General features: G+C 43.5%; 1 protein-coding gene across 1 annotated transcript; it reads right to left on the reverse strand.

The window, feature by feature from the left end:
• Nucleotides 1-2251: 2251 nt before the first annotated feature.
• On the reverse strand, nt 2252-57596 carry gad3 (glutamate decarboxylase 3). The gene is made up of 15 exons (XM_067995767.1): nt 57581-57596; nt 56673-56834; nt 51907-52149; nt 46118-46208; nt 39464-39576; nt 37084-37199; nt 34799-34878; nt 31896-31950; nt 23258-23374; nt 16847-16911; nt 16657-16735; nt 14752-14901; nt 12368-12475; nt 10433-10522; nt 2252-2425 (listed from the first exon to the last, which is right to left on the reverse strand). The coding sequence occupies exons 1-15, from the start codon at nt 57594-57596 to the stop codon at nt 2252-2254; spliced, it is 1659 nt and encodes a 552-aa protein (XP_067851868.1).
• Between the last annotated feature and the right edge of the window lie 14493 nt (nt 57597-72089).

Genomic DNA, 72089 nt, shown 5'->3' on the forward strand with positions numbered 1-72089 from the left:
AGAAATGTGTTCTAAAGTGTCTGGCACGGCAAAACCTGCTTTCAGTCGTCATACCAGTCGTCATACAATGGCGCTAAAATTGAGTAAAGATAAATGCATGGGACATTTCAGAATAAGTCATTATTTGGATAACTTAGTGACAATAATATAGAAATACAAATGCAAATACAAAAAGAGAGCTCCTCCTGGCTCTACAGCACTCCCAAGGGCCGTTGCCCCCTCCCCACTCCTGTTGCCCTCTTCCCCGGGACTTACCTAAGGGTCACTGCTGGCTAGGCAAGTGGCCTGAAGTTGGAACAGGCAAGCTGTCTCAGGCACCACAACAGGCGCTAGCAGCTCACCAAAATTATTGAAATGAGGCCCGAGGCCCAATTTCGGGTGAGCCTCGGGCCGTCCGGTTGGGGCGTGTGCTGTCTGTGCACAGTTGGTTATACACCTGAAAACAGACCATTACCATTTTCTACCCCATGGTTTTTCAAATTCATTCAAGCTACAATAATTTGTTTCTGCTTGTAAATAAGTGTCCTAGAGAGTCAACCTACTAATTGATTAGCTTTTTTGATAATACAGCTCCACATTGGGAATGATCAGTACCTGCATTCGCACCCAAATCCTTTTGCCACGCTTGGTAAAGAATACACCTTCGTTGTGAGCCTGTGGCTAATAGATATATCCATCATACATTAAAATTGCTGAGTGGGTCGCAACATTCCACTTCAAAATGCATTGAAAAGTTCTACGTTCATGGTATTTCAGTAAGAAAACTCATTATAGAAGTGTCAGCATTTACCTGAAGTACCTGTTCCGCCTTCAGGTGGCGCTGTGATAGGATTTTCAATGTTAGATGTTATGTTAGTTATTAAAACTACAGTGGTTATATAATATATTGAGAGTCAATACCAAAAAAAAACTGGTTGAGTCTGCATGTACTTGTAGGCTCTGGCTATTAATTGTTGCTGTGGAGCAGCCATGTTGGTATAGGTAAATGAGAGTGAGTACATTTTAAAGGTCATGAGTAAAATTGCAATTTTTTATAAATTCTTTGGCCCTGACAGCTCACCCAGCATTCCTGTTACCCACCAGCACAGTTTACCCACAATTTGTGCACTTGGTTGTGCAGGTTTAGCAGGCAAATTTGCGCCTTACCTTTTTTTTCTCTCCTTTGCTCATTGAAACATATAAGATTCTGAGGGGACTTGACAGGGTAAATGCTGAGGGGTTGTTTCCTCTGGCTGGAGAGTTTGGAACTAGGGGGCATAGTCGCAGGATAAGGGGTCGGTCATTTAGGACTAAGATGAGGTGGAATTTCTTCACTCAGAGGGTTGTGAGTCTTTGGAGTTCTCTACCCCAAAAGGCTGTGGATGCTCAGTCACTGAGTATATTCAAGGCTGAGATAGATAGGTTTTTGGATTCTAAGGGAATCAAGGGATATGGGGATCGGGCGGGAAAGTGGAGTTGAGATCAAAGATCAGCCATGATCTTATTGAATGGCAAAGCAGGCTCGAGGGGCCATTTGGCCTACTGCTGCTCCTATTTCTTATGTTCTTATGTCTGTCCCCCAACCCAGATCAGCACCTTAGCCTCTCCACGCCTGCTGCCTATGCAACCTAACCCCAAGCAGCAGCATTTTGCTTCACCTCACCATCCCCCACCCCACCGACTGGGCAATCATTTGGCCTCCGTCCCCCCTACCACCAACACCTTCCCCTCTCCTCACAGCCAATGGCTCTGGGCCCCCTTCTCACGAGCACCATTTTGCCCTTCCCTTTCCCAATTAGCAGGACATTTGCACTTGCCCCTCCCCGCATTCTCTGTGCAGCATTTCAGACATCCCACATTAACTGAGCAGTACTTCAGCCCCTTGGTCCACCCCCTCACTCATTAGCACTTTGATACTTCCCACCTCCCAACTATCCCCCACCTCCGCAATAAGTAATATCTTGGCCTCCTTCCACTGAACAGCCATTCAGATCCCGGTATTGGCCACATTATCATGTGCTTAATAATACCAGTTAGTGCTAAAGGAAGTTAAGGAGTACCACTCTTATAGCTCAGCGAAAACACAAATTGTGTAAGTTCAAACTGCCCCAAAGTTAGTGCCCGTAATATTTAATTAGAATATCCTGCACTGGTGACACTAATTCCCTCAAGTGAAATGATTAACACCAGAAGTATGATTGGTAATCAAATGAGTTCCGATATATATTCCAGTTTATTAAAGGCTGCGATCATTTTTGTGCATGTATATAATTTATAAATCCTGCCCAAGTCTCGCAATTTCTTCAATCAGGAAGTCGACATCAGATGTGTTTGTAGCTGGATTAGAAAAGACCATTCGGAAGAAATTCACCCTGTCCCCTTGGGGTTGGTACCCAACCATTGTTGATCCTTCCTCCATCATCCGAGCCTTAATCTTTGGTGCAATCTGAATATTGACAAAAAAGCAAGTTAATGATTTTGTATGTCAAATAAAAATTAGAGGTGACAGTGAGATTATTGCTGTCTTGCGAAGGGAATTCCAAATCAGTGAGTTCTGGAAGAGCAGAGCATGGGCACGATTTTAACTGCGGGACAGATTTTGGCAGGTGAACAGAAGAGCAGAGCGTGGCCACGATTTTAACTGTGGGACAGATTTTGGCTGGAGCAGATGAAAATTCAAATTTGTCAGCTCTTAATGGCTCCAGGGCGAGTAAGTAATTTGGGCGATTTTAAATGCCCACACACTTGGCTTTGGCCGGGTGGGTAGGGTTAAAATCCCTCCCATCATTTTTGTTATTATTAATGGGGTCTCACAACCTAACATTTCAGCAACACATTAATGGTTATTGTTTTGCAATCGTATGTTTAGAAAGAGATGAAATGGCTTCCTTAATAACTTGCAGAGGCTCTGATGACCATTTAAAGGTTCCCTTCTTCTGCCAGTTATATCAATTAACTGGCAAAATCGTCATATTTTTCTGTTTGCTTTCCTGTGGTTTATAAGAACATAGAATACAGGAATATCTGCTCATATCACCAACTAAACGTATACCCAAGAGCCAAAGCATTAAGTCATCAGCTTGACATTATAAAACAACCTATTTCCATAACATTTATAGATATAAAGGTTACCATCCCTAAGAAACTTATACAGTACAAAATACCTGGAATTTTATCATGGCAGTTCCTGGTCTCTCAGGCAAGATCAGATGGAATAAATATTGAAGAAATGTAGACTAGGTGTTCTAGGTTCTGTCAGCAAGTGAAACCTCAATGACAGCGTGTAATGAATGAGATAATAGAATTTGTGTTATTAGAGGGGAAACACTTCATTAGGATTGAGAAGAAAAACTTCACAAAATGAGCTTGATTGCTCTTAAAATATACCGATTTTATTTTGTAAGGAAATTAGATATTGACATTTAGAAATTGTGAAGTTTAAAGATAGTGATCAGCAAATATAAAAATGCATTCCTATACCACAAAATGTTAATAATTTTGGGAGTAGCTGACTGTGTTTTTCTCTCTCAATTCTCTCTTTGACTTTCTTCACAATCCTTCTTCAGCTGAAGGTAGAGATTTTCGTTGGGGTACAGTTCCCAGATGGTAATGACTCTCTTAAATAGTCACTTGTCAGGCGTGAGCCATGGACAGTGAATGTTGGCGGCTATTTGATCAATCCTGCCCTCATTCGATATGGACTTCCAGTAGAGCTCCCTAGGAAGTGATCAGCAAAGGGAACCCTGGTCAATTTCCCTGCCACTCCCTCCACTGCTGTAGCTGACATCAATAACTCAATAATGACAGGATAGCTAGGATGAATACGTGGCTTGAGAGATGGTGCAAGAGGGAAGGATTCAAATTCCTGGGCCATTGGAACCGGTTCTGGGGGAGGTGGGACCAGTACAAATTGGACGGTCTGCATCTGGGCAGGACTGGAACCAATGTCCTAGGGGGAGTGTTTGCTAGTGCTGTTGGGGAGGGTTTAAACTAATGTGGCAGGGGGATGGGAACCGATGCAGGAAGTCAGTGGGAAATAAAGTGGTGACAGAAACAAAAGGCAGTAAGGGAGAGTGTACAGAACATGACCAGACAGATGGTCTGAGAAAGCAGGGCAAAGACCAAGGGAAGTCTAGATTAAACTGCATTTATTTCAATGCAAGAAGTCTGATGGACAAGGCAGATGAACTCAGGGCATGGATGGGTACATGGGACTGGGATGTTACAGCTATTACTGAAACATGGCTAAGGGAGGGGCAGGACTGGCAGCTCAATGTTCCAGGGTACAGATGCGATAGGAAAGATAGAGCAGGAGGTAAGAGAGGAGGGGGAGTTGCGTTCTTGATTAGGGAGAACATCACGGCAGTAGTGAGAGGGGATATATCCGAGGGTTCGCCCACGGAGTCTATATGGGTAGAACTGAAAAATAAGAAGGGAGAGATCACTTTGATAGGATTGTACTACAGACCCCCAAATAGTCAACGGGAAATTGAGGAGCAAATATGTAAGCAGATTACAGACAGCTGCAAGAAAAATAGGGTGGTAATAGTAGGGGACTTTAACTTTCCCAACATTGACTGGGACAGCCATAGAATTAGGGGCTTGGATGGAGAGAAATTTGTTGAGTGTATTCAGGAGGAATTTCTCATTCAGTATGTGGATGGCCCGACTAGAGAGGGGGCAAAACTTGACCTCCTCTTGGGAAATAAGGAAGGGCAGGTGACAGAAGTGTTAGTGAGGGATCACTTTGGGACCAGTGATCATAATTCCATTAGTTTTAAGATAGCTATGGAGAAGGATAGGTCTGGCCCAAAAGTTAAAATTCTAAATTGGGGAAAGGCCAATTTTGATGGTATTAGACAGGAACTTTCAGAAGTTGATTGGGAGAGTCTGTTGGCAGGCAAAGGGACATCTGGTAAGTGGGAGGCTTTCAAAAGTGTGTTAACCAGGGTTCAGGGTAAGCACATTCCTTATAAAGTGAAGGGCAAGGCTGGTAGAAGTAGGGAACCTTGGATGACTCGGGAGATTGAGGCCCTAGTCAAAAAGAAGAAGGAGGCATATGACATGCATAGACAGCTGGGATCAAGTGGATCCCTTGAAGAGTATAGAGATTGCCGGAGTAGAGTTAAGAGAGAAATCAGGAGGGCAAAATGGGGACATGAGATTGCTTTGGCAGATAAGGCAAAGGAGAATCCAAAGAGCTTCTACAAATACATAAAGGGCAAAAGAGTAACTAGGGGGACATTAGGGCCTCTTAAGGATCAACAAGGTCATCTATCTGCGGAACCACAAGAGATGGGTGAGATCCTGAATGAATATTTCACATCGGTATTTACGGTTGAGAAAGGCATGGATGTTAGGGAACTTGGGGAAATAAATAGTGATGTCTTGAGGAGTGTACATATTACAGAGAGGGAGGTGCTGGAAGTCTTAATGCGCATCAAGGTAGATAAATCTCCGGGACCTGATGAAATGTATCCCAGGACGTTATGGGAGGTTAGGGAGGAAATTGCGGGTCCCCTAGCAGAGATATTTGAATCATCCACCGCTACAGGTGAGGTGCCTGAAGATTGGAGGGTAGCAAATGTTGTGCCTTTGTTTAAGAAGGGCGGCAGGGAAAAGCCTGGGAACTACAGACCGGTGAGCCTGACATCTGTAGTGGGTAAGTTGTTAGAGGGTATTCTGAGGGACAGGATCTACAGGCATTTGGAGAGGCAGGGACTGATTAGGAACAGTCAGCATGGTTTTGTGAGAGGAAAATCATGTCTTACGAATTTGATTGAGTTTTTTGAAGGGGTAACCAAGAAGATAGATGAGGGCTGTGCAGTAGACGTGGTCTACATGGACTTCAGCAAAGCCTTTGACAAGGTACCGCATGGTAGGTTGTTACATAAGGTTAAATCTCACGGGATCCAAGGTGAGGTAGCCAATTGGATACAAAATTGGCTTGACGACAGAAGACAGCGGGTGGTTGTAGAGGGTTGTTTTTCAAACTGGAGGCCTGTGACCAGCGGTGTGCCTCAGGGATCGGTGCTGGGTCCGCTGTTATTTGTTATTTATATTAATGATTTGGATGAGAATTTAGGAGGCATGATTACTAAGTTTGCAGATGACACCAAGATTGGTGGCATTGTGGACAGTGAAGAAGATTATCTAGGATTGCAACGGGATCTTGATAAATTGGGCCAGTGGGCCGATGAATGGCAGATGGAGTTTAATTTAGATAAATGTGAGGTGATGCATTTTGGTAGATTGAATCGGGCCAGGACCTACTCCGTTAATGGTAGGGCGTTGGGGAGAGTTATAGAACAAAGAGATCTAGGAGTACAGGTTCATAGCTCCTTGAAAGTGGAGTCACAGGTGGATAGGGTGGTGAAGAAGGCATTCGGCATGCTTGGTTTCATTGGTCAGAACATTGAATGCAGGAGTTGGGATGTCTTGTTGAAGTTGTACAGGGAATTGGTGAGGCCACACTTGGAATACTGTGTACAGTTCTGGTCACCCTATTATAGAAAGGATATTATTAAACTAGAAAGAGTGCAGAAAAGATTTACTAGGATGCTACCGGGACTTGATGGTTTGACTTATAGGGAGAGGTTGGATAGACTGAGACTTTTTTCCCTGGAGAGTAGGAGGTTTAGGGGTGATCTTATAGAAGTCTATAAAATAATGAGGGGCATAGATAAGGTAGATAGTCAAAATCTTTTCCCAAAGGTAGGGGAGTCTATAACGAGGGGGCATAGATTTAAGGTGAGAGGGGAGAGATACAAAAGGGTCCAGAGGGGCAATTTTTTCACTCAAAGGGTGGTGAGTGTCTGGAACGAGCTGCCAGAGGCAGTAGTAGAGGCGGGTACAATTTTGTCTTTTAAAAAGCATTTGGACAGTTACTTGGGTAAGATGGGTATAGAGAGATATGGGCCAAGTGCAGGAAATTGGGACTAGCTTAGTGGTATAAACAGGGCGACATGGACATGTTGGGCTGAAGGGCCTGTTTCCATGTTGTAACTTCTATGATTCTATGATTCTATATATACCAGGGATCGAACTGTCTGACTATTACTCCCAATGGTTGTTCCTATCATTACTATCGATGCACGGCCATGATTTGCCAAGGTGCAAGTGTTGGGGAGGAGGAGAGAGTTATGGTATTATAACATTTACAGATTTTAAATATTGCTATCCCAAAATAAATACATTTTTACAAAAATCTCAATTTTAAAATATTTGTTTGAGATTTGGAAATATTCCAATTTTTAACAAACTTATTCAGTATTAGGCATTTTGCATTGTTCCCTTTGCAGAAACTGTTGTAGCTGCAAGTGATTATTCTGCCAGTTAATTCATTAAAAAAACCATTAAAGAGGCATCATAGCCTCTGAAAGTTATTAAGTGAGTCATTTCATCTCTTTTTAAATGTACAATGTGATAACATTGCAAAAACATTAATCACATTAGAAAATTATAGTAGGCTAGCTACTAGGAAGAGTGCTTTAGTGATCATTTTTCACAGAGCTATATTTGTTCATAATGTACACTTATGGATATAACCACTGACTGACAAGGCACAGCGTAATTGAATATCACATTAGAATAATAAACAATATGTGCGTAATGCTCAAATATGATTCTGCACCATTTCATTGTCACAATTCCGTGACAGCCAACATAATCTTACACTTAAGGCTCGGTCTAGTATGTACAGGCACTTGTTAACTACTTAGTCTATCCAAATTGGAAAAAAAAATTTGTGATGATATTCATTTTATGGATTATCCCAAAAATTCAGGTCATGAAGACGTGCTTTGCATTAGGAGTAACACTATTCCATTTTTACTGGATGCAACGCAAAGCTTTACCTACGCTGTTCCACAATGCACAGTCCTTCTCTGCACCTGGAAGCTTTTTCCATTCATTTGTTCAATATGCACATTCATTTTTTTGTAGCAGCATAAAGCAGAATGTTTCTGAGCAGCAATGCAGATAATGGAATTTGAATAAGATTGTGCACTGTTTGAATTTTCTTCCCATCACCACCTGGGCCCCGAGATTAGGGTGCACTCCTGTGACACACTCTCTCAAGTACTTGTTATCCGATGCGGATACAATCGATAATCATATTTTTTGATTATTATTGTTGAATATTGCTGCAACAACAAATGCAGAAAGATATCCTTTATCTTCCATATTTTTAGTAGGAGAGAAATATATTCCTTATGTGATATTTAGTAAATCAAGCAGTTAATTTAAAATATATATATTATTGTTGTTGTCAAAGGAAATAAAATCTGTATCCGAAATTGAAGCCACACCCCTATATATCCATACAGTGCTACTGGCTCAACTCATTTCACATTGGTGGCGGTGCCTTCAGCTGTCTGGCCCCACACTCTGGAATTCCCTCCCTGAGCCCCCCTCCGTCTATCTACCTCCCTCTCCTCCTTTAAGATGCTCCTTAAAACCTAGGGTTTTGACTAAGCTTTTGGATATCCCTCCCAATGTCTTTGGTTCGGTCTGAATTTTTGTCTGAGTAAGCTGAGATTCTATGTTAGAGATGCTATATAAGTGCAAGTGCCAGGCAATGACCATCTCCAATAAGAGAGAGTCTAACCACCTCCCTTTGACATTCAATGGCATTACCATCGCTGAATCCCCCACAATCAACATCCTGGGGGTCACCATTGACCAGAAACTTAACTGGACCAGCCACATAAATACTGTGGCTATAAGAGCAGGTCAGAGGCTGGGTATTCTGCGGTGAGTGACTCACCTCCTGACTCCCCAAAGCCTTTCCACCATCTACAAGGCACAAGTCAGGAGTGTAATGGAATACTCTCCACTTGCCTGGATGAGTGCAGCTCTAACAACACTCAAGAAGCTCGACACCATCCAGGACAAAGCAGCCTGCTTGATTGGCACCCCATCCACCACCCTAAACATTCACTCCCTTCACTACCGGCGCACTGTAGCTGCAGTGTGTAAAATCTACAGGATGCACTGCAGCAACTCGCCAAGGCTTCTTCGACAACACCTCCCAAACCCGTGACCTCTACCACCTAGAAGGACAAGGGCAGCAGGCACATGGGAACAACACCACCTGCACACTCCCCTCCAAGTCACACACCATCCCGACTTGGAAATATATCGCCGTTCCTTCATCGTCGCTGGGTCAAAATCCTGGAACTCCCTTCCTAACAGCACTGTGGGAGAACCTTCACCACACGGACTGCAGCGGTTCAAGAAGGTGGCTCATCACCACCTTCTCAAGGGCAATTAGGGATGGGCAATAAATGCCGGCCTCGCCAGCGACGCCCACATCCCATGAACGAATAAAAAAAAAATTGTTATTGTTGTTGTGCTCTCCTGTAACTGTGACATTGGTGGTTTCATGTGGACTTCATTCCTAAATATATTACGATTCCTACTTTGGGAAAATGCAATATTTCACATCTAGGCCATAAGCTGTATGGATTGTTAAGATACAAACACTTTTTGACTGGTGTTTAACTTCCTCTATACAAATCTTGAACATTTTTCTCAGAAATGACTTTTTAATAAAATATCTCAGGGTATTGTGAGGCATCAGATAAACTCATTCCAGCATCTAAATATAAGGGTAGAAATTGTGATGCTCCATTGTTGGCTCAGAACCTCCCGAGATGCGAGTACAAATTGTAGATAGAGCTACAGCACTGTAACCCAGTTCCGTATGTTACTTTCAAATCTTGCAATGGAGGGAAAGGAAAATCAGGTAGGGTGTAGAAAGGAGGCCGATCCAATATCATCTGTTTCCCCCTGCCAAAGTTGAAAGTTTTACCCAGTTTGTAAGAGGTTAATACCTAAGGCCGCACTGAGCATTTCTCAACAGAAAAGCTTTCGGCTCGAGTCCAGCAAGCTGGCTACTGGGTATGCATAAGGTGTGGGTTTCTAAAACAAGCACAGTGGATTCAATCACAAAAATCCTAGCCATTTTCAATGATCGGCTATCCATTCAATATTGATCCAATGCGATTATGAGAGATACAGTCTTTTGTTTCAGAAAGGGGTTTGGATCTTTTTTCTGTGGGTGAATATGTCTGTAGGTGGTCTGCAAGGGAGCTACGCCAGATTGAAGTTGCAGCATGTAAAGTTCTATTTAAAGTCTATGGATTTGAATTTACGCAGGGGTTCTTCCGATCGTCCGCCATAACTTCAGAGGAAGATTGATGGAAACCTTCAAGAAATTATGCCGTTTACGCCATTGCTCTGGGGTTTCTGCCGATCCTCTGCTGTTCCATGTGAGGGGTTAAGGGGACATCATTTAGTTTGTTTTGTTTGAATTGTACCTTCTGATCCATGATCAGTAAATTAAATTGTCCACGGCCATGGAGAAGAATGCAGGCCAGAGTATCCAGCTTACTCTTGCATATTGGCAAATAGTCGACAATTTAGTAAATAACACCACATTGAAGCATACCTGATGTAGCCTCCCATCCCTCTCTGCATTTTCGGGCATTCCTTGGAGACTTGGTGGAATGTACCAGAAACACACATTGGTATGCTCGGGCTGAATGGAAACAAAAAAAAGACAAAATGTATGTTATTATTCAAACGTAGTTATGGAAAAAACTCTGATTAATATGTTATAATTCCTTTTTTTTGCCATTGTGAGGATTAAAACTTTGCAAACTCTACTTCAACAATGTATCAATCCAAATCTCAAAAGAATGTCATCAAGTGCACCAGTTTGATATGGTGGGGGCGAAACTGGTCTTCAGCGAAAGCGCAAAATGAGCAATAGCCAAGTGGCAGCCTGTCTTGTTCCCTATCTGATTTTCTTTTCCATTGACTTCAAAAAATAAATACAAGGCAAAAGCTATGTTGCCTGGAAAGCTTTTATCTGATAATAATACTGAATGGATAAGTTTGATGAAAAGAGGCCACATTTTTTTCTTTGCAATTGACTGATCGGTGATGACACTCTTTTATAGACTATCTGAATGGCTCAGGTCCAGAAGATGTGCTTTACATTGGGGGTAGAGACTTTTACAGGTTTATTTGATTCAATGCAAAGCTCCGATTGCACTGGCCCAACACTTCACAACAGTGTTCTCCTACTGCAGAAGGGAAATATTTTCTTCCACACTCTACATCCTGATAAAGGAGTATCAGATTTAAGGCTTGTTTGTATTATGGTCACATGCTCAGCGGAGTCTGGGTCTCGCCTCAGAACTCATTTCATTTGGTCAGTAGAGCCCGGACTAATTCCCTATTTGTATTGATGACCGAGGTTGCACCAGACCCGAATAGTCTGAAATCTGACTGGCATTTGGGAATCAAAACCAGTTCTAACCAGACTCAGCGGTAGGCTTCAAGCTGTTGCCACTTTCTGGTGCACAGCAGTGTAAACCGGAGAGACCTGTGGCTAAATCCTCACATAATGCCTGTGGTATCTATGCTATGCTGCTTGCCAACTGTTTGGATAATAACTCCAATGCATTGTACCACGGATTGATGGAACATGATGGATTCATGCCTACAACTGTGCACAAGAATTCTAATTGGGCCGCTGTGGGAAAGAGCTGAGTGGGAACGAGGCACATGTCCACGGGATGGGACAAAAAATGCAAGGGACAGTCACTGCAGACATACACATTTCCCACTGGCCAGAGGGGTATTGGTGAAAGTCTAAAAAATGGCCTTCAACCTGCTCTCTCAGCTGATAGTACGGAGAGATACAGGATTGGAGAAGAAGAGAAAAAACAATTTATTATCAAAAATATTGTCACACAACCGATATGCGTAAAATTACAATCAACAAAATTATGCCAGCATTTAAAATAAGACAGCTAACACATTTGTGCACTAGAGGACTGATTTTACGTATGCACGATCCCGATGGGAAGCATCGCCCACCAAAATCCCACATCAGAAAATCGTAACAGCACAAATGACGGAGGTGTGGTCCCCACAGTTTACTGGTTTAAATTTTAATGGACGGAAAATCTAGGATTTTCTGATATGCACTCCCAGCGAGTGAAGCTCCCCAATGGGATTACGTATTCATAAAATTGGCCCTTTAATATGGCACCAGTTTCAGAACGAAGAAAATAAGGGGTCATAATTCACTTTTGCACTCCCTTTAAAGCAATCTGCCTGATTTTCTGTCAATTACTTTAAATGGATAGAAAATTGTCAGGCTGCATAATGGGCGCACTATCCTCCATGCCCAATGTTCTGATATGTGCTCTCAGGGTGTGATCCTTATCATTGGAGTGGTAAAAGCATAAAATGTACCCTTTAATCCTCTCCATTAGTTGGATTGCAATCCAGGTCATCATGAGGGAAAAAGCACTGCTCCAACACTTTTATACACTTCTTACTAGAGAAAGCACATGGCTTGGAAACTTACTTTATCATCAAACACCAATTTAAAATCATCTCTTCCTTTGAGTTTGCTGTGGAGATACTCTGCAATTTGAAGACACTTATCGATTTGTTTCTCAAACCCTGATGTGCCCTGTAAAGTACAACAAAAAAGTCTATTTATACCACGCTGTGCTGTGATATCTTATTCAATTATAGCTACACAAATGACAAAGAGCAGAAGCATAGTGATCAGTTCTTTGACTACTTGTCATATCTAAATTGATAGAAATATCTGTTCTTTTAACACAAATTATTGCATGTGAACGTAGCTCGCAGTTCGCCTGTCCTTCAGAATGTTGCTTTACAATGGGCTTTAAGACTGTAATGTTTAAAATTAATGTTTTATTCATTTCTCTCCTGTTTATTTTCTAGTCACTTTTAAACTACTTTTGAATCCCAGGTATTTGGATGGCACCCATGTTTCCGCTGAGTTTAATCTGCCAAAATTTTGAGGCTCCTTGGCTAGTTTAGAATCCTTAGAAGTAAATATTCCAAGCCTTGAAAGGAGACTCTGTGCTGATTTTCAATTTATGTGTGCAGATTATGACTCATCATCATTATGATGATCAACAAACGAGGCTACCTTTGATGTGTATTTTGAACTGTGGATAGTTTCAAATAGTAAGAAGCATACATATCACTGTTTGATCTCTTCATCTCTAACAATTAAATTATGTTGGTGCAGAACAATAAACAAATATCGCTCTGAAGGGAGTATGATCAAGATTATTATCATAGCAGAAAGCTACAGCTCTGAAGTAATGATTCATTACGGATTTAGTTAGTCAAAGATCATTGCACTAATGCTTGAGTTCTCCTCTTACTACATTAGTGAATAAACAAAAGGGCCCTGAAATTCCAAAGGGTGTTCTAACAATTTCCCGCCGTAAATCCAGCAGGAGACTGGCGAAACTTCCAGGATGATGATAACGTATAAACATTTTTCTGATATTCTGATATTCTACTGCACTATTTTCGTAGAAGTGTAAACACATTTTTTTTGAACAGGTTAACCCCTCAGTTAAAAGACTAGGTTTGTCAAAAGGCCTTTGATAAGGTGCCACATAAGAGATTCATGACAAAGGTTTAGGGCATGTGGAGTCAGGGACTAGGTAGCAGAATGGATTGAAAGATGGCTACAAAACAGAAAACAGAGTGTATGAGTTAAAAGAAGTTTCTCAGGCTGGCAGAAAGTGCGAAATGGTGTTGCACAGGGATCCGTGCTGGGACCACTATTGTTTACCATATACATAAACGATTTGGACTCAGAAATTGGAGCTTTAGTGTCAAAATTTGCAGATGATACCAAATTGGGTGGTTATAGCTAATTAGGTGGAGGACTGCACCAAAATACAGGAAGACATATACAGGCTTACAGAGTGGGTGGATAAATGGCAAATGAAATTCAATATAGCGAAGTATGAGGTGGTTCATTTTGGTAGGAGGAATAAGGAGAAGGTAAGAATAAATGGGGTCGAGGAGCAAAGGGATTTGGGAATACAGATACATAAATCGCTAAAACAAGAAACACAAATTAATAAGGCAATAAAGAGTGTAATCAAAGTACTGGGGTTAATTTATACAAAACCTTGCTTAGGCCACACTTGGAGTACTGCATGCAATTCTGGTCTCCATACTACAAAAAGAATATTGAAGCACTGGATAAAATGCAGAAAAATATTTACAAGGATGTTACCAGAATTGAGAGGATGCATAGAATTACATAGAATCTACAGCACAGAAACAGGCCATTTGGCCCAACAGGTCCATGCCGGTGTTAGTGCTCCACATGAGCCTCCACCTCCCTATTTTATCTAACCCTATCAGTATATCCTTTTATTCCTTAGATGCAACTGTTGATTGAGTAAGCTGGGGCTCTTTTCTCTGGAAAAGAGAAGAGTAGGACGAGACCTGATGGAGGTCTTTATAATTATGAAGGGATTTGATAGGGTGGATGTGCAGAAACTGTTTCCACTTGTGGTGAGTCCAGAACAAGGGGACAGAAATGCAAGATATCCAATACTAGATCAAATAAAGCATTTAAGACTAATTTCTTTACACAGAGAGTGGTGAAAGTGTGGAACTTACTGCCACATTGAATGGTTGAAGGAGAGGCTTGATGCATAGATGAGGTAAAAGGGAATAGAGGGATATGAGGGGCAGGGTGGGAAGAGGTAATTTGGAGTGGGAGGAGGCTCATGCGGAGTTTAAACTTTGGCATAGATCAGTTGGGCTGATTGGCCTGTTTCTCTGATGTAGATTCTATGCAACTCTATGAGAATTTTAGATGAGTACATTAAGTGTTCACATATCAGTTTCCCACGGTATCATTTCAGAAGTAACATTCTTCCTGCCACTCTTCATTACCTTTGCTTTCCACATCAACCAGAATTTGAAGACATCCACATGACGACCACACTGAATTGTTTTATCTCCAGTATCATAGGATACATTGTATAGCTTGTCATTCTGAAACAGGTACTGTGCACACATTTTGTTGCAGTTCAGGAGTAAACCCTATCAAAGATCATAACAGTTGATAAAATACCACGACTCAGTTAAATACGGAACATTTTCTTTAACACTAAGCTATTATTTGCTAGATACTCCATTTGTCTTTATAATTATTAACCTTTATTTAATGTTGGCAGGTTAGTGGCAGGTTGGCCTTCCCTCGCCCATGTGACTCCATTGTTATCCTGCCAAGATTTCCTCCCGGGTCCTATCGTATGTGCGGAGTGGGTTAGGAGCAATAATACTGCTCCTCATTGGGCTACTGCCACTGAGAGAGAGGGAAATTAGCGTGCTGCTGTAGTGTTAAAACACTCACCTCCTTACCTCTCATTCTCTTTCTATCTCAACACCTGGGTGTCAAGGAAACTCATTTATGCCAAGGGAAACCTCTAGGGAATGCTCAAGCACCATTTTAAATCACAACCACTCAGTCAGCTCACATTGCCTGCCACAAGGGGTTCTGTTAGTCTTGAAGGACAGTTCATCTGCACCTCTCGTTGTTGTGGGTTGCATGTGCTGATATGGAGGCCACAAATGTCGATGCCACTCACATTCAAGGTCTCACATAACCAACGACAGAAAACTGCAACTGGGTGAGGAACGCCGCCGCTGAAAACCGCTGAGTCTGCATGAACAGGAAGTTCTGCAGATAATAGTGCTTGACTGGTGCAGACAACACTATTCTCCTGATGCAAGTGGTCTGCCAGGCTTCAGCCAGCAGTTGAGATATTTCCCCAGTAGCCTCTGGAGCGGAAGCACAGCCTTCGGAGGCAGTGCAGAGAAATCTAAGTAAGACCTTCTTGGTCTGTAAGACCTAATGAGTGCATGTATACATGTGGGGAATAGACATCTTCTGTAATGCATAAGGGCCTCCTAACCAGCCACTTCCATATGTTCATCATCCTCCTCTTCAACAACGTATGAATAGCAGAATTTCCATCAGGAAGTCCATGTCTGCAATCCACAACTGTGCCTTCTGAAGAGCTAACTAAATAGGGCAGTAACAGTCTTAATAGGATTTCCAGAGCACCAGACAGCTAAAATTGTTATGCTGGCAATGTAACATCAATCTTTAGCTCCAGCAAACACATGACCTCCTCAAAGAGCTGGTCACATCAGTGATAATGCTGTGCTGCTCATACCCCATTTATATAGCGGTGGATTAAATTAGGGCTGGGTTTGGGGTGGAAAATGGAGCAGGAAGGTTGGCCAAGTCTACTTGAGCCCTTGAACTGGCAACTGATTCATCAAAGGAAACAAAGCATGGAGCTGTAGAGTCAGTCGGATGAACCAAAATGCAGGGGTTCTCCGAACGTCTGGCATAGCTTTGGAGCCAGGAGGAGCAGGAGTGCTCCCCCAACTCCTCCGGGGCCCACAAAAATAGTTCAACACTTACCTTTGATGGGCCTCTTGGGTTCCATTGCCCATGCAATGATCGGAGCCTGCACACACAAGGTCCGACCAGTTTTGACCTAAAATGGCAATCAGGGTCCTATTTACGTCAGAGGACTCCGATTTCCACATTAGAAAGGGCCTATCGCCTGAAGCAGGCGGGTGCTTTGGACACCCGGCGGTAGGTCCCTTTCAAAATGGAGCCAGCCACATTGCCATTGTTAACGGGGCGGAAAGGCTACCCACCCCATTTTGAGGCCGTTACCATTAACGCCAGGCAAAGGCAGTCAAAATCGAACCCATTAACTTGTGAATTAAACCTTAATATTTTTTTTCACTGCTGATTTTAGTAACACAGTTAAGTACCTTCTCATGGATCAGAATTGCAGAGCACTGCAGGAGAACACCCATCATCTTGTGTGGATTCCAGGTAACTGAGTTGGCTCTGGTACAGAGAACAGTCTTACAATTGCATGCAAAAAAAAAACTTGTCATGTATATATTTTATATTCATAATGATTTTCATAGGTGGTGCTATGAAGGAGCAGAAATTTACCTTTCAATGCCGCTTAACTTATAACGATGCTTCTGTGACATTAAAAGTCCACCGCCCCAAGCTGCCTGTTAAAAGAAATTACAAAGATTACTTTAGCATGAGAAAACAATGAGTTTCTTGCCAAAAGCACCAGGGAAATTGTTATCTGTAAAGCGGTTATTGATTTTAAATACTCATAAAGCTAAAATTACATACTGCTGGAAACAATTTTCATCCGAAAGGTGTCAGCCTTGCTTCATTGGTGATATGTATGGCACGTGCATGTTGTTAATTGAACACCAGAGGGCCCTCTAATGGGAGTAAGCACATTGTGGCAATTATACTCCAAGGCATCTCATGTATTGTTATTGTTATTCTTTGAAGGAATGGTCCAGAGGGTCTGAAATCACCACACCGATCCAAGTGTTTATTCGAGTAGTATCACTCTCACCTCTGCATCAGAAGGTTGTTGGTTCGAAGCCCTGCTCCAGACACTATTTTAACTTTGGGCGGGCGATTGATGGGATGAGTTAGAAACTCACCCACTGCAGCAGAAAACAGGCCTCGCATATTTGAACTCCCTGGCCTCATTAAGATGCTGTCGGTCCACTTTCCGGCCAGAACAGGCGGGAAGTGGCTGCCCCGCTGAAGAAAATCAGGCCGCCCACATCCGCATTGCTAGTGTATATGTAGGTGTGGGGAAGGGGACTCCAGGAGGATCTTGTGGGTGGAAGGGGGTAGTCCAGGGCACTCATGCTCCTCCCGACCCCACAGGAATGTAAAAAAAAAACTTACCTTAAATGGTTTCTTCTGGTCCTGGATCCTTTTCACGCTTGACTTTACCTGGCGGGAAAGCTGCAGCGGCTTCCCCGCTCAGGCCAGCGTTCAAGTAGATATGTAAGAACAACAGGGTAATATTATTGGGTGATTTTAACTATCCCAAACTGGACTAGAATAAAAGTAATGCATGTGGTCAAAGTGAGGAATGCTTTTTAGAATGCATCTAGGACTGCTTCCTAGATCAGTATGATTCTATGCTGCAGTGCTTTTACCGTACGCAGTGAAAAAAGATCACCAAAATTTATTTCTTAAAAAATTAATAGATTAATAAAAAATCATAAATATGCAAAACATGTTTAACAACAAACATTGCACCAAAAATGTACACTAAACATTCCCAAAAAAGCCGTTCCAAAGGTTATTTAAGAGCTCCTGCAATCATCATGGGGCTTCCCTTGCTCCCATTTCAAATAGGAACACAAAGTAAAAAGAGCAAATTTGGCACAAATACTGCAAGATTGTGCTAGGTGCTCATTTAAATATTTTATATTAAACTGGGGCCTTAATTAGGCTTACGCAGGGAATAGGTACAAGCACTTCACCTCACTAGAAATAGAGCAGGGCAGAATTGCAGGCCAAAAAGGAATTGGTGCAGGCCTTGCTCTCCCAATTTAACATTCCCTCTGCACCGGTTGTTCATCTGCTGTCCTGGAAGAATGAGCTTCAATGGGGGGAATGGCTTTCTCTCATCCTTGAATTTTCTTATGTTCTTTTGATTCGCTCATACTGTCATTCAGTATTGAGAGGCTATGAGCATTCATCATTCAACAGAGAACCAGTCCTACAGCTGACTGTCAAAGTTCACCCTCTAGGGCACCTACATGTGTGAATGCCAATCAAAACTAAAAGGGAAGTAACGTCTTCTAGTTGTGAACTAATTACTCTAGTATTGCATCCACTTGGCTGCCCAGATTTTGAATCAGTGATGCAGGCCCCGATATTAAGAGTGGAGGCGGGATGGCAGCGGGGGGGGTGAATGGGCGCGTGGGTAACCCAACCAATAAAAAATGTCCGTTTCCTACGCGATCACAATTCAATTGGTGCCACTTAATGTGGCTTCCAAGTTTGCCGTTCAAAGCTGTGCTGCGGGTGGTCTGTGCACCCACATCACAGGCTGTCAGCTGGAGGAGCTCTATTTAAAGGGCCACTGCTCCAAAGGCTTTTGCTGGAGCAAAGACCCAGAAATCACAATGGAGCAGCACAGGGGCAAGGCTGCTCCAGGGTTCAGTGATGCCTCACTCCAGGTGCTACTGGATGGGGTGAGGAGGAGGAGGGAAGTATTTTACCTGGCAGACGGGAGGAAGTGCCCTGCCTCTGCCACCAAGAAGGCCTGACTCGAGGTGGCAGAGGAGGTCACCAGCAGCAGCAACATCTCCCGCTCTTGGGTCCAATGCAGGAAGCGCTTCATTGGCCTAACTAGGTCAGCAAAAGTGAGTACACTTACTGATTCTCCTACATTCCGTGTTCCACATCACTGCCCCCACACCCCAGCTCATTCTGCACTGCCAACACTACTCCATCACATCACTCCTCACACCCACTTAAGGCTCATCCTCAACTTACCTGCACTTCCTCACCTCCCCATTAGTCACCCCACCACTACCACTCAACCTAATCCTGATCCAATGTGATGGCTCTGTCTCATACTCACCCTCTAATGCACCTCTTCCACCGTCAGCCTCACCCAAAGCAATACATTCATCGGTTGGCCACTTCACCATCACTCACTCACACGTCTGTTCTTTCTCCCCTTGTAGAAGAGAGGGCAAAATGAACGGGAGAGGTGAGGACTGGAGGGGGGCCAGTGGTCCTCACAGATGCGGAGCAGGAGGCGCTGGCACTCAGCCGCACCCTCGAGTGCCTGTCCGTCGGGGTCGCTGAGACTGGCAGACCACAAACATCTGGTGACACAACTTTAACATTCAACACGCACAATATGAATTGATGTTAACAATGCCTTGCCATGTTCAACACCTCAGTAAGCTCATCGCAACATAACATATCTGTGATGATGCTTAATATTGCCTTCTGTTCTCTTACAGGGCCTTCAACGATTGCTGTGACGGCAGAGGGCGATTCCTCAGAGGACCTGCTGGCCTCCGAGGGGGCACCGTCACATCTTAGCGAGCCATCCACCAGCGCAGATACTCACACCTCGGTGGGTCCTAGTACTCAGTTAGTTGGGTTGGCACCTGGTGAGTCACCACACACAAGTGAGCACGAGCAGACACTGGTGGCAGGGGCAGCTGTGGAAAGTCCGTGCCAGTGGGACCACTCCTCTCCAGGCTCTGCTCAGCTGGATGCAGAAGCTGAACCCCAGGGCCATCCTTTAAAAGGAGAATGATCGAGGGACAGCAGCACATTCGCGACGTACTGGAACAGGTGCCAAGTGCACTCTCCACAATAGTGCAGAGGATGGAGGTGTCCAACTCCTGCATGAGTGGAATGGTGGCACAGGGAGGGGATCTCTGCGATAGTGACGCAGGGACGTGAGCAACTGTCTGAGATAGCGTCGCAGTTAAGTGCGGGAATGTCTGCGATGGAGAGAAGGCTAGTCTCCGTTGAGCTTCAAGCACGGCTCACAAATGAGTCCGTTCAGGCCCTGACAACGACCGTTCAGACTCAGGGTGAACAACATTCTGCCGCCTTAAACAGATACACTAGCACTGGCCTTCCAACGCATCACACATGTCCACCACACTGTTCTCCAGCAGGATGGTAGGAGTGATGTGGGCCTGGCCCAGCGCAGGGATGATGGAGAAAAGGGACATGGAAGTGGGAACGCCACTCAAAGCGCTCCCACGTCTCACCCGTTGCCCCTCTCCCAACCAGTACCCTCTCCAGGTGGCCGAGTCTGCCCCTGCACAGATGCAGGCGGAGCAGGCTTTGGAGGGGCCCTCATCAGCACCAAAACCCAGACGGTGTAGGCCCAAAGCATCTAAGTAGTCAGGGTATGAACATGAGCAACCTGCCACTACCTCTACTGCAGCCACAGGGGATGCGCCACGTAGGAGTAGTTGGAAGAGAATGGCGAAGGTTTTGGGAGCACGACGGGTGTGCACAAGGGTGTTTGACAGACTGTCATGTTTTTCATTTATATTTGCTTTTTGTTAAAGTGACATTAAATGTTATGATTGTCCCCACTGCTGCCATGTCTTGCCCATTCTTGACTGGCTTTTGTGATAGGGTCCTTATCATGAGGTTCACCTTGATGCCACACATTGGGTCATTTTACAGTGGGTGTATGTGTAATTGCAGGACTGTTTTGTACAGGGAGGGGTGGGCTGCCTGGTGTGGGCGCTGCTCTTTCCAGGTAGTGTGACAACTGGACTCTTAACACATTCTGATGTTAGGAGAACTAATCATATATCAGTGACTCCCTGGCCTCACTAATAGCCAGGTAACCCACTGCTCTGCCCATGGGTTCCTCCTCCTCCTCCTCCTCCTCCTCAATATGGGTGGCAGATGTGGATGGGGCCTCCTCAAGTGGTACCCCTCTCTGTTGTGCCATGTTGTGCAGGGCACAACTCACGACGATAATGCCTACAACTCTGTCTTGTGCGTATTGAAGTGCTCCCCCAGAATGATCAAGGCCCCTAAATCGCAGCTTGAGCAGCCCTATAGCATGCTCAATTGTAGACCTGGTGACGATGTGGCTGTCGTTATATCGACGCTGTTGCTCGGTGATGGGGTCCCTCAGAGGTGTCATGAGCCACGTGTGCAGGGGGTGTCCCTTGTCCCCGTCAGCCAGCCCTTAAGGCTGTTCGGTGCGTGGAAGAGGAGCGGGATGTTGGATTCCCTCAGGATGAAGGAATTGTGACAGCTGTCAGGGAATCTGGCACATACGTGAAGGAATCTTTTGCGGTGGTCACAAACGAGCTGAGTGTTGATGGAATGATGCCCCTTTCAGTTGTTGAACAGTCCTGGCTCGTGTGGAGGTGCTCATATTGCTATATGGGTGCAATCAATTACAGCCTGCACCCATGGGAAGCCAGCCCCTGCCCTCTTCATCTGGCTGAGGTCGTCTATAGGGAAGGCGAGGCTCTGCGAAACAAGCCGTTGGTGACCTGCCTTATGCACTTGTGTGCAGATGACTGAGAGTCCCCGGTGCACCCTGGAATGGTCCGGAGGTGAAGAAATTGAGGGCAGCGGTGACTTTGACTGCGACGGGTAATAAGATGCAGCTCGGCCCAGCTGGGAGCAGCTCGGCATGAAGGAGGCTGCAGATGTCTGCAACTACCTGGCGACTGACTCTGAGCCTCCGTATGCATTGCTCCTCAGAGAGGTCCAGGAAACCGAGCCTCGGTCTGTAGACCCTGTGACGAGGGTAGTGCCTCCTGCTACGTCACTCTCTCTGTTGGTGCCCTCTGTGCTCTTGTGCAGGTGCCTGTGGCGGAGCACTGTGTTGTGGAGCTACAAATGGCGGAAGTGGACGCCGTGCCTGGCGAGGCTGGTGATGTTGCTCGTCCTCGGATGTAGTGGTAAATGCAGCCATGGCGCCCCCCATCCTGATGGTGTGAGTTTGAGGGGGTCTGAAAAGTTGTTAAATATGTTTGAACAGAAGAATTGTGAGTGGGAAGAAAGAACTTTCAGTGAAAACACAAAGGTCTCGCAGCCAAAAGTTTGTGTGGAAGAACTGAGTGCCCTGCAGCAAGGACTCACCTTTCTTGTCAAACAAGTATTTGAATGTCCCACTGGCCGTTGGCTGAAACACGTCTGGTAGAACATGGAGTGTTCCCCACAGCATGGTAATCACGCTGGGGATGTTTAAAAATCAGACCCCTGCCTTAATGTGGACAAAATTAAGAACTTCAAGAACTTCAAGTATCTAAATAAGTCTCTTAACTATCATCCCGCCGGCTTTAATTGCCGGTGGGACTTCCGCATTCGGGAGGTGCGCGCACACCCAGACACGTCAGTGAGGAACCCGGAAGTCTGCGAGTTGGAGCCGGATTCCGAACCTGCTCGGGATTTCTGCGATTTTCGGAGCCCCCCCACCCCCAACGCACCCGATACTTCACTGGAAAATCAAGCCCACAGTTTATTTTCAGCTTTTATTTTGTCACTAGCCATGCTTTCTACTTAAACATAATACAAAGAACTCTAGTCTATTGATTCAGTGTGTAAAGGCATCACGCGGTTTGCTGTTGACTGAAACAGCCCAGGAAGACCCCAGTTTAATCCCTGCTCTGTGTTGAGTCAGTTTATCGCAGCTGAAGAATGGCAGTTGGATTTCTGCAATTGGGCACAGTGTGACCGGATCAGGGAGAGGAAAAATAAATCAGGGTTCCTTTTCCTGGTCACAATCAGTGATCTCTGTTGAAAAATGTATGCATGTCAGGGCGGATAGAATTGGAATCCACTGTGTCAATCACGATAGAATTGCCTGCCAACAATTGCTGTCACCCAAATTCACACATGGAAAATGGCTGCTTGGAGCAGTACTGGAATGGAACCATAGCATGAGTCACTGCTTTCTATTAGCTTTCCAACACAAGTACACTTCCTTTTTTCATGTTAACAGTGAGCGCATTATGTTATTAAAACTTCACACCATTGTGTTTAATCCCATTGAATTTGAACGATACTTACGTCAACATGCAGCCAAAGGCTGTGTTTTTCACATATGTCTGCAATATCATTGAGGGGATCAAAAGCTCCGTATACAGTAGTTCCAGCTGTAGCATTGACATACAAAGGAACAAAGCCCTGTAAGAAAAACTATTATTAGCTCCTTGCTTTTTGAATATATGTTACATATAGCTTTAAATCAAATGGCTACTGCTGTACTATTGAAAGCATATTTTTATTGTGGATTTAGTCAGATTTTCATTTTAGGTTGGTTTCTAGTTGACGCACATAAAATTATCAGAGTGAGTAGACAAATAGGGGTAGAAACTGGATTTCATTGTACCCACCTTACGGGCATAAAACAGTTGCAACAAGGCCCAAGGACGACTGAGAAACATTTGACCCGAAATTGGGCCAGGTCAGTTTTCGGGCGTCCCTAGCAGCCATCTAAAACAGGTGTTAGGTTCCTCACATATGTAAATGTGGGGCCTAATGCCTGTTTTAGGCCCCCTTGCAGAAATTATATATCACAGAGTGGAGTAAGTCCCAGGTCTGCTCTGCTCCACATTCTTCGGCTCCTGCCTCCAACAATAGGTAAGATTATTTTTAAAATTTCAGAAAATGTTGTTGTAGAGGCAGGAGAGTAGGAGAGCTCCCCTGACTCCATTGTATCCCGATTGCCCCCTCCCAAGATTTACCATCAGGCCACTGCTGGCGAGACAAATATTAATTTCTACAAATGGGCAAGCTGCCTGTGGAGGTGCGACAGGCTCCGGTAGCTCGTCCAATTAATATTAATGAGGCCCAGGTCCCAATTTCAGGCAGGATTTGGGCCTTCTGCTTTGGGCACGTGTTGTAGCCGCATCACTGCCTTCGTGCCTGAAGAATGAAACAGAAACTGTAGAAGCAAATTAAATAGAACTCATTTATCAGAAAGTTTCAATGGTCGACTGCAAACCTCTTGTAAGTGTCAGACTTGGCTCAGTGGTAGCACTCTTGCACCTGAGTCAAGGGCTGCAAGACAAGAGACAGTTGAGAACCAAGACAGTGCAGTCCCAATGCATTTGTGCCTTCCCCCCACCCCCCATGGAAAAATCTAACCCAAAACGATAAGCCTTTACAAAAAATGGCCACAGTTGTGGTGTGGTCATTGACTGGCTAATCTTGTATGTCAAGACAGAAAATTGCTATTTTATTATACTTTGTGTTATGATATAAAGTGGAGGAAAAGTCATGTTAGTTTGTTGTAGGTTCACTGACATTCATATATTGCATCTCAGTGCACTCTTTTCTAGAAGGGGAATGGGCTTCATTGCACTTTTTGAAAAAGGGCGCAGAGTTCTCCCAATGTCCTGTCCAACATTCCTCTCACAACCAACACCACCAAAAACAGATTAACAAGCCAATGATCTTATTGCAGTTTATGGGATCTTGATCTGTACAAATCACTACCATGTTAACAACAGTCACTACACTTGAAAGCAACTGATTGTATGTGAATCACTTTGATATACTTCTAAGCGACATGATAAACTGCTGTATAAAGTAAAAATGCAAGTTTTTCTTTGTATTTTAGTGTAAGCAAGCTGTCTTTGTTGCTGCCTACCTTTAACTCTCTTATGTTGAATTGGACAATGCTAACACTGGGTAATTTACTGCAGCCTTGCCAGTAACCATGCAGCATTAGTGATGCCAGCTCTTGCTTAAAGTCACTCTTCAAAGTCTTGGGAGGAATTCTGCTATCAGGAATAGAAATTGATGACCTTTTATGTTTTGTTGTGCCTGTGTGAATTATTAAGTAGTTACAATAGTGTCACAGTGTCAACAATTTTCTTTTCAAGTGAGAATAAACGAAAGTACAAATAATTAAGGCAGTGAAATTGTATGGGAAAGAATCTATTACAAATTTCGTGGGTTTTATATTATTGGTGATTCTCATAAATGGACCTCACATCCTTTACAATCTGCAGTGCACCTTTGCTGCCATTATCTTTTGTTCTGTATACTATGTGATGTAATTCTCCTGTCATTACTGAAGACAGATTGAAAAGCATTCTAGCAAGACGAAGCATGATTGTAAACCAACAAACTGGATTATTTTACATAAAATACAGAAATGAACAGAATAACATTTTCACAGCAATGTCAATTAACTTCCTATTATTCCTCATTCTAAGAAGAACTATAAAAGTAATTATCTGTACATTAAATAACCACTGCACCATTTTTGTCTAATACTAACTTTTTTTTATACAGAATACCTCTGCACTTTTTTTTTCATTTCCTGCTTCTATTTCCAACTGTTGATAATGTAAGAGCAACTGAACACTTTGTACTTGCATTTTTCAAGTACAGTATTTGGCAAGTTTACCACCATTCTAGGTAAAAATTCGCTTTCAGGTTAGTTGTCCCTAAGCTAACTGACTCTATCATTTCTGTTATACAGTGTGCATTCATATGCCCAGCCAGGATTCTTTGCCTGACCAGAGAGAGAGAGATCCCTTTCTATTACTTTCCGAGGCCTGCATATCAACGAAAGCTTTTTTGATTTAATTAACTCACAAGGGGTCTTCCACTGACAAATGATTTTTTTTGTTTTCAGTTAATGTCGATGGCTGGAGATGTTTTTTTCTCAATGGTATAAGCATTTTATCGAACAGACCCCTAGGGTTTTCCCATTGTTTAAATGCTATGGGAGTATTAAAAAAGAAACAGTCTCAGGGTCGATCTACCGGAAGCCATTCTATCACCATGCCATGAAGTGCCAGGGATTGAAGTCAATGAATTACAATTGTTTCTCAATTAATATTTCCAATTACTATAGCAACAGTCTAGAATGCAAGTCTGCTAGCTTTGTGAATTAACCTTTTAAAAGTTTAATTTAATGATATAGCAATATCATAATAAAAATGAAAACAAAATCCTTTTACAGGCCATAAAAATAAATGTCCCAAAATGTGAAAGGATCCACAAGGAAAATGGCAATAAAATGGGCCAAATTGAAGATTTAAAAAATCCTACATTTGCAAGAGATGAAATGTAAACTGAAAATGCTGGAAACCAAAGTGAGTACGCTTACTTATTCTCCCACACTCCGTCTTCCACGTTACTGCCCCCACCCCACAACTCCTTCTGCACTGCCAACACTAGTCTATCACATCACTCCTCACACCCACTCAAACCTCATCCTCAACTTACATGCACTTACTTATCCCACCACTACCAATCAACCCAATTCTCATACAATGTCATGGCTCTGTCTCATACTCGCCCTCTGATGCATCTCTTTCATGGTCAGCCTCATCCAAACCAATGCATTCAGCAGTTGGCCACGTCGTCACCCCTCACTCACGCCTCTCTACTTTCTACCCTTATAGGAGAGCCCAGAATGCACGGGAGAGGGCGAAGACTGGAGGGGGGCCGCAATATCAGGTCGTCCTCACAGACGCGGAGCAGGAGGCTCTTGAACTAAGCTGCACCTTCGATTGCCTGTCCGTCGGGCCCCCCATCCTGACAGTGTGAGTTTGAGGGGGTCTGCAAAGTAGGTAAGTGTGTTTGCGCAGCAGAGTTTTGGGTATAAATTAAGAATTTTGAGTGGAAAGACAAAGGTGTTGCAGCCAAAACTTTGTCTGAAGTGACAGCGTGCCCTGCTGCAATAAATGAGGTATTCCCCCCAACTGTCAAATAATCCTTTGCATCTCCCACTGGCTGCTGACTGAAACACGTCTGCTCCAACAAGGAGTGTTTCCCACAGCATGGGAAACATGCTGAGGATCCTTCAAAATTGCACCCCTGCCAAAATCTCCTATCAATGAGGTCTGTCAAGTACCTCAAGTATTTAAATAAATATGTGACGTAACATCCTGCCGGCTTTAATTGCCGGTGGGAGTCCCGTATGTGGGAGCTGCGCGTGCACCCGAATGTGTAGCTGGGGAACCCGGAAGTCAGCAGGTTGGAGCCGGGCTCTGAACCCGCTCCAGGATTCCGCCATTTAGGAGCCCCCAATGCACCCGCTCGACCATCCGAAAATTGGCCCCCATATCTCTAACACTCTCTCAGCTGCACAGGAAATGGGAGATATAGCTGAGTCTGAAGTAATTTAGATGAATGCTCAGATCAGAAGGCTACATAGTGCCCAGGAGAAAGATGAGATACTGTTCCTTCGGCTTGTGTTCAGCTTGGTTGCAACAGCATTGAAAGCTTAAAGGGATAAATGTCAGAGTGGGAATGAAAGTTTGCATTATGTGGTGAAGCACAGAAAAGTCAGTCACACTTGTGGCTAGGCTGTCACCTAGACTATGTTTAGTCTACCATTATAAAACATTAAGTTTGAATATAGCGTACTAGATTGGAGGAAGTACATTGTCCTGTGTCCTTTGGAAGGAATCTTTGGAGTTCTGGACAATGGTGTGGGAAGAGGTGAATGAACAGATGATGCATCTGTTGTTATTGTTTGGGAAACTCCCAGAGAAAGGGCATCTGGAAGTCAAAGTGAATAAGGATGTTCCAGAGGAAATTGTCCCTCCAGAAAGCAGAGAAGGGAGGGCAGAGGAAGGTGCTTGCTGTTGGAATCATTTGTAGATGGTGGGAAAAAGAGAAGTTGATTTGGTGAAGGAGGAGGTTGGTGGGCTAGCAAGTGAGGACAGGAGGGACTCTGTCATGGGTGTGAAAAGGTGAGGGGTGTGAGCAGAAGCACTGGAAATGAGGTGGTCGCAGTGAAAAGTCCTGTCAACCCAACCATCTTCCACCACTTACAACATGATCACACTATCAATTACATCCTTTCCTGCACCCCTCTCCCAAGAGTTCCCCTTTTGTATCAGCTCAAAGAACCCAATATTATACACCATAGAATTTTGCAGCACAAAAGGAGGCAATTCATCCCATTGTATCTGTGCTTACTGTTTGCTGGAACAATCCAAACCTACCCCGCTCTCTCCCCATAGTCCTGTATCTACCTCTACTTCAAAATATTTATCCAATTTTTAAAAATTCATTCATGGGATGCGGATGTCACTGGCGAGGCCAGCATTTATTGCCTATCCTTAATTGCCCTTGAGAAGGTGGTGGTGAGCTGTCTTCTTGAACCACTGCAGTCCATGTGGTGAAGGTTCTCCCACAGTGCTGTTAGGTAGGGAATTCCAGGATTTTGACCCAGCGACGATGAAGTAACAGCGATATATTTCCAAGTCGGGATGGTGTGTGACTTGGAGGGGAACATGCAGGTGGTGTCATTCCCATGTGCCTGCTGCTCTTGTCCTTCTAGGTGGTAGAGGTCGTGGGTTTGGGAGGTGCTGTCGAAGAAGCCTTGGCGAGTTGCTCCTGTGCATCCTGTAGATGGTACACACTGCAGCCACAGTGCGCTGGTGGTGAAGGGAGTGCATGTTTAGGGTTGTGGATGGGGTGCCAATCAAGTGGGCTACTTTGTCCTGGATAGTGTTGAGCTTCTTGAGTGTTGTTGGAGCTGCGCTCATCCAGGCAAGTGGAGAGTATTCCATCACACTCCTAACCTTTGCCTTGAAGATGGTGGAAAGACTTTGGGGAGTCAGGAGGTGAGTCACTGGCCACAGAATACCCAGCCTCTGACCTGCTCTTGTAGTCGCAATATTTATGTGGCTGGTAGTGTGTGATGTTGATGGTGGGGGATTCGGCGATGGTAATGCCGTTGAATGTCAAGGGTAGGTAGATAGACTCTCTCTTTTGTTGGAGATGGTCATTGCCTGGCACTTCTCTGGCGCAAATGTTACTTGCCACTTATCAGCCCAAGCCTGGATGTTGTCCAGGTCTTGCTGCATGGGGGCACGGACTGCTTCATTATCTGAGGGGTTGCGAATGCAACTGAACACCGTGCAATCATCAGCGAACATCCCCATTTCCGACCTTATGATGGAGGGAAGGTCATTGATGAAGCAGCTGAAGATGGTTGGGCCCAGGACACTGCCTTGAGGAACTCCTGCAGCAATGTCCTGGGGCTGAGATGATTGTCCTCCAACAACCACTACCACCTTCCTTTGTGCTAGGTATGACTCCAGCCACTGGAGAGTTTTCCCCCTGATTCCCATTGACTTCAATTTTACTACCTTAGTGCCACACTCGGTCAAATGCTGCCTTGATGTCAAGGGCAGTCACTCTCTCCTCACCTCTGGAATTCAGCTCTTTTGTCCCTGTTTGGACCAAGGCTGTAATGAGGTCTGGAGCAGAGTGGTCCTGGCTGAACCCAAACTGAGCATCATTGAGCAGGTTATTGGTGAGTAAGTGCCGCTTGATAGCACTGTAGACGACACCTTCCATCACTATGCTGATGATTGAGAGTAGACTGATGGGGCGGTAATTGGCTGGATTGGATTTGTCCTGCTTTTTGTGGACAGGTCATACCTGGGCAATTTTCCACATTGTCGGATAGATGCCAGTTTTGTAGCTGTACTGGAACAACTTGGCTAGAGGCGTGGCTAGTTCTGGAGCACAAGTCTTCAGCACTACTGGGATGTTTCGGGGCCCATTGCCTTTGTTGTATCCAGTGCACTCAACCTTTTTTTGATATCACGTGGAGTGAATCGAATTGGCTGAAGACTGGCTTCTGTGATGGTGGGGATATTGGGAGGAGGCCAAAATGATCATCCACTCGGCACTTCTGGCTGAAGATGTTGTGAACACTTCAGCCTTGTCTTTTGCACTCACGTGCTGGACTCTGCCATCATTGAGGATAGGGATGTTTACAGAACCTCCTCCTCCCGTTAGTTTAATTTTCCAACACCATTCATGACTGGATGTGGCAGGACTGCAGAGCTTTGATCTGATCCGTTGGTTGTGGAGTTGCTTAGCTCTGTCTATAGCATGTTGCTTCCGCTGTTTAGCATGTATGTAATCCTGTGTTGTAGCTTCACCAGGTTGGCATCTCATTTTTAGGTACGCCTGGTGCTGCTCCTGGCATGCTCTTCTACACTCCTCATTGAACCAGGGTTGATCCCCTGGCTTTTTGGTAATGGTAGAGTGAGGAATATGCCGGGCCATGAGGTTACAGATTGTGCTGGAATACAATTCTGCTGCTGCTGATGGCTCACAGTGTCTCACAGATGTCCAGTTTTGGTATAAATAAATGCAATGGTTTCTACCTAAACAACTCCCTGTGGCAAATCTTTCCTTGCTCCAACAACCACATGAAAAAAAGTCTCCTAACCTCTCTCTTTACTCTCTGATTGACAAATTTTAATTGATGATCCCCTCATCACTGACTCCGCAATCAGAGGAAAACGTCCTTTCCTCGCCTTCATAATTTGAAAATATCTATTAAATTTGCTTGTAATCTCCATTGCTCTAGAGTAAATAGTTCTAGTATATTAAATCTGTTCTCATTATAGTTTATCATCCTTGGCATCATTCCAGTGAATCTACATTGGACTCTCTCTATGGCTTTAATACTTTAATATCTTCCCATACTAGGGTGCAAAAAACTTCACTGAATACTCGAACTACAGCTGAAGTAAAGTTTTGTACACATTTAACATTACTTCTTTGCTCTGTATTCTACACTTTGCTCTGTATTCTACACTTTTATTTATGAAACCCCAAATGCTGTTTACCTTTTTATGGCTTTATCTGCTGCACTTGTGCTTTCAGGGAATTCATCCACACCCTTCAGTATTTTTTCCTTTTGAGTGTGTACTTCCATTCCCTTTTCTTCCTCCCAAATGGTATTACTTCACCTTTCACATTAAATTGCATTTGCCTATTCACTCGCCTGACGAAGGAGGAAAGCTCCGAAAGCTTGTGATTTAAAATAAAACTGTTGGACTATAACCTGGTGTTGTGCAAGTCCTTACATTTGTCCACCCCAGTCCATCACCGGCATCTCTACATCATGCCTAGTCTGCTAACCTAGCTATGTCTTCCTGAAGTCTTTTACAGTCCTCCTTACTGTTCGTCAAATTCCTATCTTTGTGTTATCAGCAAATTCCAGATTGAGTTCTCCAGTGTAAATCATCTCTGTACACAGTGTGAAGAAAAGTTACACAGAATTACATAGATAAAGTGGACCTAACATTGACCCCCTGGGGAGCACCACTTCCAACCCTTCTCCAAATTGAGCAACATTATTAACCCTAAATCTCTGTTTTCTGTTTGTCAACCAACCTTCTGTCCATGCTGCTACGTTTCCTCTTATATTGCCCAGTTATGTGCATCGTTTGATCCATTGAGTTTTCTGTAATTAAGGAATGGAGTGTATCCTGTTGCCTGAGGAACAGCATCTCTTAAACTGGGAGAAGGCAATCCCTTTTTTTAGTCTTGTGGGTGAATTGCCATTTTCTATATTTTAATTGAACCATTACATACAAGTAGTGTGTACTCCATGGCTGGATTATAGAAAGCCTAATTGAAAAGTATAAAAGGAACATTTGTTCACATTCACTACCAAATTTGTATTGCATAAACTCATCCGCAGCAAAATTGAACACACCTACCATCTTGATTTGGATCCGTTAATGTAAATAAAAACAGATCAATTAACCCTTTATTCACCAAAAGAAGATACACCCATAGTATTTACATTAACTAAACATAAAAATGATTTTAGTTGCAGATTCAGTTTCTTACATTTTATATTAAAGAAAACAATAACAGCAAAAATAAGTTTTGATTCACTTTCATAAAAGTCACAAACCTTTTGTTTAGCTTCAATAATTCTTGCTTCTAATTCAGCTGAAATGATCTTCCCTCTAAGAATATAATTAGAGAAATACATAAAGATCTAATTCAAAAGCTTAATGTAGTTCATATTTACACTGCTCAATAAAATTAGAGATTTTTCCTTTGCGTGGTACAACATTGGATTATCCAGTTATTTCCTGATCTCATTTGAGGACTAAGCATGAGGTACTTATCCATTTGTCTCTAGAGAAAAATCAGCAGAGGAGAATGAGTAAATGACATAAATTGGGGGGAAATAAATAAATAATCTGCAAAAATATTCGATAAGACTCTTCTTCATCCAAAGGGGTTTGTGTATTCCTGGAAATGGTTCCTGAAGACTACATGGTGAAGAACTTTGGAATAGCTAAGTAGGGGGAATTGGGAAAAGATTGTTAAGGTCGTGTCTGACTAACTTCATTGAATTTTTTGAGGAGGGAACAAAGAGGGTTGATGAGGGTAGTGCATTTGACGTAGTCTACATGGATTTTAGCAAGGCTTTTGACTAGGTCCCACGTGGCAGACTGGTCAGCAAAGTAAAAGCCCATGGGATCCAAGAGAAAGTGGCAAGTTGGATCCAAAATTGGCTCAGTGGCAGGAAGCAAAGGGTAATGGTTGACGGGTGTTTTTGTGACTGGAAAGCTGTTTCCAGTGGGGTTCTGCAGGGCTCAGTATGAGGTCCCTTGCTTTTTGTGGTATATATTAATGATTTAGACTTAAATGTAGGGGGCATGATTAAGAAGTTTGCAGATGATACAAAAATTGGCCGTGTGGTGGATAGTGAGGAAGAAAGCTGTAGACTGCAGGAGGATATCAGTGGACTGGCCAGGTGGGCAGAAAAGTGGCAAATGGAATTCAATCAGGAGAAGTGTGAGGTAATGCATTTGGGGAGGGCAAACAAGGCAAGGGAATACAAAATAAATGGTAGGATACGGAGAAGTGTAGAGGAACAGAGGGACCTTTGAGTGCATGTCCACAAATCCCTAAAGGCAGCAGGATAGGTGGATAAGGTGATTAAAAAGGCATTCGGGATACTTTCCTTTATTAGCCAAGGCATAAAATATAAGAGCAGGGTGGTTATGCTAGAACTGTATAAAACTCTAATTAGGCCACAACTTGAGTACTGCGTACAGTTCTGGTCTCCACATTACAGGAAAGATGTGATTGCACTCGAGAGGGTGCAGAGGAGATTTACGAGGATGTTGCCAGGACTGGAGAAATTTAACTATGAGGAAAGACTGGACAGGCTGGGGTTGTTTTCTTTGGATCAAAGGAGGCTGAGGGGAGATTTAATTGAGGTGTATAAAATTGAGGGACCTAGATAGAGTGGACAGGAAGGACCTATTTCCCATAGCAGAGAGGTCAATACCCAGGTGGCATAGATTTAAAGTAATTGGTAGAGGGTTAGAGGGGAGTTGAGGAGAATCTTTTTCACCCAGAGGGTGGTGGGGGTCTGGAACTCACTGCCCGAAAGGGTGGTAGAGGCAGAAACCCTCATCGCATTTAAAAAGTACTTGGATATGCACTTGAAGTGCCATAACCTACAAGGTTACGGACCAAGAGCTGGAAAGTGGGATTAGGCTGGATATCTCTATTTCGGCCCGCACAGACACGATAGGCTGAATGGCCTCCTTCTGTGCTGTAAATTTCTATGATTGATTGGAGAGAACAGTTGTGTCCTCTGTATGTTGACCAATTCTACTGGAAGGAAATCCAGTAAGGATATAATTAGGATTACATGTCACTACAGCCAAAGAAATTCTAATATTCCAACTCTCCCTTAGGGCTGAGCCTTACGTTCTAGTCTGAGACCTGAGAAATGGTTTGCTATAACTCTACATTTTGCTTAGCATGTATGAATATGTAGGAAGGAGGAAGCCTCCGAAAGCTTGTGAATTTAAAATAAAATTGCTGGACTATAACTTGGTGTTGTAAAATTGTTTACAATTGTCAACCCCAGTCCATCACCGGCATCTCCACATCATGTATGAATAGGATGACTTAGTTATATTTTGTATGTTATGGACAGGTAATGGTGGTCTAACGTATAATGGCTTGCACTATGTCCATTGAAGCAAAAATTATTTCCCATTACCTTGAGTCAAGATTTTGAATATAAGCAAATAAGTTATATTTATTTTTTTATAGATCTGATTTAGGTATTGATTATGGGTTGTATTTGGAATCATGAATGGTTGGACTATAAGAAGAAAGGAAATATCCACTGCTGATATTTTAAACAACAATGGCTAAAGTGGTGAGTAATGAAATAGGCAGGCGAATGTCCATAGTTAAGTCAATTCCCAGTATGAGCTGTCTGAATGGCTGGAGATAAATTGTGCTTATGTTCCTTACCAATTCAATAATATGCGTTATTTTTTTTAAATGCTTTTGCGTGTCTTACAAAATGTTTGACCTGTCATCCAAACTTTATAACAAAGAGGGAAGAGGTAAAAGCAGGTACAAAGGTAAGTTTTGTGGCTGAACTTTATCCTGGACATGACAGTAATGAGATCTACACTATATGCTCATTCAGTGTCTGACTGATTAGTTTATTTAGCTAATGTTCAAAAAAAAATCTCCTTCAAATATGTGCCAGAAATACTCCACTGCTCCATGAAGTATTGTACAGCAAACAAAGGTTTCAGGAGCACTAACATTAAAGCACTTGTGATTTTAAATTGCTTTGAGAATGTTTGTACCACAGCAGTTTAGTGGCTGAGTCTGTTAGCTTGTTGCAGTTGCCAACATGGCTGGGTTGTACATTGAACAGCCTCTCCCAGAAATTGATGATGTCTTTCCAAATTCTTAAGTGACTAAGAACAAAAATATGGTAATTTTGGATATTTTATAATTGTAGACTGTTACGGGTATTACCTCTCATTGCATTTTACCAGAAACACATTGTCTGTACCAAACCCGAGGACTCCTGCAGCCTTTGTGATTGAATAATGGCTCTAAAGAATAACAGAAAACTGATTATTTCAACTGGAAAATAAACATCTTTAACCAGTCCTAACCACGTTCATTAACAACTAACTTGAAATTTCAAGTTACAGTGGGACTTCTCATTTCAGTTGTACACATCAAAATTCTTCCTTCAACCATCACCATCTTCTTTTGACCTCTGCAGGATAGACTCTGGAAAAAAGCAGGTTCTTGTGACACACTTCCGGATGTAATGGATGCACTCCTGGCTAATGGTTTGCACTTACCTCACTTACCAGCTATAGAGGTCTGGCCTTATGAAATGGAATTTAAACAGGATGAAAATACAGAATAGAATGTTTCTATCTGCTGACTTGGAAAACCATCCTGAATATAAGTAGCATGGATTTCCAAGGTGATAGGAACAGATGTTGGATTTGTATGGAAATTGTAATGAATACGATGTTTAAACATTAATGGGGTAAAATTCTTTTTGTTGATAAGTTCACCAGAAGAATTCCCAATTTTTACTCACACCTGTAAATGTTAGTTTTGCTGATCAAATCTACTCCCAATATGCAGCTTACTGATTGGGAGGCAGAAAAATTGGACAGTTCCACTGCTTGTCAAGGACCTGCAGTATATTTTAAAGGGGGGGGGGGTGCATTTATTGTCAGAAGCTGAATGCAACATTGCTGAAGCAACAGGCAGCATGAATGCAGAACTTGCAGCAGCAAGCTTTCAAATCCATTAAGATGTAAAACACACAAGTGATTGTCAGAAAAAATGTCTCCCAAAGCTCCATCCTGCTTTACCTGACAACATAGGAACAGCAGTAGGCCATTCAGCCCCTCAAGCCTGTTCTGCCATTCAATTAGATTATGGCTGATCTGTCTCTTAACTCCATCTACCTGCCTTGGTTCCATAACCCTTAATACCTTGCCTAACAAAAATTTATCCATCTCAGTTTTGAAATTTTCAATTGATGTAGCCTCAACAGCTTTTTGGGGAAGAGAGTTCTAGATTTCCACTGGTTTGTGCAACAGAGTGTTTTCTGACATCACCCCTGAATGGTCTATCTCTAACTCTAAGGTTATGCCCCCTTGTTCTGGACTCACCCACCAGAGGAAATAGGGTCGATAGAGAGAAACTATCAAATCCGTTAATCATCTTAAACACCTCAATTGGAGCAGCTGAGAATCCCTTTAAGTATTGTTGGAAATGGTCATTTCATAAATTGTACCGCCCATCAAACTCTAATTTCAGCCAGATATACAACGTGACCTCTACTAACTCTTGCATTTCTATGTTCCTATGATAGTGATGAGCAGCAGAAACCCTGATTTATTTTTCCACTCTTTGGGCTCAATTTTGAAAGGATAGCGGGGTGGCAAACCCAAATAAAAACAAACTTATCATTTCCCACGCAATGTAATTGATGGTGATTAAAGTTCTTTCTGGGTTTTGCGCAGAGAGAGACGGAAGTTGGGGGTAGGGATGAGAGGGGCAGGTCGGGGGTGGGGAGAGGGAGACATTGGGGGCTGAGAGGGACGTCTGACATCGGAGCAGGGTGGAAAGGTAGGTTGATTTTGTGTTTTAACTTTGTGCAATGTTTTTTTATTTAATTTATTTTGTTTATTTTTGCCTGATCCGGCCCTTCAGGCATGGTTTCACCTGGCGTGAATCAGAAGCCGTGGGAAAGCCGCCCAGGTACGTTTTAAAATCGTTCTAACTACCTATTATGTCACAAGTAAAGTGCCTTAAGTACCTCAATGAGGTACATTTGGTTCTTTAACTATCATCCCGCTGGCTTTAATTGCCGGCAGGACTTCCAGATTCGGGACGCCCGCGCGCACACAAGTGCGTCTGTGGGAAACTCGCAAGTCGGTGGGTTGGAGCCGGCTTCTGAACCCGCTTTGCAATTTTCGCAGATCCCCCGCCCCCAACAAACCCATAATTTAAGTTTAAAATTGAGCCCTTTATGTCAGGAATGTTGAAGCCAATTGTAGTGCCCACCTACCAATGTCTTGGCTGAGATTAGCCAACTCAACAAAATTTGAACCTGGGACATTCCTGGTCTGTATGGTCAGCACTAGCCTGTGCTTTTACCAAATGAGCCTTTGGGAGAGCTCCATATTACATCTAAGGGCATACAATTTTCTTAGTATTCAATCTTAAAAAGTCTCCAGATAAAATTCCAGTTAAGGGTTTAGTTAACAGTTCAAAATACTTACAAGTTCTGAAGTAAATAAAACCAGCCTGGGAAGGCTGGCTATGCCTTGAGTCTTGACCTCAGGAAAGCGTTTGTAACGAGCAACCAGAATGCTGTACAAGTTTGACATGGCCCCCCCTATAAAACAGAGACTAAAATGTGTTTACAGTCTATCATCTTTGATTTTGATGCCAACATTGCCAGGATTTACACCACAGTTGCTTGTTTTCCTCTATATATTATGGCAACTATCTTTCTCATACCAATGTGAAAATAAATTCTGAACATTTTTTTCAGTTTCCAAATGTAAAGGTAGTTTTTGGGTTGATTTATTTTCTTCTTTCAACTTATTTCCCTTTGAAGAGTTTCCCCTGCTGCATTCAGCTTCACAAAGTCTGGGAATCTACTTCAAGGCTCTTTCAATACTGTTCTTTGGCAACGCCAATGCCTTGGGGTGACTGCCTCTTTGATTTTCCATCCTCTCATGTACAGAAGTACCTGTGAAAAATCGCAGGATATGGATTTGTGTCTAACACCCTACCGGGTGATAATAAATAAAAAGTACCTTGTACCTTTTACCTTTGCAAAGAAAGTTGATGTAATTAATATATTAGAATTCTGTTGGACATCATCACCACGACACTGTGGTTAACATGCCTTTCTCTGCTCTTATGATTGCTTGTAACTCATTAATATGATGCAATACATTTTAGGAGAATTATTATTTGGAAAATTTCTGGTTGTAATTTAATTATGGCATATTTAAAATAAATGAGGCTATCTCACTTTCAAGCATATTTGTGAACTCTATTTTATCTTTTTGCTTATTGACTAAGTTTTAACTAAAGACATATTCCAATGTCACAGTTTGGGATTTTTCATTGTTTCACAGAAAAGAATTGGACATGAGCTATGTTGAAATTGTGTTTTTTTTTTAGCAAAAACTTGCCTAAAGCCATTAGCATCCCAAGACAACCCAGTTGGAACATGAATCAGTAGGTAGACAAATGAGGTGGGAAGGTGATTCTCTCAAGTCACCCAAACAAGATGGACTGTCCCTTTGCACAGAGGATGTGGAGAGAGATACGTTGATATCTGTCCCGGTTCATCCCCAACAGCTTGATAACACAGGACGCTGGTGCTCTACGGGCTGTTCCCCGGCACACACGCCGAGACAGCTATCACCTGCGGCTGGAAGACCATCAACTCTGTGAAGGAGGTCTTTTGGTCCAACCGAAATCTGCTGGTCTTCCAGCTGAAGGAACTGTCCACAACCGAGTGTTGCAGACTGGCACACTCCAAGATCCAGGAGTACATGCTGTGGGACGCACTGAAGCAAGGTGTGACCTACGCAAAGGCCCCCGTGTAAGGTCATCCCACTTTGTATTGTACACCATGAATCATAAGAAATGTACTGTTTGAATTGTAATATTAGGATTGTATTGTGTACATATTGTAATAGTTTGAATTGTATTGGTTTGGATTTGTGATATTTATATTGAACTGTGTGTATCTTTAAATTCTATGAAATGAAGTATATTTTGAAATTTAAACAATGGACAAATTGCTATGTCTGGTTATTCAGAAAGTCACTTCACACCTTGGTGTTAGAAGTCAGTAGAGCAGCAGAAGGCTGCAAAGGGAATGAAACTCTGTCCTGGACGAGGAACAGAGAGATTGTGCTTTTAAGTTGAGTTAAATTACCTACTAGAATGTTCTTTATTTTTGTAATAGTATATGAACAGAAATTACACTGTGTGTTAAGCAACTCTTATCAATTTTGTTGTTCTGTGTGTTTCACCTACTGTGGAATAAAACAGCTTACGATTAGTACCAAACTCTGCCTCAAACCAATATTAATTGAGACTACTTTGGAAAATTGAAGGAGTACACTTACATAAAACTTGAAAACCTGGTCCAGATTACAAGGGAGTTTCATTGTTACACTCTTGGGCCCCTCTATTGTACATGTGGATATAGGGCAGTGGGAGTCAACTTCTATAAAAAGTAAGCATTAAAACTGCTTAAGGAAGTGACTCACACCACTGTATCTGAAAAGATATTTAAGGTACTCCTGAATTTGTTAAAGCAGGAAAAGAATATTTGAGATCTTAGTCTTCTTGCCTATGGGGCAATTTACTGTAAATGTTCTTGATTAAATGTATAATGATTATACCACCTCTATATTAGCACCACTAGTTCACCAAACAATGGGATTGGCCCTAAAATACCAAACTGAAAATTACATTCACACTTCTGTTGAGGCAATTAAAAAAGCTCAGGTAGGTGCACACTTTATTCAGACAGAAATTGTAAATCAATGCAGGCAGTGGGAACATTGGGACTGTGACATCCCACTAGAAAAATAATAGTAGGTATTGTTATGCTTCTGGCAAACCTACCAGGTGAAAAAATTCCATCTGCTTCATTGTGTGACCATCCAACCATTGTGGACATTTTCTTCAAAAGGATTTCTTCCATGATGATGAACACTGGAGCTATTTCATACGTGAACCTGTCAAAGGAACAAAACACTAATGTGACCAATAAATTGCTTTTAATAGAATCATAGAATCGTTACAGCACAGAAGGAGGCCATTCGGCCCATCAAGCCAATGCCAGCTCTTTGTAAGAGCAATCCAGTTAGTCCCATTGTTCTGGTATTTCCCTGTAGCCCTGCAAATTTTTCCTTCAAATATCTATCCAATTCCTTTATGAAAGCCACGATTGAATCTGCCTCTGCCACCCTTTCAGGTAGGGTATTCCAGATCATAACCACTCTCTGCGTAAAAAAAGTTTTTCCCCACGTCGGCTTTGGTACTTTTGCCAATCACCTTAAATCTGTGTCCTCTGGTTCTCGACCCTCCTGCCAATGGGAACGGTTTCTCTATTTATCTAAACCTGTCATGATTTTTGAACCCTTATCAAATCTCCTCTCAACCTTCTTTGCTCTAAGCAGAACATCCCCAGCTTCTCCACATAACTGAAGTCCCTCATCCCTGCAACCATTCTAGTAAATCTTTTCTGCACCTTCTCTAAGGCCTTCACATCCTTCCTAAAGTATCGTTTCCAGAATTGGACACAATACTCTAGTTGTGGCCAAACCAGTGTTTTATAAAGGTTCATGATGACTTCCTTGCTTTTGTACTCTATTCCTCTATTTATAAAGCCCAGGATCCCGTATGCTTTTTTAACTGTTTTCTCAACCTGTCCTGCCACCTTCAAGGATTTGTGCACATAAACCCCCAGATCTCTCTGTTCCTGCACCCCTTTTAGAATTGTACCACTTAGTTTATATTGCCTCTCCTCGTTCTTCCTGCCAAAATTAAGCACTTCTCTATATTAAATTTCATCTGCCACGTGTCCACCCGTTCTACCAGCATATCTATGCACACTTGAAGTGTATTACTATCCTCCTCACTGTTTACTACGCTTCTAAGTTTTGTCTCCTCTGCAATTTTGAAATTGTGTCCTGTACACCCATGTTCAAGTCATTAATATATATCAAAAAAAGCAGAAGTCCTAGTACCGACCCCTGGGGAAAACCACTGTCCGAGAAACAACCGTTTACCACTACTCTCTGTTTCCTGCCACTGCCCCTTTTATTCCATGGGCTTCAATTTTGCTGACAAGACTATTACGTGGCACTTTATCAAATGCCTTTTGAAAGTCCATGTACACACAACCACTTTGCCCTCATCAACCCTCTCTGTTACCTCATCAAAAAACTCAATCATGTTAGTTAAACATGATTTGCCTTTAACAAATGCTTTCCTTTATTAATTCACACTTGTCCAAGTGACTGTTAATTTTGTCCCGGATTATCGTTTCTAAAAGCTTTCCCCACCACCGAGGTTAAACCGACTAACCTGCAGTTGCCGGGTTTATTCTTATGCCCTTTTCTGAACAAGGCTGTAACATTTGCAGTTCTCCAGTCCTCTGGCACCATCCTCATATTTAAGGAGCATTGGAAGATTATGGCCAGCATCTCCACAATTTCTACCCTTATTTCCCTCAGCAACCTAGGATGCATCCCATCCGGACCGGGTGACTTATCTACTTTTAGCGCAGCCAGCCTTTCTAGTACCTCCTCTTTATCAATTTTCACCCCATCCAGTATCGCAACTACCTCCCCTTTTATTGTAACTTTGGCAGCATCTTCTTCATTGGGAAAGACAGATGCAAAGTACTCATTTAGTACCTCAGCCATGCCCTCTGCCTCCAGGCATTGATCTTTTTGGTCCCTAATCGGTCCCATCCCTCCTCTTGCTACCTGTTTACTCTTTATATGCCTATAGGAGACTTTTGTATTCCCTTTTATGTTAGCTGTCAGTTTATTCTCATACTCTCTCTTTGCCCCTCTTATTTCCTTTTACACTTTTCCTCTGTACTTTCTATATTCAGCCTGGTTCTCACTTGTATTATCAATCTGACATCTGTCATACGCACCCTTTTTCTGCTACATCTTACTCTTTATCTCCTTCGTCATCCAGGGAGCTCTGACTTTGGTTGCCTTACCTTTCCCCCTTGTGGGAATGTACCTAGACTGTAGCCAAACTAACTCCTCTTTAAAGGCTGCCCATTGATCGATTACAGTTTTAGCTGCCAACCTTTGATTCCAATTTACCCGGGCCAGATCCGTTCTCAACCCACAGAAATTGGCCCTCCTCCAATTAAGTATTTTTACTCTAGATTGCTCCTTGTCCTTTTCAATAACTAATCTAAACCTTATGATACTATGATCACTGTTCCCTAAATGTTCTCCCACTGACACTTGCTCCTCTTGACCTGCCTCATTGCCCAGAATCGGATCCAGCAATACCTCCTTCCTCATTGGGCTGGAAACATAGTGATCAAGAAAGTTCCCCTGAAGGCACTTCAGAAATCCCTCCCCCTCTTAGGGGCTTTTACACTATTATTATCCCAGTCTATATTAGGATAGTTAAAATCCCCTGTTATCACTACTCTATGGTTCTTGCACCTCTCTGTAATTTCCTTGCAAATTTGCTCCTCTATTTCCTTCCTTGGTGGCGTATAGAAAACACCCAGTAGTGTAATGGCACCTCTATTGTTTCTGAACTCTAACCAAATAGATTCTGTCCATGACCCCTCAAGGACATCCCCTCTTTACAGTGCTGCAATATTCTTCTTAATCAATACTGCCACCCCCCACCTCCTTTTTTTCCCTTCCCTATTTTTCCTAAATATTTAGTACCCAATCCTGCCCTTTTTTGAGCCAGATCTCCATTACATCATATTCCAATATGGTTATTTGCACCTACAGCTCACCAACCTTATTTACCACGCTTCTTAGGTTTAGAGTGCATGTGTGTAAACACATCTTAGACCTTCTCATATTCTCTCTTAGTCTGATCCTACCTAATGCTGTACTATTTCTTGCTCTAGTGCTCTCTGTCTCTCCCAATCCTTTGTGCACCTTGTTTCTCCTTTCTAATGCTACATCCTGGTGCCCATCTTCCAACCAAATTAGTTTACCCCCCCCCCACTCCACCCTGCCACAGCACCAGTGAGCCTCCCCACGAGGACATTGGTCTCAGCTCTGTTGAGGTGCAACCCGTACATCTTGAATAGGTTCCTCCTGCTCAAGAACTGGTTTCAATGCCCCAAGATTCTGAAGCCCTCCCTTCTGCACAATATCTCTAGCCATTCATTAACATGCCTTATCTTCCTATTTCTGTACTCACTAGTTGGTAGCACTGGGAGTAATCCAGAGATTACTACCTTTGAGGTCCTGCTTTTTAACTTCCTCCCTAGCTCCAGAAACTCTAGCCTCAGGTCCTCATCCCTTTCCTTTCGTTGGTACCCACATGGACCACAACTCCTGGCTGATCCCCTTACTCCCGCAGAATGTTCTGCACTCTCTCCATGATTTCCTTCACCTTGGCACCAGGGAGGCAACACATCATGCAGGACTCACGTCGATGGTCACAGAAACAACTGTCTGTCCCCCTGACTATTGAATCCCTTTTGACTACTGCATTTCTACACTTCACTGTGGCCCCCCTGTGCAGTCCTTTGCCCCATGGTGCCATGCTCAGGACTGCACTCCTTCGAGGTGTCATCACCCTCACTGATATTCAATGCTGAATACTGGTTTGAGAGTGCCACACACCCAGAAGATTCCTGCACTGCCTGCCTCTTCCTACCCTTTTGATGACCACCTACTTACTATCCTGAACTCTCTGTGGCTGCGGAGTGACCACCTCCTGAAATGTACGATCCAGGAAACCTTCAGCCTCCTTTATGCTCTGCAGTGACTCCAGCTGCCCCTCAAGCTCAGAAATCCTCAGCTTGAGCTCGAACAGCTGGAGGCATTTCCTGCCCATGTGGCCCTTCAGGACACATGAAGTGTCCTGAAATTCCCACATGGTGCAGGAATTGCAGACAATGGGACTCAGCTGCCCGTCCATTATATTTAGAAACATTTTTTCTAAACTCCCTTTATATACTCTTACTATTAATTTACTTACTGTTTACTCACCCCGATTAACCTATCGTTTAATTCAGGGTCTCTCAGAGCTCCTCCTCTCTGTTCACTGTCCTTCCCCCTCTACACCTAATTTCTCCTCTCACTAATTATTCAAGTTCCCACTTGGTTCGCAATCCACTCTGTTGACTCTGTGCTTCAGCTATTTTAACCTCAACTAAGTTGTAACTCAGGATATTGAACAGGCAAAGTTAATCTGATCAAGAGGAATCTTGTCATTAAAGATAATGAGCTACAATGACAAAATTCTCAAAATCCTCATCTCATAAAAGAGATACTTTGATATATTTTGCTAAGTTCTAGGTCTGAAACTGATACAGTGGGGCGTGAGGATGAGGCCTGGGAGTTAAAATCGGTTGGTACTCACATTGGCGAAGTCGGGACAGTTTACAGCTTGCCTTGGCCCCCGCCTGCCTGACCCCCGCCAAAGTTTATATTGTCCCCTTGAAAGGCATTGAGCAAATTAAAATTTTTGTCTGGTTAGGTTGTAAAGATGCTTAAAAGCTGTGTTAGTACAGACCTAAGATGGACCCTTCTCTATTTATTAAGTCTAAGACAGCTGTTCCCTGGTGCTGTGTCTGATTACAGCCATGTAATCTGTTGACGTGGATTTGAATTTTTTGTTTATTTTAATTTACTGGGGACCGGGTATGAGTTTGTCGGCAGTTGTCGCAAACAGGCAGTGAAATGCTAATCCAGTTAAGATTCTGGACAGTGTTTGTCTGCCTTCTTATTAGCATTCTAAGGAGCCTTGTACCTGATATTATGATGCAATCTTAGAAAAAATATTACAAGAGTTTACTCTAACGTCGTGGCAACATTCTCCGTTCACGTTTCGTAAAATATTAACTGTCTGTATCGTATTTGCTGCTTCAAGTCATTTAGGTGCAACAAATTTGATTAGTTTTAGTTTGTACGAAATTTGTTTAGTGTGGGAGCACCCAACACATGGTCCTGGGCAAATTGCCCCACAAGCTCCTTTCATCTGGACCTAATGGGACATCACTGCTTACAGAGGCTGTTAACAGGCTATTTCAATGTGAAAATCGCAGATAAAAATCTCAGATGCAAAGCCCAAACTGTAATGGATAATGAGTGGAGTAGATCCTAAACAGAAGGAAAGTTAGAAGAGCTATTTCAGGACATAACAGATAACAAAATGTGAAGCTTAATGTGAAGGAATAACTGTTTCTAGTGCTCTACAGTTCTGTGGCTAGGCAATCCAGGAGTGGAGCAGCACTCAAAGGGAGCACTGATCACAAAATCATGGGCTCACAGTAACTGATTTTGTGACAGAAAAGCAGGGACTGCATGCCCAAAATGTCTTGGCCAGCGCGCCCTGGGAGTTCCTGACTGTGGAATGAGGTCTTTAATGCCTACCGCAGAATTTCTCTCCAGCTATCTTTTTTCCTTGTTTTCCTTCCTGAAACAATTTTCCACATTATAATTGTACTGGAGCCAAAACCCGCTGTTCTGATTTGAATGGTGTCAGGTAACACCAATAATGTCATTGACGTGCAGCTCCTTCATCGTCATTTAATTCACAGCTTGCACACTTCAACAGTGACAAGAGTAAGGCTCCCTGGGCACACATGCACCTCACAATATTAGACAGAATAAAAAAAATGCAATTTATTTGAACTGTATCCTGAGGATATGGTAGAGCAAGATAGCAGCAAAGGAATAGTTTGGTATTCATGGTAGTTGAGATGGGGAAGAGGGCAATGGTGGGGATAATGTATTAGCGCACTTTATTGGGCACATGTGGATATGTCTTTGCATCGAACAGGAACTTAAAAACCTCTCTGCCTCTCCACTTCTCTCCTCCTTAAAACCTACCTCTGATCAAACTTTTGGTTACCTGTCCTAATATCTCCTTCTGTGGCCGAGTGTCAAATTTTGTTTGATTACGCTCCTGTGAGATGTTTCACTATGTTAAAGGCGCTATATAAATGCAAGTTGTTGTTGCTGATGTTGTCAAGTCAAAGTTTGGTTGATTAAAGCCATGATGATCACTAGCAGAACCATCCCTGCTCTGGAAATTGTCCAAAGGTCCAGCATATTTGCCAACTTCGCCAGTGAAAAATAAACAGTGAAGGCAGATTGCCGCAGACATGCCTAGTCCTTAGACTGTAGGCCTTAGGCTGTAGACTCAAGAGATAGAGATGAGAAAGGGGATCGCCTATCAAACAATCTTGTATTTCCTGTTCATGAATGTGAGAAGGTGTAAAAACAGCCTCCATTAATATGGAAGTAATATTAAAGTCTTGGATGCACTTGGCCTTTGTAGAGAGTGGATGGCTGTTCTGAGGAAAAGATGGCTTTGTTCAATGTGAAAAAAGCAGCTTCAACACTGAGGAGATGTGACAGTTTCACTTGAGTTGGAAGAGACAGTGAGGCCATGAAAGATGATAAATAAAAGAGGGCTATTATTATTAATGGAGCTATTAATACCTTTGACTGTAATTTCTATACTGACAACTGCAAAGCAACAATAAGGTATGTTCTCTCCTTTCTTCAAAGTGAATTTGCATAAACAAGCACTTACATGTTGGTGTTCGCAGCAGCAGTTAGCCATTCTCCTGCTAACCCAATAATGTCCAGACCACTTGAGAGTTGATTGAAAAAGCGGGGGTGGCCTGTAGAAGGAAAGTTTAATTGTCATGACTCTTACTCTACTTTGTGTAAATGTTTGCTTTATTTTCACTACTGAGGGAAGGATTTTATTTTCAGTTGATATTTGAATCTTTTTTAGTCCGTTTTATGGGGGTGAATTTCCACAAGAGTTCTCTCGATCATCTGTCACAACTCCGGCAGAATCATAGAATCATAGAAGGTTACAGCACGGAAGGAGGCCATTCGGCCCATCAAGTCCACGCCGGCTCTATGCATGAGCAATCCAGCTAGTCCCACTGCCCAGCCCTATCCCCGTAGCCCTGCACATTTTTTCCTTTCAAGTACTTATCCAGCTCCCTTTTGAAGGCCATCATTGAATCTGACTCCACCACTCCCTCGGGCAGTGCATTCCAGATCCTAACCACTCGCTGTGTAAAAATGTTTTTCCTCATATCACCTTTGGTTCTTTTGCCAATCACCTTAAATCTATGCCCTCTGGTTCTTGACTCTTCTGCCAATGGGAACAGTTTCTCTCTATCCACCCTTCATGATTTTGAATACCTCTATCAAATCTCCTCGCAACCTTCTCTGTTCCAAACAGAACAATCCCAGCCTCTCCAGTTTATCCACGTAATTTAAGTCCCTCATCCCTGGAGCCATTCTAGTAAATCTCTTTTGCACCCTCTCTAAGACCTTCACATCCTTCCTAAAGTGCGGCGCCCAGAACTAGACACAATACTCCAGTTGTGGCCGAGCCAGTGTTTTATAAAGGTTCATCATGACTTCCTTGCTTTTGTACTCTATGCCTCTATTTATAAAGCCCAGGAAACCGTTTGCTTTTTTAATCGCTTTCTCAACCTGCCCTGCCACCTTCAACGATTTATGCACATATACCCCCAGATCCCTCTGTTCCTCCGCCCCTTTTAGAATTGTACCCTCCAGTTTATATTGCCTCTCCTCATTTTTCATACCGAAATGCATCACCTCGCATTTTTCCGCTTAGACTTCATCTGCCACGTGTCCACCCATGCCACCAGTGTGTCTATGTCCTCTTGAAGTCTATCGCTAACCTCCTCACTGTTCACTACCTTTCCAAGTTTTGTGTCATCCGCAAATTTTGAAATTGTGCCCTGTACTCCCAAGTCCAAGTCATTAATATATATCAAGAAAAGCAGTAATCCCAGCACCGACCCCTGGGGAACACCACTGTACACCTCCCTCCAGTCCGAAAAATAACCACTCACCACTACTTTCTGTTTCCTGTCATTTAGGCAATTCTGTATCCATGTTGCTATTGTCCCCTTTATTCCATGGGCCGCAATCTTAATAGCAAGTCTACCGTACGGCACTTTATCAAACGCTTTTTGAAAATCCATATTCACCACATCAACTCCATTGCCCTCATCTACCCTCCCTGTTACCTCATCAAAAAACTCTATCAAGTTTGTTAAACATGATTTGCCTTTAACAAATCCGCGCTGGCTTTCCCTAATCAATCCACACTTGTCCAAGTGACTGTTAATTCTGTCCTGGATTATCGTTTCCAAAAGTTTCCCCACCACCGAGGTTAAACTGACTGGCCTGTAGTTGCTGGGTTTACCTTTACACCCTTTTTTGAACAAGGGTGTAACATTTGCAATTCTCCAGTCCTCTGGCACCACCCCCATATCTAAGGATGTCTGGAAGATTGTAGCCAGTACCTCCACAATTTCCCCCCTTACTTCCCTCAGCATCCTAGGGTGCATAGGAACATAGGAACAGGAGTAGGCCATTCAGCCCCTCGTGCCTGCTCCGCCATTTGATAAGATCATGCCTGATCTGTGATCTAGCTCCATATACCTGCCTTTGGCCCATATCCCTTAATACCTTCGGTTGCCAAAAAACTATCTATCTCACATTTAAATTTAGCAATTGAGCTAGTATCAATTGCCGTTTGTGGAAGAGAGTTCCAAACTTCTACCACCCTTTGTGTGTAGAAATGTTTTCTAATCTCGCTCCTGAAAGGTCTGGCTCTAATTTTTAGACTGTGCCCCCTACTCCTGGAATCCCCAACCAGCAGAAATAGTTTCTCTGTATCCACCCTATCTGTTCCCCTTAATATCTTATAAACTTCGATCAGATCACCCCTTAACCTTCTAAACTCTAGAGAATACAACCCCAATTTGTGTAATCTCTCCTCGTAACTTAACCCTTGAAGTCCGGGTATAATTCTAGTAAACCTACGCTGCACTCCCTCCAAGGCCATCCCATTGGACCAGTGACTTATCTATTTTAAGTATGGCTAGCCTTTCTAGTACCTCTTCTTTATCAATTATTAGCCCATCCAGTATCTTAACTATATCTTCTTTTACCGAGACTCTGGCAGCATCTTCTTCCTTGGCAAAGACCGATGCAAAATACTCATTTAGTACCTCAACCATGCCCACTGCCTCCATGAGCAGATCCCCTTTATGGTCCCTAATCGGCCCCACCCCTCCTCTTACTACCCGTTTATTGTTAACATGTCTGTAGAAGACTTTTGGATTCCGTTTTATGTTGATCGCTAGTCTATTCTCATACTCTCTCTTTGCCCCTCTTATTTCCTTTTTCACTTCCCCTCTGAACTTTCTAGGTTCTGCCTGGTTCTCACTTGTGTTGTCAACCTGACATTTGTCATATGCTGCTTTTTTCCGCTTCATCTTATTCTCTATCTCCTTTGTCATCCAGGGAGCTCTGGCTTTAGTTGCCCTACCTTTCTCCCTTATTGGAATGATATTAAGGGGAACAAATAGGGTGGATAGAGAGAAACTATTTCCGCTGGTTGGGGACTTTAGGAGTAGGGGGCACAGTCTAAAAATTATAGCCAGACCTTTCAGGAGCGAGATTAGAAAACATTTCTACACACAAAGGGTGGTAGAAATTTGGAACTCTCTTCCGCAAACGGCAATTGATACTAGCTCAATTGCTAAATTTAAATCTGAGATAGATAGCTTTTTGGCAACCAAAGGTATTAAGGGATATGGGCCAAAGGCAGGTATACGGAGTTAGATCACAGATCAGCCATGATCTTATCAAATGGCGGAGCAGGCACGAGGGGCTGAATGGCCTACTCCTGTTCCTATGTTCCTATGTTCCTTGTCTGTACCCGAATCATCTCCTCTTTAAAGGCTGCCCACTGTTCAATTACAATTTTGCCTGCCAATTTGTGATTCCAATTTACCTGGGCCAGATCTGTTCTTATCCCACTGAAATTGGCCCTCCTCCAATTGAGTATTTTTACTTTAGAATGGACAGAGTCTTTTTCCATAGCTATTCTAAACCTTATGATACAAAGATATCTGCTCCCTAAATGCTCTCCCACTGTCACTTGTTCCACTTGGCCCGTCTCATTCCCTAGAACTAAGTCCAGCAATGCGTCCTTCCTTGTTGGGCCAGAATAGCTGCAGAAATCCTCAAAAAACGGTGTAAATGGTTATTAAGCCATTTTCCCAGGGTTTCCGCAGCTCATCCACTGAAGTTACGGCAGGTGATCGAGAGAACGTTCCCCTAAGTTTTTTTAATGCAATTCAGTAACTTTGTTTTCCTTCTAATTGCCAATGTTGAAAGCTTGCATTGAGGTATGGTAGGCCAGTGCCTCTTTTGGTGCATTCATTGTGCCTACATAAATAATGGGCAACACGGGACCAAGTATGCTTGGAATGGTCAAGACTAGGCACAAGAGTACTGCAACTTGCGGTGGGACTTTTCCCTAAAATTCTGAATTGATTCAAATTGGGTAATAATTTTCTAAGATATATCCAAATTAGTTGGTAGGATTCCTTAATTTAAATTGGTGTTTCCAAATAGATTTCCCTGTTGTATTTTAAAGTATTTGTTTATTTATATATTTAAAAGGGTATTTATTGAGGCAGATGTCCTTTCGAATTGGAATGGCCTTTATATTATGGCACCTTTACACTATCATTGCTATCCTGTACCATGTTCATTGTCCCTACCCAGCCCCACCTCCTTGGTGCTCAGTTTAAAATGGCAACTTATGCAATGCAATTAATTGGTTAAAGGTGCTGATCTGAGCTTTATTATTAGTACATTGCTGTACAATTGTATCAGTGCTCTATTTCATAACATAGATGCAGTTGTGAAATGTTGAATTTATAATCTGCCTGCTCATTTGTGGTAACGCAGGATGTTTCTGCCACATTGTTAAAGTGGGGTCACGGGCAGTATTAATGTGTCACATAAGACATTACCCCTGTAATTGAATTGAGTTTAAACATCATATCAACCACAGCCATCATGGTGCATGTTATGCTACACTGAATGGCGTATCAGAAATAGATTGCCACAATCTGCATTAAACTAAAAATATGCACATGGACTCCTGACTGATGGATATAAACTTACACTGGTCTTAATGTTGGTTTGTGTAAATTATTACTTGGTATTTCTGCACCAGAGACCATATGCCACTTTACACTTGCAGCATTCTGTGAGGCCATTGCGTGCTTGATACACAAATAATAATACAGAAGTAATGTCGGGATAGCAAAACAGAAATTCGCATCTATATAGGAATGCACGACTGTACTTTACACTGTTGAATAAAATGGAGCACAAAGAACACACAGTGTTGGAGTGCTGATGCATGAGAAAACTAGAATTCTACCCAGCATGTGGTTCACCAGAGAGGATGGAACAGCAGGGCACCCATTGAAAAAAGACGTTAATAAACTTGTAGAATGGGTGTGTAAATAGCAAATGAATTTCAATTTAACTATTTGTGAGGTGGTGCCTTTTGGTAGGAGAAATAAGGAGGCCACATACTCCTTGGAAAATAAGAGTCTAAATGGGGTAGAGGAGCAAAGGGATCTAGGGGTACAGATTCACAAATCATTAAAAGTAGCAACGCAGGTTAACAAGACCATAAAAATGCAAACAAAGCACTGGGGTATATTTCTAGAGGAATAGAATTGAAAAGCAAAAAAGTTATGTTAAACTTGTATAGAACCTTGGTTAGACCACACCTAGAATATTGTGCACAGTTCTGGTCTCCATATTATAAAAGAATATAAAGGCACTGGCGAAGGTGCAAAAAGGATTTACAAGGATGATACCAGAACGAAAAGGTTATAACTTTCAGGAAGACTGAACAGGCTAGGGCTCTATTCTTTAGAAAAGAGAATGCTGAGGGGTGACCTAATAGAAGGGGTTTGATAAGGTAGACCTAGGGAAAATGTTCCGACTTGTGGGGGAGTCCAAAACCAGGGATCATAAATATAAGATAGTCACTAATAAATCCAATAAGGAATTCAGGAGAAATTTCTTTACTCAAAGAGTGGTTAGAATGTGGAACATGGAGTAGTTGAGGCGACCAGCATACATGCATTTAAGGGGAAGTTAGATAAGCATATGAGGGAGAAAGGAATAGAAGGATATGCTGATATGGTTAGATGAAGTAAAGTGGGAGGAGGCTCGTGTGGAGCATAAACATCGGCATAGACCAGTTGGGCCGAATGGCCTGTTTCTGTGCAGTAAATTTGATGTACTAGCTGAGAAAGGCCATAGCATTAGTGCCGACTCAATAAAGCCATAATGGTGGACTTAGTTTTTAATAAGAAAATCATTTTTGCCACTATTGTTGTAATTGCAAACTGGTTATTCTAAACAGGAATCTCTGATGACCAACACATACCTTTTGCAGTCTAGTTGAAGGCTATCATCTTGAACATGATTTATGTTTACCTGTTTTGACTCCATATTTTAATGTATCCCTGCAGTCAACAAGAAGTTGTTCAAGAGGCTCTGGCTGGTCAGATAATTCCAGGTTGAAACCCTCTATTCCTTCGAGAAACTGGTGAGGATAGTGGAAATCCAGAACCTTTGATGTTCTGTCAAATGTTTTTCTGATATAATTCAGCAGAACTTCAACAATGTCCATTAAAAACTGCATAGTATATTCTTCACCATTTTTAGCTGGTAACAAATCTATGAACAAATATCTTATTATTTCTTTGTAGCAAAGCAGGTGAAAAACAATTCCAGAAGCCTGGTAACTGTAGAATTTAACACTTTGCTTTCTCTCATCAAAAAAAATGTAATTTAGTTATTTTTCAACTTGCTCAACTTGAAAATGTAAAAAGTCAGCTCTGGAGAGATTAGCCAAGAAGAACAGCACACTTAGCATGTGATTGATTTTGTGATATGTTGTTCCCTATGGCTGGGATTCACTTCCTTAGGGTGGAGTTCCGTCAGGGTGGGACTTCTGCCCGCTCCCTCCTAATCCACCCAACCCATTCCATTTCCCTAGATCGGGATTCATCCTGTATGCAAAGTGGGTTTGTGGTGCATTAGGGTTAGGGTTAGGATTCCTGCCATCAAAAGGGAGTCTGCCAGTGTGAAAAGGGGAAATTTGACGACGGCACAGCGGGGACACCACCGCAGCACCAGAAGAGCTGACGACGGACCTTAAAGGAGCTGAAACGGCCCGAAAATCAGAATCGCTGTCCTACGCTGAAGACCTCGGGCAAAATTAGGGCCTTCAGCAGATAAGAGCTTTGAAGACAAACTGGAGAAAGACTGCAACAAAGTCCTGCTTGTGTAGACCACAAGACCACTACTGCTACATCCCGTGGCTGACTGCCACCTTTCCCATGATAGCCCCAAGAAGTGGCGGTAAGTGAAGCAGATAGAAAGGAAATTCTCTAGGAACCCATGCCTTCACCAACATTTGGATGTGGCGGGTGGGGAAGGAGTGGCCCAGCGGTGGACCAACGAGGATGTACTACTTTGAGTCTCCTGACTAGAAAAAGACTCTCTTGAATGATGTAGGTGATTGGCTCATTTTCAGATAGCTGCCATTACAATGAGCAAGAATTTGCGTCCTTTATAGTCTGCTGATAACCTAGTCGGCAAGTCACACCTCGGCCACTCCTCATAATCTCCTCGCACTGTATCCTTCTTTGAACACCTCACCCTTTTCCATCCCTTGTGCCTCTCATTTAAAATCCTTATCATTTACTGCCCTCCCAAGTCCAATGCTAGCTTTGCTTCTGAGATGCCTTCCATTTTCTCTTCCTTAGACTCAACACCTGCCAATTTCTCATCTCTGGTGATTTCAACCTAAATCTTAATCTCTTCCCCCACCCCCTGAGCTGCCTCTCCTCCAACTTCACTGTTCTCCTGTCCCCCTTCAAATAAACTCCTCCACCTACATCCTTGGCCATCCGCCTGACCTCATCAGCTCTCATTACTGCTCTATATCCAAAGTCTCGATCGCTGATAAAGCTATTGCTGACCATTTTCTTGTCTCCCTTTCCACTTACGTTCCCCTACTATCCCTCATTCACATTAATCTCACCTCTCACCCATTCAAAAACATGTCCCGCAGCGACCTCACAATTGCACTCTCTCTTGCAACCTCCCCTGCCTTGGGACCTCCACCTGATTGGATATCTCTGCTGCTGTCTATTTGCTTAACTGCTTCCTCACCTTTATCTTTGATGCCTTTGTGCCTATCAAATCAATCACTGATTCCCACTCCCATTGCTCCTTCTGGTACAACCCCAACCTCTGCTCTATTAAGTTAGACAGGCACGAACTCAAACATTTATCTTGCACCACTGACCTAGGCATCAGATGCCAGATCAGGCTTGATCGCACCGATCGCATCGTAACGATGCCTCTTTATCCTTAGCCAAAACCGCCTCCTGCTGCAGGATCATCCTCAAGGTCCCTTTTTTACACTTCCAACCATCTCCATACAGCAAATGTAAAGAGCTCATAGATTTCTTCATATCAAAGATCCAGACAATCTATGCAGCTGCCTCCACCACTTCTTTCCTCCTCCTCACCCCCAGCCTCTCTCCGGCCTCCCACCCATTCTACCCTGCACAGCTGCCTTCTCACCATTTATCCCCATTCTCCCACCTGAATGCTCCAAGGTCATCTCATAAATGATACCCCTCTCATGTTCTCTTGCTACTCAACTCCTGACTACTCAATTCCATTCACCATACTAGCTGATAACATCAATGGTTCTCTTTCCTCAGACATAGTCACCTCCAGAGTCCCTCAAGGGTATATTCTCGGCCTTCTCTTCTCTGTGCTGTCTCTTGGTGATATTGTCTACAGGAATGGGGTCAGAATCCACATGTATGATAATGGCACCCAGCTCTACATCCTCGCCACTTCTCTTGACCCTTTCACTCCTCTGTTGCTATCAGACTGCTTGTCTGACATCAAGTTCTGGTTGAATAACTACTTTCTGTAACTCAGCATTGGGAAGACCTAAGCCATCGTCTTTGCTCCCACCAGAAACATCACACCCTTGCCTCTGATGTCATGTCCCACATGAACCACTGTCCCAGGGCAATACAGACTCTTGGCAATATTGACATCTTATTTGGCCTTAAGCTTTAAACCTCACATCTTATTCATAACCATGATTGCTTACATTCACCTCCACGACATTGCTTAACTCCACCCCACCCCACCTCAGTTCCTCTGCTACTGATACCATCATGGAGGTCTTGGTCATTTCCAGACTTGACTATTTCAGCACCGCTTACAGGCCTCCCATCCTCCACCCTCCATATTTTCCAACTTGTCCAAAATTCTGCTGCTTATATCCTATCCCACTCTAATCCCGTTCATCCATTACCCCCACCCTCACTGACCATCGCTGGTTCCCCATCCTCCAGAGGAGTAAAATTAAAATAATGGATCTTGTCCATAAATCCATCCATATACTTGCCCCATCTACCCCTACAAGCCCTCTAACTTGCTGAATGCTCCGTTCTTCTGGTTCCAGGATTTTATTCATCTCTCCATCCCTTCACCGCACCACTGGTGGTACAGACTTCAGCCATCTTGGTCCTACTCTCTGGAATTACATCCCTAGGCCTTTCAACCTCTCTCTCCACCTTTAAAAACCTTTTCAAAGCCCATCTATCCAACCAACCATTTCAGACACCTCTCCTAATCTCTCTCTCCTTTCCCATTTCATTCTCCCACGCTCACCTGTGAAGATAGTTGTTGTCGTTCTCATCAAATTTAGTATTGCCCAAAAGCCAACGGAGTCTGTGGGCTTGAAAATCCTCAAGCTCACTGGCAGAAATGCATGGGGTCAGAGGTCATCTGCTTTAAATATATTCGGTGGGAACCCGTGCCAGTATCGATGCAGCTTGATGCCTGCTTGGGGTGGAGGGGTGGGGGAGGGTGTTGTCGCAGTGCAAGACGGCCGCATGTGAGGGCTACTGGCAGCTCTTCCTGTGATTGGCTGCTCCGGCCTGGAGACTGTGTGGGCCCTACTTCTGACAATGATCTGTTGCCGGTTACTTTCTGGTGCCCAGATCGCTGGCGACAGGGGAAGAAGATGGGAGTTGTGGAAATTTTGGAGTACAAGCCATCCTACCGGCCCTGCTTCCTTATAATGTCAGGGGCTCTGTATGGGTGGGCGGAGCTTCTGCTCGTCCAGGCCGCATCAGAAACTGGACTCCTTGACCCTTCCACATAGCAACCCAGTAGTTCCAGGTCCTGCCCATTTTATGTTGATTTTCAACTAGCTTGAATCCAGCCCAGACTTCTACCAGGTGAAATGAGTTTGGGCAATCTCAATCCAGGTTGCAATGGATGCAGGCCCACAACACAAAGATAATTAAATAGCTTCACATTCAGAGAGTCCATGAAGAAGGTCGGCATGGGAAGTGAAAAAAAAAATCACTCTGAAATATGGTGTGCCTCTTTGAAGCTGTGGCTGAAGTACATTCAGGACCAGTGTTACTGCCTTTGGGTTATGTGACTGATTTATTGCTTTTACAGTTTTGATTTTTACACATTGAATGTAAAAATATTGTTGACTTACCTGTAGACAGACTCTTTGGAGATCAGAAAATATATATTACAAGTATTATTGTGACATCTGTACTTATATAGCTTCGATGAATTTTTGAGATTACTAAATTTGGGAATGCCAATTCTCAGGAACTGAAAACTTTTTTTACTTCTATCAGTATTGGGCACTGCTAGATCATATATAGCATGCTCAGAAACAGCAATGTACTTCAGCCACAGCTTCAAAGAGGCACACCATATATCAGAGTGATTTTTTTTTCACTTCCCATGCCGACCTTCTTCATGGACTCTCTGAATGTGAAGCTATTTTATTATCTTTGTGTTGTGGGCCTGCATCCATTGCAACCTGGATTGAGATTGCCCAAACTCATTTCACCTGGTAGAAGTCTGGGCTGGATTCAAGCTAGTTGAAAATCAAAAACAGGGTGCTGCTCCCCTGCACTGCCCAGTCACCGTGACATCAACAAGTACAAGTTTATCACTTGCTGCGCTTTACCAATGTATGTTTTAAAGCAACATTGATGAAAGGTCATTGTCCTGAAACATTAACCCTGTCTTCCTCTCTCCACAGATGCTGCTTGACCTGCTGATTGTATAAAGCATTTTCTGCTGTCATGCTAGTAACTTGTTACAGCAAAACACATAAAAAGTTGTACCTTGTGCAAAAATGGTGGAAAAATCTGCTACATCCCATTTAGTGGCAGATTCTCTGCTGTCCCTTTTCTGAACTACACAGTGGGTACTGGAGGTCGAGTATATCTTCAGACAGGTTGGACTCAAGCTATTACCTCCAACAACAGAAGTTCTTTCCAGGAAACCTGCAATATTACAAATTGTAATTGAAGCTCAGTACTTAATTTTCAGATTTAAAATTAGAGTTGCAAATACAGTAAAGATATCCATTGTCCATTCCTGTAAGCAAGTGTGTATATGAATATATATACACCAGCATATTTGCTGTAGTGAGTTGGAGGTTTTGTAAGAACAGGGATGTTATGTCGAGTAGTATTACCAAGGACACTGACTTATCAATGTTGGAAGTAGCCCTGAAATCTGGGAGCACTGGGATGAGGTCTCAGGCTCTAGCAATATTTTGAAGGGGGTCTCAGGATCTAGAAGTACTGGGAGGGTAAATTTTGAGGAACACTGATGAGGGAGATTCTGGGAACACTGGGGTAGTTCCTGAGATCTAGGAGCACTGGGGAGAGTGGTTGCAGCATGTGGGAGCATTGGGGTAATTCTAAAGTTAGGGAGCTCTGGGAATGCCGTTCAGGGATTTGGGAGCATTAAGAGGGATTCTTGGGATCAGGAGTGGGAGGCAATTTTGGGAAGAGCATCTTGTGGTCCAGCAAAACTTGGGAGAGAGTGTTTATTAAATATTTGAAGCATTGACATGTACCAGTAGTGCAGAAAAGGAAAAATTATCCTTTCGGGCACTATTAGTGAGTTTGCTGACATAGAGGGCGCTAAATTGGGCCGTGTAGCGCCCGTTGTTTCAGCGCTACACGGCCTCTCTGACAACCAAGATGGCGTCTTGGATGCGCACGCACGTTTCTTGCGCGACGTGCGCCAGACGCCATCTTGGTATAGGAGTGTGAGCAGGCACAGATAAGAAACACTGGAATCATGTAAAGTAGGGAGAAAATAGCTTCAATTAGAGTGCAACGCTGATTTAAAGTGATTTGAGTCTTAACGCTCAACTCAATGCACAGTCTTAACCCCGACTATCTGAACGTGTCTTTGAGTGCCTGGAGGACCCCCCCACCAGCGCTATTTAAAGGGATCATGCAGGATTTACAGGTTGGTGGTTGGATTATTGCTTCCGGCTGCTGAGACATTTGTAACTGTTTTTGGAGGTCTCCTAGACTTCAATACTAGGACGCGGGGGCATAGCCTAACATTTAGAGCCAGGACATGCAGGAGTGAAGTTAGGAAATGCTTCTACACGCAAAGGGTGGGAGACATTAGAATGCTCTCCTGCAAACGGCAGTTGATGCTAGCTCAATTGTGAATGTTAAATCTGAGATTGATAGATTTCTGTGAACCAAGGGTATTAAGGGATATGGGGCTAAGGCGGGTATATGGAGTTAGGTCACAGGTCCACCATGATCTCACTGAATGGTGGAACAGTCTCGAGGGGCTAAATGCCACGGCCACTTGCTGCCTCTTGATATGCGCCACCCTCTCCTGCAAGAAAGCGAGGCGTGTACCTGGGTGATGTGCCTGTCATGGTTGAATAACTGCCAGTGTGTGTGGCCTGTGAGTTGTGGGTGGGCAGCTTGAAACAGTGGTAATGTGTAAGGGCGGGAGGAAGCATCTGGTTGGAAGAGTTGAGTACTGATGGAGTGAGTTTGTTGGTATGTGGGGGATGGGGGTGTGTATTGCATGGAGCAGTTGGTAGGAGACGCCACTTGACAGTTGTCCTCACTCACCTTGACCACTCATGTCAAAGCATTGAACTTCTTCCTGCACTGCATCCATGTTCATGATGCTGGGTGCCTGGCATTGACTTCGTCCCCCGCTGCCTCCCACTGCCTTTTGAGCATATGTCTGGAGAGCCTCTTGCCCCCACCCCCCGCAACCCCATTTATATAGGATGTCCCTCCTTCTATTCACCTCTTGCACCCAAGGCCTCTAGTGCATCAGCAGAGAACCTTGGTGCATGCACTCTCACAGGCCTGGTACCAACTCAGATCGGCAGATTGGTGAGGTCTGGTGTGCAGATTGGAGGATGTGGGATTTAGTAATGCACAACCTTTATTCAATGTTTTAACATAACTCATCAGTATGCAAACATAGGGATCGGATCTGCATCTGTGTTTTACGTGCGCGATGTCTGATGTCTGTTCAGACTCCATGCAGACAGTAGACTGTTACATCCAGCAAATAACGGGTACAAGCTACCTTTAAGAGATTTCTAAAAAACATCTTCCCTTTAAGAGATGGAGCTCCCTCTGGTGGTGGAAATTGCAAATTGCATTGATTCCATGTGCAAGGCCGGGAAAGGAACGCACCGGGTGGCAGGTAAGTGCTCCCTTGAGACGAAACTGGCGTCTTGCCTGCCCCGGGTCCGTCGGGCACGGGGTGTTAGTGCATCGCGCTACCATCGCCCAGAATGGACCCTTATCCAATTTTTCCCCCTTTGGGTGCTAAATTGGGCCGTGTAGCGCCTGTTGTTTCGGTGCTACACGGCCTCGCCGACATCCAAGATGGTGTCTTGGTTGCGCACGCTTCCTGCGTGACGTGCGCTCGATGCCATCTTGGTATAGGAGTTTGCGCAGGCGCAGGTAAGAAACGCTGGAATCATGTAAAGTAAAGAGAAAATGGCTTCAATCAGTGTTCAATGCTGATTTAAAGTGATAGACACCATTTTGGGACTTAACACTCAACTCAACGCACAGACTTAACCCCGACCATCTGAACATGTCTTAGAGTGCCTGGAGTATCCCCCACCAGCGCTATTTAAAGGGATCATGCAGGATTTACAGGTTAGTAGCTGGATTATTGCCTCTGGCTGCCAAGACATTTGTAACCGTTTTTGGAGGTCACCAAGACTTCAATACTAGAACGCAGGGACAAAACCTAACATTTAGAGCCAGGACGTGCAGGAGTGAAGTTAGGAAATGCTTCGACACGCAAAGGGTGGGAGACATTTTTTTTTATATTCGTTTATGGGATGTGGGCGTCGCTGGCGAGGCCAGCATTTATTGCCCACCACTAATTGCCCTTGAGAAGGAGGTGGTGAGTCGCCTTCTTGAACCGCTGCAGTCCGTTTGGTGACTGTTCTCCCACTGTGCTGTTAGGAAGGGAGTTCCAGGATTTTGACCCAGCGATGATGAAGGAACGGTGATATATTTCCAAGTCAGGATGGTGTGTGACTGGGAGGGGAACGTGCAGGTGGTGTTTTTCCCATGTGCCTGCTGCTCTTGTCCTTCTAGGTGGTAGAGGTCGTGGGTTTGGGAGGTGCTGTCGAAGAAGCCTTGGCGAGTTGCTGCAGTGCATCCTGTGGATGATACACACTGCAGCCACTGTGCACCGATGGTGAAGGGAGTGAATGTTTAGGGTGGTGGATGGGGTGCCAATCAAGCGGGCTGCTTTATCTTGGATGGTGTCGAGCTTCTTGAGTGTTGTTGGAGCTGCACTCATCCAAGCAAGTGGAGAGTATTCCATCACACTCCTGACTTGTGCCTTGTAGATGGTGGAAAGGCTTTGGGGAGTCAGGAGGTGAGTCACTCGCCGCAGAATACCCAACCTCTGACCTGCTCTTGTAGCCATGGTATTTGTATGGCTGGTCCAGTTAAGTTTCTGGTCAATGGTGACCCCCCAGGATGTTGATGGTGGGGGATTCGGTGATGGAAATGCCTTGAATGTCAAGGGGAGGTGGTTAGACTCTCTCTTGTTGGAGATGGTCATTGCCTGGCACTTGTCTGGCGCGAATGTTACTTGCCACTTATGAGCCCAAACCTGGATGTTGTCCAGGTCTTGCTGCATGCGGGCTCGTACTGCTTCATTATTTGAGGGGTTACGAATGGAACTGAACACTGTGCAATCATCAGCGAACATCCCCATTTCTGACCTCATGATGGAGGGAAGGTCATTGATGAAGCAGCTGAAGATGGTTGGGCCTAGGACACTGCCCTGAGGAACTCCTGCAGCAATGTCCTGGAACTGAGATGATTGGCCTCCAACAACCACTACCATCTTCCTTTGTGCTAGGTATGACTCCAGCCACTGGAGAGTTTTCCCCCTAACTCCCATTGACTTCAATTTTACTAGGGCTCCTTGGTGCCACACTCGGTCAAATGCTGCCTTGATGTCAAGGGCAGTCACTCTCACCTCACCTCTGGAATTCAGCTCTTTTGTCCATGTTTGGACCAAGGCTGTAATGAGGTCTGGAGCAGAGTAGTCCTGGCGGAACCCAAACTGAGCATCGGTGAGCAGGTTATTGGTGAGTAAGTGCCGCTTGATAGCACTGTCGACGACACCTTCCATCACTTTGCTGATGATTGAACTAGACTGATAGGGTGGTAATTGGCCGGATTGGAATGCTCTTCCACAGATGGCAGTTGATGCTAGCTCACTTATGAATGTTAAATCTGAGATTGATAGATTTCTGTGAACCAAGGGTATTAAGGCATATAGGGCTAAGGCGGGTATATGGAGTTAGGTCACAGGTCCACCATGATCTCACTGAATGGTGGAACAGGCTCGAGGGGCTAAATGCCACGGCCACTTGCTGCCTCTTGATATGCGCCACCTTCTCCTGCAAGAAAGCGAGGCGTGTACCTGGGTGATGTGCCTGTCATGGTTGAATAGCTGCCAGTGTGTGTGGCCTGTGAGTTGTGGGTGGGCAGCTTGAAACAGTGGTAATGTGTAAGGGCGGGAGGAAGCATCTGATTGGAAGAGTTGAGTACTGATGGAGTGAGTTTGTTGGTATGTGGAGGATGGGGGGTGTAGTGTGTGGTGCAGTTGGTAGGAGACGCCACTTGATAGTTGACCTCACTCACCTTGACCACTCATATCAAAGCATTGAACTTCTTCCTGCACTGCATCCATGTTCATGATGCTGTGCGCCCGGCATTGACTTCGTCCCCTGCTGCCTCCCACTGTCTTTTGAGTATATGCCTGGAGAGGGTCTTGACTCCCCCCGCCCCCCCACCCCCCCGCCACTGCGGATATAGGATGTCCCTCCTTCTGCCCACCTCTTGCACCCAAGGTCTCTAGTGCATCAGCAGAGAACCTTGGTCACGCACTCTCTCGCAGGCCTGGTACCAACTCAGATCGGCAGATTGGTGAGGTCTGGCGTGCAGATTGGAGGATGTGGGATTTAGTAGTGCGCAACCTTTATTCAATGTTTTAACATAACTCATCAGTGTGTAAACATAGTGATGGGACCTGCATTTGTGTTTTACGTGTGCGATGTCTGATGTCTGTTCAGATTCCATGCTGACAGAAGACTGTTATTTCCAGCAAATAACGGGTACAAGCTACTTCTAAGCGATTTCTAAGGAACATCTTCCCTTTAAGAGATGGAGCTCCCTCTTGTGGTGGAAAGTGCAAATTGCATTGGTTCCATGTGCAAGGCCGGGAAAGGAACGCCGATTCCGGTAAGTGCTCCGATGGGACCAAACTTGGGTCTTGCCTGCGGGTGCGGGGTGTTGCGCTAACATCGCCCACATTGGACCCTTAACCAATTTTTTCCCCGTACAGTTTTTAGTAAACATAAATTTACAAAAACAAGTTTATTAGTTCCTAAAACACTCAACGGTTTATTCATGCAATTTCCAAGCCTTCATATAAAAAAATTTTCCTTACATCTCCAAAATGGTTCAGAAGAGAAATATATTTTAACTGAATGTTCAATATTAATAAAGAAGTGACTAACTAAAAAAGAAATCTATTCTCAATAAGTAATTTGTTTGTTTTACTCCCTGTCAACAAATAAACCATACCTGTTGTAATCACAGGTGTTGTCAGTTTGTGAACAGTTCATAATAGAAAAGCAGGATTTGTTAACAATTTCAAACTTCAATCTCCTGCTTCTTTCAAAGTCTTTTAAAGAAATGAAACTCATGAATCCTCACAGGACGATGGGACACATCCTTCTACAACCCTGGGAAATTCTGCAAACCATACATGCTCAGAATACACAGATGAGGTTGAAGCCCTGTCCTGTTGGGGGGGGGGGTTGAAAAAATCTAATCAAAGCTCAGGCTTTTGAGAGGTTGAGGCCTTGAAATTAAAAACTTTAATGAAAGATAATTAATTGGGTATATTTAATCTTATTATTGTGAAAAATATATATATATTTTAAGTTGAAACTTTGTTTTGGACAATAGAAATTTTAGTTATTGAAAGAAATGGCAATTAATTTTTTTTCAGAAAACATTTTGAGTGATTCAATTTGACGTAAAAAGCATAACACAGAATCGTGACACAGGAAGTCAAGTTTGCAAACAGGAAGGGTGTGTCATGGTGAGATTTGTTACAATATTTCATGAATGATCAAATCATGAATTTGTTTTATATTTGTTCTTAGGATGTGGGTGACACGGGCGACATGTGGTGTGGAACTAGAGTCACATCTGGCCAGACCAGGTATGGGTGACCGAGGCCCTTCCCTGAAGGACATTAGTGAACCAGTTGGGTTTTTATGACAAGCCAGCAGCTTTCACTGTTATTTTCTGGTGCTAGCCCACTCATTACCAGATGTCAGGGTTGTTAGCCTAGTACCACAATCGCCAGGCTACAGTACCCGCTGGGGGCTAAATTGGGCCATGTAGTATCTGTTGTGTAGGTGCTACATGGACTCCTAAGCACTAAAAATGGTGTCAGAGATGCGTGCGCACACTTACGGCATGACGTGCGCAGGATGCCATATTGGTAAAGGCATTTGCGCTCGTGCAGCTAACGAACGCCGGCAGCATGTAAAGTAAGGAAATTTTACGATAGACCAGTGTGCAACGCTGATTTAAAGGGACTGATGCGATTTTGGAACTCCACGCTCCAGCCAATGCACTGTCTTAACCTCGCACAGCTGAACAGGTCTTAAACAGCATGAAGGACCCCCCCCCACTAGCGCTATTTAAAGGGATCATTCAGGAGTTACAGGTTTGTTGCTGGATTATTGTTTCTGGCTGCGGATGCATTTGTACCTGTTTTTGGAGGTCTCCTATACTTGAATACTAGGACGAGGGGACATGGCCTAAAAATTAGAGCCAGGACTTTCAGGAGTGAAGTTAGGAAACACTTCTGCACACAAAGGGTGGTAGAAGTTTGGAACTCTCTTCCGCAAATGGCAGTTGATACTAGCTCAATTGTTAATTTTAAATCTGAGATTGATAGATTTTTGCTAACCAAAGATATTAAGGGATATGGGGCTAAGGTGGGTATATGGAGTTAGATCAGCCATGATCACACTGAATGGCAGAACAGGCTCGTGGGGCTAAATGGCCTACTCCTGTTCCTATCTTCCTATAATAAAGTTTCAACACTCTACAGAGAGTGGGCTGGCTAGCTGACAAGCAACAGCAAGGGCACTGGCAGAGTGACAGGGGTGGGACAGAAATGCTGACATCCTGAGAAAGGACAGCAGGTTCATGTGCCACTTGCTGCCTTCTGTTATGCTCCACCTTCTCCTGCAAGAAAGTGAGATGTGTGTCGGTGAGTGTCCTACAGGATGTGTGGGTGATGTGCCTGTCATGGTTGAATAGCTGCCAGTGTGTGTGACCTGTGAGTTGTGGGTGTGCGGCTTGCAACAATGGTAATGTGTGAGGGTGTGAGGAAGCATCTGATTGGAAGAGTTGAGTACTGATTGAAAGAGTTTGTTGGTAGGTGGGTGATGGGGGGTGTAGTGTGTGGAGCAGTGGATGAGGCTAGTGGTGCAGTTGGTAGGAGATGCCACTTGAAACTTGAATTCACTCACCTTGACAACTCGTGTCAAATCATTGCACTTCTTCCTGCACTGCATCCATGTTTGTGGTGCTATGCTCCTGGCATTGACCTCATCCCTACTGCCTCCCACTGCCTCTTGAGCATCTGTCTGGAGGGCCTCTTGCCCCCCCTGTGGATACAGGATGCCCCTCCTTTAGTCCACCTCTTGCACCGAAGCTACTGGTGTATCATCAGAGAACCTTGGTGTACGCTCTCTCGCAGGCCTGGTACAAACTCGGATCGGCAGATTGGCGGGGTCTGGTGTGCAGGTTGGAGGATGTAGGATGTAGCAATCTTTATGTGATCAACCTTTATTCAAAGTTTTGAAAGAACTCAACTGTGTGTAAACATAAGGACGTGACTTGCATCTGTGTTTTACGTGTGCGATTTCTGATCTCCATTCAAATTACGTTCAGACCTGTATTTTATATTTTGAAAATATAAAAGATTCCCGCAAACTTTGAGGAGCCAAGTCATTGCTCATTAAAAATACCACAGTTCCCATCATCACCGTGCTTCACTATATTGCAGCACAGATTCACTTCACATTTCCTGCAGCCACAGTGCACCTCCCCTTTAAGAGGTGCAGGCTGCCTTTAAGTGGTGTTAGACACTCGCGATATCTGGGCGCCCCGCTGGTGCGTGCAGCCAATCAACAGCGCAGGTAGCGCTGGCTGCACGCAGCAATCATGTAAAACAGCAGGCAGCACGAATGTTACGTGCTGCCTGCATCTCAACGACCGGGCGTGGGTTAATCGAGGACCATGATCCAAGTGTCCATTTTCCGGGGTTAACCATTTAACCCCCACTATGTCTATGTTACTCACAACACAAGTATTATAATAATCATGATTTTCCCACTCTGTCGACTAGGGTTGCTGTGGCCAGTTGTAGGACTTCTGTGCTCTGGCTAAAATCAATAAGGATCAGGGATTGAACTTGAATTCTTTCTGCTCTCTATGGCTTAATACCACACTGAGTAATGTATTTATCAACCAGCCCGTCAGGGAAAGCAAATCTAATTGTTTGTAAAAAGTATATGCGCTCTCTATTCAGTAGTGGTAGAGAAGACATGAGGGTTGGCATGTCAGGTCGTCACTTGGGTAACAGATTTACACCAGTAATTTCTATGGGGTGGGGGTGGGGGTAGTAGGTTCTCCCTATCATCCAATGTAACTTCAACGGAAACCCTAGAGAAATGGTGTAAAGGGGAGAGGAGGTGATGTGAAAAGAGCAGGGAGTCAAGGGAGAGAAAGGGGATGTGGGAAGGTGGAGGGTGGGAGGAGTGAAGGGGTGGTTGGAGGAATGGGGAAGGGGGATATGAACAGGAGGACCAAAGGCTGGGTAAGTAAGGCCAGTATGCTCCCTCAGCAGGAAGGGGGTGTGATCACCTTCCATCCACCGGGCGTATCGGGATGGGATGAGCAATGGCAAGGAAGCTGCCTCAGCACAAAGTGGAGTGTTGCTGTAAGCTCCCCTTCTCTCTCACAGGGCCATTTTGCTCCTCAGTTGGAGAGGAAGGAAGCAAGGAGTGCTTTCATTCTCAATATCAAGAGTGCCAATGGCCTTTTTACTGTTCTGTAGGAGGAGCACTCTGCCAGGCCTGTTCAGCTGCTCCGTGTATAGCAGCAGCTATGCTGCTTCAGGAGACCGGGAGTGGGGTTAGCATTGCCTGTTTGGTTGCTCAGTGCGGGTGTTTGCCAATGGCCTTTATTCTTGATGTTGGCTGAAGGGCGCTAATGGCTGTTTTGATGCTGAATGGAACATAGGAACAGGAGTTGGCCATTCAGCCCCTCGGGCCAGGTTTGGAAGGGTTACTTAGTTTGATGGTTCAAAGGAACTGAATTAACGCTAGGGACAATGCTATTAACCCCGAGCAGTTTAGTGATCTTATCATTTCAACTGTGTTAGCTCAGCTTTCTTATTTTGAGCAACATTCAGACTTGTAAAATTTTAGCCAGCCCCCTCTTAAATCATGATATTAGCTGGCTTCCCTCGAGACAATGCTACCAGCGCTCATAGCTTAAACAAAATTGTTTCAAAAATCAATAGAAGCATATACAATTAACAGAAAATTAAACATAATTAATTTTAGCAACTTAATTTATAAACATACTTCATTTAAAAGGCTAATGTTCTTGAAAGGAGACAGGGGGAAAAATTGGATAAGGGTCTGTTCTGGGCAATGTTAGCACGATGCGTTAACACCCCGCGCCCGATGGACCCTGGGCAGGCAAGACACAAGTTTGGACCCAAGGAAGCACTTATCTGCAATCAGCCTTCCTTTCCAGGTCTTGCATGTGGAATCAATGCAATTTGCACTTTCCACCACAAGAGGGAGCTCCATCTCTTAAAGGGAGGATGGTTCTTAGAAATCTCTTAAAGGTAGCTTGTACCTGTTATTTGCTGAAAATAACAGTCTACTGTCTGCATGGAGTCTGAACAGAGATCAGACATCGCGCATGTAAAACACAGATGCAGACCCCATCCCTATGTTTACACACTGATGAGTTATGTTAAAACATTGAATAAAGGTTGCGCACTACTAAATCCCACATCCTCCAATCTGACCTCACCAATCTGAGTTGGTACCAGGCCTGTGAGAGTGCATGCACCAAGGTTCTCTGCTGATGCACTAGAGACCTTGGGTGCAAGAGGTGGACAGAAGGAGGGACATCCTATATCCGCAAGGGGGGGGCAAGAGGCCCTCCAGGCATATACTCAAGAGGCAGTGGGAGGCAGCGGGGGTCGAAGTCAATGCCAGGCACCCAGCATCATGAACATGGATGCAGTGCAGGAAGAAGTTCAATGCTTTGACATGAGTGGTCAAGGTGAGTGAGGTCAACTGTCAAGTGGTGTCTCCTACCAACTGCACCATGCACTACACCCTCCATCACCCACATACCAACAAACTCTTTCCATCAGTGCTCAACTCTTCCAATCAGATGCTTCCTCTCGCCCTTACACATTACCACTGTTTCAAGCCGCCCACCCACAACTCACAGGTTACACACACTGGCAGCTATTCAACCATGACAGGCACATCACCCAGACACATCCCGCTTTCTTGCAGGAGAAGGTGGCGTCTATCAAGAGGCAGCAAGTGGCAGTGGCATTTAGCCCCTCGAGCCTGTTCCACCATTCAATGAGATCATGGTGGACCTGTGACCTAACTCCATATACCCATCTTAGCCCCATATCCCTTAATACCCTTGGTTCACAGAAATCTATCAATCTCAGATTTAACATCCAAAAGTGAGCTAGCATCAACTGCCGTCTGCAGAAGAGCATTCCAAACCTCTCCCATCCTTTGCGTGTAGAAGCATTTCCTAACTTTACTCCTGCATGTCCTGGCTCTAAATGTTCGGCTATGTCCCCGTGTCCCAGTATTGAAGTCTAGGAGACCTCCAAAAACAGTTACAAATGTCTCAGCAGCCAGAGGCAATATTCCAGCCACTAACTTGTAAATCCTGCATGGTCCCTTTAAATAGCGCTGGTGGAGGGTCCTCCAGGCACGTTCAGATGGTCAGGGTTAAGACGGTGCGTTGAGTTGAGCGTTAGACACCATTTTGAGTCTTATCACTTTCAATCAGCGTTGCACACTGATTGAAGCCATTTTCTCCCTACTTTACATGATTCCAGCATTTCTTATCTGCGCCAACTCCTATACCAACATGGCATCTGGCGCATGTCACGCAGGAAACGTGCGTGCGCATCCAAGACGCCATCTTGGATGTCGGAGGGGCCGTGTAGCGCTGAAACAACGGGCGCTACACAGCCCAATTTAACGCCCACAGTTCCTTGGTCAGTTGAAGATAACACACACAACTTACAGGTTCTTTACAATTCTTGCATTTTTAATCAAAGATAGGAAACACTTACTTGTGGCAGTGCTTGCAGTCTGTCTCTTCATATTTGAATGTCCACTTTCTCCCATTGTAAAATATTGTAGTTGCTATCAGGGAACTGGTTTGAAAGCTCTCTGGTGATTCCTTTTATGTGTCAACTTAACTGTGTTATAATATCCTCTCAGCCAATCAAAGTCTAATTTTCTTTAGTTGGCAACACTATGAGTGGAGACTGACAAATAGCGGTGTTTGTTCTATTTCAGGTAAATATGATGAAATTCAAACCCCACCCTGTTAACATATTTGAGGATGACTAACGCTAGGGACAATGCTATTAATCCCAAGCAATTTAGTGATCTTATAATTTCAACTGTGTTAGCTCATCTTTCTTATTTTGAGCAACATTCAGACTTGTAAAATTTTAACCAGCCCCCTCTTAAATTATGATATTAGCTGGCTTCCCTCGAGACAATGCTACCAGTGCTCAGAGCTTAAACAAAATTGTTTCAAAAATCAATAGAAGCATATACAATTAATAGAAAATTAAACATAATTAATTTTAGCCACTTAATGTATAAACATACTTCATTTAAAAGGTTAATATTCTTGAAAAGAGAAAGTTCCTTGGTCAGTTGAAGATAACACACACAACTTACAGGTTCTGTACAATTCTTTCTTGCATTTTTAATCAAAGATAGGAAACACTTACTTGTGGCAATGCTTGCAGTCTGTCTCTTCATATTTGAATGTCCACTTTCTCCCATTGTAAAATATTGTAGTTGTTATCAGGGAACTGGTTTGAAAGCTCTCTGGTGATTTCTTTTATGTGTCAACTTAACTGTGTTATAATATCCTCTCAGCCAATCAAAGTCTAATTTTCTTTTGTTAGCAACCTTATGAGTGGAGACTGACAAATAGCGGTGTTTGTTCTATTTCAGGTAAATATGATGAAATTCAAACCCCACCCTGTTAACATATTTGAGGATGAGGACAAATGGTAAAGAGATGTTCCCCTGATGGCCTAGTGAGAAAAGGTACCACCAGTAGCAGTAAAGCAAGCAGACTGGATGATTCCGGATTCAATTCGGAGTTGGGGTTTAAAGGCAGTTAGTCAGGCTGGCAAAAGGTGGGAAGTGGTGTTCCACAAGGATCGGTGCTGAGACCACTGTTGTTCACAATTTACATAAACAATTTGTACTTGGCAATTGATGTACGATTTCAACATTTGCGGACGACATCAAGTTGGGGGTATAGTTAATACTGAGGAGGACTGCAACAAGATACAGGAAGACATTAATAAACTTGCAGAATGGGTGTGTAATTGGCAAATGAATTTCAATATAGATAAGTGTGAGGTGGTACATTTTAGTAGGAAGAATAAGGAGGCCACATACTGCTTAGATAATAAGAGTCTAAATGGGGTTGAGGAGCAGAGGGATCTGGGGGTACAGGTACACAAATCACTAAAAGTAGCAACACAGGTTAATAAGGCCATTAAAAAAACAAATCAAGCACTGGGGTTCATTTCTGGATGGATAGAATTGAAAAGCAGAGAAGTTATGTTAAACTTGTATAGAAACTTGGTTAGACTTGGAGTACTGTGAATAGTTCTGGTCTCCATATTATAAAAATGATATAGAGGTACTGGAGAAGGTACAAACAAGATTTACTAGGATGATACCAGAACTGAGAGGTCTATCAGGAAAGATTGTGCAGGTAGGGGCTCTTTTCTCTAGAAAAGAGAAGATTGAGGGGTGACCTGATAAAGGTCTTTAAGATTATGAAAGGGTTTGATAGGGTAGATGTAGAGAAGATGTTTCAACTTGCGGGGGAGAGCAGAACTAGAGGCCATAAATATAAGATAGTCACTAATAAATCGAATAGGGAATTCAGGAGAAACTTCTTTACCCAGAGAGTGGTTAGAATGTGGAACTCGCTACCGCAAGGAGTAGTTGAGGTGACTAGCGTAGATGCAGTTAAGAGGAAGCTAGAGAAACACATGAGGGAGAAAGGAATAGAAGGATGTCCAGACAGGGTTAGATGAAGTAGGGAGGGAGGAGGCTCGTGTGGAGCAAAAAGGCTGGCATGGGTTTGTTGGGCCGAATGGCCTGTTTCTGTGCTGTACATTCTATATAATTCCCTGGGTCTGAGTTTGGCTGAAGCAGCAATAGACCTCAGGGAAGGGAAGGGAAAAAAATCACCCAGGGTTCATGCTCCTGATTGCTATCCAATAACCCTTGTTGAAATGTATATGTGTGTGTCTGGTGATAATAGGTTTTCCATAAGTGATAGCCTGCTGACATACAAGGGCCGATTTTCTTGGGCCAAGTGCTAGACAGAAACGAAGCACCCATGGTGCTGTGCACTTGTCCAGGTGTGGGATCGCCTCCATTTGAATGGCCCAGGGAGTAGCTCTGGTAGTAGGTGCTGCTCCTTGGTGATTAGGACATTATGGCAACCACCAATATAACCAGCAGCCAGAAGCTCACGATTGAAGTGCAAATTTCTGGGTGAGGAATAAAAACTAAAAACGATGGCTTACCTGATGATCTTCAACCTGCCTCCGTGACCCCTGAGGGCCCTCTGATCAGGCTGCACCCCCACAGGAAAAACATGGGAATCTGGAACAGCATTATGCCCAAAAAACATCAACCCTCTACTGTCAAGGCCAACCTGTAAAGAAAACCTGTTTTGATGCAATAAAGGCGAGCCCAATTTTCTATCCATTTAAAGTAATGGACTGAAAACCGGACAGGCTGTCTCATGGGTGTGCATTCCTCCCCACATGATTTTCCTTTATTCTCTGTGCCTCGGTGATCTAAAATATCCAGGGAAATCTGTCCCAAAATATAGGCTGGCACTTCAGTGCAGTAGTAAAGGGATGTCACAATGTGTAAGAACATTAGGATTGGTAAACCCATAAGGGAATATTAATCAAAGGGCTCTAGATGAATCCTTACCTCCTTATCAAAGAGCCATCTGGAAATTCACCAATCACGTCTAGGGTAGTATTAAATGCTTATATTTGGCTCACTTGAAGTCAACTGGTTCAAATTATATTACACAACCAACCACCCTTCAGCATACCAGTTCATTACTGAGTGAATAAATTAACCTCTTCTTCCCAAAATCATCAAAGAGGAAATCAGACAATGAAATTGTGAACTAACATTTCTTTATTAACACACATAGTAATACAATTAGCAATATTTTACCATTAAATAGTAAGAATGTTCATTGCACTTAGGTTGATGTTATTAGCTGGTGGAATTAATATCTGAGTTTAGAAAGGCAATCTAACTGTATCACAGTAACTCAACATCAGCTGGGCTCTACTTATTACAAGTTGATATTATGGTCAATGTCTCAGGTTGACATCAAGATAGCAAGGTTAATTTAGACTAAACGCTGCGTATAGTTGACAAGTGAACAGCTTTGAATAGCAAGTCTATTGGATATATTAAATTCTGTTTAGTCAAGCTTATTGCTGATAAGCTTGCAGCTTTAGCAATGACTTCAGAAACTTCTATCACCTCTGAGTCAGTGCAGCAGTTAGTTGCCTCACCTCTCTCTGGGATACTTGTGTTTGTTTCTGGGATAGCGGCATGACGAATCTTCATCTGTTGTAGTATTTATTCGTTCTCCTAATGTCTGTTTTCTTAGTATCTTGCTTCTCTTGAATCAATCTTGCTTCTCTTCTGAAACTTAACTCACTTAATACAACTGGTATTGTTTGCCTGTCTCTGGTTATTCAAGTTGTTAAATTAAAATGTCTCTGAACTCTTGTAACCT

The sequence above is a fragment of the Heptranchias perlo genome, chromosome 2 (assembly GCF_035084215.1).
Source record: "Heptranchias perlo isolate sHepPer1 chromosome 2, sHepPer1.hap1, whole genome shotgun sequence".
In the NCBI taxonomy this organism is placed as follows: Eukaryota; Metazoa; Chordata; class Chondrichthyes; order Hexanchiformes; family Hexanchidae; genus Heptranchias; species Heptranchias perlo.

What these genes read in the sequence shown, in the direction of transcription:
- gad3 (XM_067995767.1), bottom strand. An exon ending in TTTTATTTACTTCAGAACTT is followed by an intron (nt 34,879 to 37,083) that starts GTAAGTATTTTG and finishes GTTATTCTTTAG; the next exon opens with AGCCATTATTCAATCACAAA. An exon ending in GGTTGATGTGGAAAGCAAAG is followed by an intron (nt 12,476 to 14,751) that starts GTAATGAAGAGT and finishes TGTACTTTACAG; the next exon opens with GGCACATCAGGGTTTGAGAA.